Source organism: Oncorhynchus tshawytscha, linkage group LG12 (assembly GCF_018296145.1).
Source record: "Oncorhynchus tshawytscha isolate Ot180627B linkage group LG12, Otsh_v2.0, whole genome shotgun sequence".
NCBI classification, from domain to species: domain Eukaryota; kingdom Metazoa; phylum Chordata; class Actinopteri; order Salmoniformes; family Salmonidae; genus Oncorhynchus; species Oncorhynchus tshawytscha.
The window spans coordinates 8,621,113-8,693,001 of NC_056440.1; the positions used below are offsets into that span (position 1 = coordinate 8,621,113).

General features: G+C 43.1%; 5 protein-coding genes across 7 annotated transcripts in view; 2 read left to right on the plus strand and 3 right to left on the minus strand.

The window, feature by feature from the left end:
- Positions 1-4,275, plus strand: part of ccdc125 (coiled-coil domain containing 125) — a 36,222-nt gene extending 31,947 nt beyond the window's left edge. For both annotated transcript variants that reach the window (XM_042331283.1, XM_042331284.1), the window contains exon 13: positions 2,461-4,275. In XM_042331283.1, coding sequence (XP_042187217.1) covers positions 2,461-2,853 — 393 coding nt within the window. In that variant the 3' untranslated portion in view covers positions 2,854-4,275. The remainder of the gene's footprint in view (positions 1-2,460) is intronic.
- Positions 4,276-4,528: 253 nt separating this feature from the next.
- Positions 4,529-11,406, plus strand: fam151b (family with sequence similarity 151 member B). The gene is made up of 6 exons (XM_024403571.2): positions 4,529-4,774; positions 5,720-5,845; positions 6,090-6,249; positions 7,829-8,049; positions 8,224-8,359; positions 11,228-11,406. Exons 1-6 carry the CDS (start codon positions 4,645-4,647, stop codon positions 11,373-11,375), a joined length of 921 nt encoding a protein of 306 aa, XP_024259339.1. The 5' UTR covers positions 4,529-4,644; the 3' UTR covers positions 11,376-11,406.
- Positions 11,407-19,880: 8,474 nt separating this feature from the next.
- ankrd34bb (ankyrin repeat domain 34Bb) lies at positions 19,881-36,936 on the minus strand. The gene is made up of 6 exons (XM_042331285.1): positions 36,564-36,936; positions 23,120-23,422; positions 22,585-22,822; positions 21,934-22,334; positions 20,758-20,920; positions 19,881-20,681 (listed from the first exon to the last, which is right to left on the minus strand). The coding sequence occupies exons 2-6, from the start codon at positions 23,320-23,322 to the stop codon at positions 19,908-19,910; spliced, it is 1,779 nt and encodes a 592-aa protein (XP_042187219.1). The 5' UTR covers positions 23,323-23,422; positions 36,564-36,936; the 3' UTR covers positions 19,881-19,907.
- A 1,874-nt stretch (positions 36,937-38,810) lies between these two features.
- On the minus strand, positions 38,811-55,214 carry dhfr (dihydrofolate reductase). Of its 2 annotated transcripts, XM_024416210.2 has the most exons (7): positions 54,973-55,214; positions 54,490-54,539; positions 48,440-48,545; positions 45,937-46,063; positions 43,454-43,569; positions 39,994-40,113; positions 38,811-38,960 (listed from the first exon to the last, which is right to left on the minus strand). In XM_024416210.2, the coding sequence occupies exons 1-6, from the start codon at positions 55,062-55,064 to the stop codon at positions 40,032-40,034; spliced, it is 573 nt and encodes a 190-aa protein (XP_024271978.1). In that variant the 5' UTR covers positions 55,065-55,214; the 3' UTR covers positions 38,811-38,960; positions 39,994-40,031. The 2 variants fall into 2 exon arrangements, with proteins under 2 accessions (XP_024271978.1, XP_024271977.1); XM_024416209.2 differs by lacking the exon at positions 38,811-38,960 and having other exon boundaries at positions 39,929-40,113.
- An 11,300-nt stretch (positions 55,215-66,514) lies between these two features.
- On the minus strand, positions 66,515-69,888 carry LOC112235162 (perforin-1-like). Its single transcript, XM_024403566.1, has 3 exons — positions 69,782-69,888; positions 69,179-69,379; positions 66,515-67,747 (listed from the first exon to the last, which is right to left on the minus strand). The coding sequence occupies exons 2-3, from the start codon at positions 69,335-69,337 to the stop codon at positions 67,487-67,489; spliced, it is 420 nt and encodes a 139-aa protein (XP_024259334.1). The 5' UTR covers positions 69,338-69,379; positions 69,782-69,888; the 3' UTR covers positions 66,515-67,486.
- Between the last annotated feature and the right edge of the window lie 2,001 nt (positions 69,889-71,889).

Consider the following 71,889-nt stretch of genomic DNA (forward strand, 5'->3'; position numbering starts at 1 on the left):
CACACCCTAATACAGTATACTGTACCCACACCCTAATACAGTATACTGTACCCACACCCTAATACAGTTTACTGTATCCACACCCTAATACAGCGTACTGTACCCACACCCTAATACAGTATACTGTACCCACACCCTAATACAGTGTACTGTACCCACACCCTAATACAGTATACTGTACCCACACCCTAATACAGTGTACTGTAGCCACACCCTAATACAGTATACTGTAGCCACACCCTAATACAGTATACTGTACTGTAGCCACACCCTAATACAGTATACTGTACCCACACCCTAATACAGTATACTGTACCTACACCCTAATACAGTGTACTGTATCCACACCCTAATACAGTATACTGTACTGTACCCACACCCTAATACAGTGTACTGTATCCACAGCCTAATACAGTATACTGTACCCACACCCTAATACAGTTTACTGTATCCACACCCTAATACAGCGTACTGTACCCACACCCTAATACAGTATACTGTACCCACACCCTAATACAGTATACTGTACCCACACCCTAATACAGTGTACTGTACCCACACCCTAATACAGTATACTGTACTGTACCCACATCCAAATACAGTATACTGTACTGTACCCATACAGTATACTGTACTGTACCCACACCCTAATACAGTGTACTGTACCCACACCCTAATAGAGTGTACTGTATCCACACCCTAATACAGTATACTGTACTGTATCCACACCCTAATACAGTTTACTGTATCTACACCCCTAATACAGTGTACTGTACTGTACCCACACCCTAATACAGTATACTGTACCCACACCCTAATACAGTATACTGTACCCACACCATAATACAGTATACTGCACCCACACCCTAATACAGTATACTGTACCCACACCCTAATACAGTATACTGTACTGTACCCACACCCTAATACAGTATACTGTACCCACACCCTAATACAGTATACTGTACCCACACCATAATACAGTATACTGCACCCACACCCTAATACAGTATACTGTACCCACACCCTAATACAGTATACTGTACTGTACCCACACCCTAATACAGTATACTGTACCTACACCCTAATACAGTATACTGTACCCACACCCTAATACAGTATACTGTACCCACACCCTAATACAGTATACTGTACCCACACCCTAATACAGTATACTGTACTGTCCCCACACCCTAATACAGTATACTGTACCCACACCCTAATACAGTATACTGTACTGTACCCACACCCTAATACAGTATACTGTACTGTCCCCACACCCTAATACAGTATACTGTACCCACACCCTAATACAGTATACTGTACTGTCCCCACACCCTAATACAGTATACTGTACTGTCCCCACACCCTAATACAGTATACTGTAGCCACACCCTAATACAGTATACTGTACCCACACCCTAATACAGTATACTGTACTGTCCCCACACCCTAATACAGTATACTGTAGCCACACCCTAATACAGTATACTGTACCCACACCCTAATACAGTATACTTAGGGCCCTGAATATTTCCTGTACATGTGGATAAATACATTTGTTTATATTCCTAGAAGTTCAAGTAATATTGCAAACGTTTCAAAATGTTATCTGGCTTTTCCTTCCCACCCACTGATCCCTCTCTCTCTTTCAATATTTATCTTTCAATTCAAGGGGCTTTATTGGCATGGGGAACATATGTTTACATGGCCAAAGCAAGTGAAGTAGATAATAAACAAAAGTGAAATAAACAATAAAGATTAACAGTAAACATTACACTCACAGAAGTTCCAGAAGAGATATTTCATATATCATATTATGTCTATATACAGTGTTGTAACGATGTGCAAATAGCTAAAGTACAAAAGGGAAAATAAATAAGCATAGATATGGGTTGTATTTACAATGGTGTTTATTCTTCACTGGTTGCCCCTTTCTTGTGGCAACAGGTCACAAATCTTGCTGCTGTGAAGCACACTGTGGTATTTCACCCAGTAGATATGGGAGTTTATCAAAATTGGGTTTGTTTTCAAATTCTTTGTGGGTCTGTGTAATCTGGGGGAAATATTGTCATACATTTGGTTAGGAAGTGCAGCTCAGTTTCCACCTCATTTTGTGGGCAGTGTGAACATAGCCTGTCTTCTCTTGAGAGCCATGTCTGCCTACGGCAGCCTTTCTCAATAGCAAGGCTATGCTCACTGAGTCTGTACATAGTCAAAGCTTTCCTTAAGTTTGGGTCAGTTACAGTGGTTAGCTATTCTGCCACTGTGTACTCTCTGCCAAATAGCATTCTAGTTTGCTCAGTTTTTTTGTTAATTCTTTCCAATGTGTCAAGTAATTATATTTTTGTTTTCTCTGTCTGTCTCCATCTCTCTCTTTCTCTCTCGCTCCTTCCTTATTTGTTCTCCATTGTCTCTCTCCCTCTCTCCATCCCATCCTCCTTATCTCTCCGTGTGTAGCTGAGTGATAAGGAAGAAGCTCTTGCTCACCAGAGGAAGGTTAGCTTCATGCTAGCCCGCAACACAGAGGAACTAGAGAGACGGTTGAAGACAGACAATATGCTGCAGACACAGGTCACATCACCACCACACTGTTCTTCAGAGACAGACACATGCAAGTCCAACCATGCAGGCACAAGCGTCTGCAGTTCCAACCATGTCCAGGAGAGGGCAGGAGTGGACCAGTGTCATGGTGGGGCGTTATCATCAAAATCAGACACCACAGACCTCCAGCCCTCCGAGATCCAAGAGGCTGAGACGGAAGCCACCGACCTCCAGATACAGGGCCTTTCTCTGGGGCAGTCACCCATGGAGAGAGGGGGAAGAGAGGACCATCTGGTCACCCTACTATGAGTTGTTTGTCATTACAGAGTGATCCTACCTGGCCTTCTTACTGTGGTGCCGTGCTTGAAATGGAATGAAACGTGTGCCAGCACTCCTTTTGGGTGCCGATACTCATGATATTTAAGTGAAAGGTATTCATTATATATTAGAGGTAATGTTCTGTAAGAGGTGCCGGTACTCTAGGACAAAATTAGAGGTGCCTGCACTCCGTACCGATGTGTACCAGCCCAATTCAAGCACTGCCGCTGTGCATCTGACTGATCATGGAACAAATCTGGTCCTGTATAAGTCTGGTTTTACGTGAATATTATCGGCCTCTGTGTAGCCCTTGTGATTGCATTTTATATTAATAATTCTTAGCACATTACAATTGATAGAAAGTGACTGAATGCTTTACATTTTGCTAAACCTCTTGCTCTGAATGTTTCCTGAGCTCTGATAAGATGTTTTAATGTATCCACTTATAAAATGTTATGATGGTCAAAATATTGAAGTGGAATTGTTTAGAGTTATGTTGCTGTGTGTAGAATAGTTATTTGTTGTCATGCAAATGTAAGAAATGGATATGTGCCAATGTTGATGTCCCTGATTACACAATTACACATATAGCCTCTGCCTCCTTTCAAGCCACAGGGCGCGTTTGAGCTGCAAGGCCAAATCAACCGGCTGTCGACGAAAGTCGAGCAGTGAAGTCGGGGAGATGTATCTGCGATAGCCGAAAGTCACAATTTAACCACAATGTATCGCGGATTTGATGCTCTCAAACATGACCCTTGACCTCTCTGACTGCAGTCAACTAAATTATCCTTGATCTCATGATTTCTGTAAAGTTCATGCAGTCAACATGTAGGCGCAAGTCAGACCATTTTTATCCCCAATAATGCAACACACTTTGAAAGCGACATGACAAAATTGACCCACTCGAACGAGCCCTATGACTGTTCAAACTCATAAAAGCAGGAATCTTAGTTATCAAATCCCACAATCCAATGCAACCAAAACACGGACAGCTGTGTGTAGGATGGGGAGATTCCTAGATGTGAGAAGTGTGCAGGAGGGCATGAGACAAAGGATTGTGTAGTATCTGTGGTGAAAGCTGTGTGTGTGTGTAAACTCTAGGGGTAACCATGGTGCTGGAGATCAGCAGTATCCGGGGAGAGAAAGGCCAAATGTATCAGAGACATATATCCCACAGATCACACAAATCAAACACTGATAACCTCCCATATCTGTTAGGTGAAATACCGCAGTGTGCAGTCACAGCAGCAAGATTTGTTGTCCGTTGCCATGACAAAAAGGCGGAGCTCAAACAACAGTATACGGTGCGTGTCAGATCTCCTGTACGGTGCATTCGGAAAGTATTCTGACCCCTTTACTTTTTCCACCTTTTGTTACATTACAGCCTTATTCTAAAATAGATGAAATCCTTTTCCCCCCTCTCATCAATCTACACACAATGCCCCATAATGACAAAGCAAAAACAGGTTTTTAGACATTTTTGCTCATTTATAAAAAATAAAAAACTGAAATCACATTGACATAAGTATTCAGACCCTTTACTCAGTACTTTGTTGAAGCACCTTTGGCAGTGATTCCAGCCTCGAGTCTTGGCACATCTGGAGGATTTAGAAATGTTGTATAAACTGAGATTGACCACACACTCCAGCACAGGAGGTGGCGGCATGCACCTGAAACGTTGGTTTGCGGACCGCCATTACATCATAGAAGAAGACGGAAGCGCACCTTTGAACAAAATCAGCTTTGCTAACGCAGTATTTCACGTGTATTTTGCCATATTTAATGGCTGTTTTAAATAGCCCAAGTTTAATCCGTTTATTTCGTGCACGAGTTATTGTTCTTATATTGACGTGCAGCTTTGTACTGTGTGTCGTCTGGAATTTGGAGAATAAAACGCCAGAGATATCCACAGGTAGGCTAGCATGCTAACGTTCTCTAAACGCACTAACTTACTCTCTGACTATGATTGCACTTACTATAGTTGCCAAGTGTCCAGCATTACTGTTACACAGGCATGTAACAGTAGATAGCTATGTTAATAGCTGACAGTAGTATAAACAGATTGTATATAGAAGTATAAAATCACTAGAGATAGCTAGCCACAGTTGTATCAAAGATTTTTGTATAACTAACTCAAGATAGACCACAGCCTGTTTCCGATTGGAGGAAATAAAGCAAGGTGTGCAGAGCCAAGCACGAGCTTGCGAGAGCCTTGTCGCGTTCTAGGATGTAATTAGCATATTTCCGTTAGGGAACGCCTACTCTGAAGTGCGCATGTACAATAACTCAATTTGCCCTTTTTCACTCCTAAACAATGCTATTCTTCACAACTTTTGGCAAAGGGTAAAGTCTACAAAACTTAGTCCACTCTTTTTGTAACATTCTAGTTTTGGAAACAGAAAACTGTATTGAGATCAAATGTTTCATTGATGAATCCATCTCCTTCAATCTTCTCCCACTGCCAGCCACTGGGCTTCCTTCACCACCATATTTGGTTGTGAGTGGAAACGCCAACAGGATGCTTCGCATTTATACATTAGGTGAAATATCTGTGTCATTGTTCTATCTGTGAATATTATTCCAGTCTATTTCCGTCTCCAATTTCCGGCCGTCACTAGTTACCACAGCCACAAAGTCATAATTATGGCAAAACCCTGCCTACTAAAGAAAACTTATCTTCTTAAAATCTGATTTTAAACCTAACATTAACCACACTGCTAACCCTATGCCTAACCCTAAGCTTAAATTTCAGACCTAAAAGCTCATTTTTGTTTTCATTAATTTTTACGATATAGCCCATTTTAACTTTGTGGCTGTAACTAATTAGTGACAAACCATATTTCCTGTCCATGTCTAGAACTGATGACTGACCAGACTCTGGAGTATTTTCTCAGCCAGGGGAAGATACAGGTTAAGGATGCAGCAGATATTGAATGGGCCCATGCTGCCAACAGCAAGAACAAGATCACAGAGGCACTACAGAGTAAGGACCACCTTGGATGGAGAGAGTTAACCAATAATTCATAGTGGATATGGTCGTATTCGTTATGTTGCCCTAAGCTGCCTGTCTTTACACGGGCCCATTATTCCTATAGAGATGTTATATAATTGTGTGGAAAGTTGGGACTCTATTTGAAATACGTGACTTGTTCACAACGTTTTCTGGTTGTGAAGATGCAGTGCATCAATTCATTTGCTCATTCTGTATTTCCTATCCATACACCAAGGCTCCGCCCACATGATAGAGGCAGACATACTTCTGAGGAGTAACGACCCTAAAGAGCCAATCATGGCTCATCCTCCTGAGACCGACAGTGATGTCACGCTGCGTGATTGGCTGAAGGAGGTCAAGGCATCAGACAAAGGGATAAAGCTCGACTTCAAAAGGTGAATGATCTTTCTACTCATTTTTGTTTAGTACTTGTTGTACTTTTAGTTATATTTAACTAGCTATAGGTGTACTCTCATTTGTGTATTACCTGTAAGTATGATAGAGTATCGTACAACCTGTCATAATGTAAGTAGCCTTGTCTGAGCCTGAACGGCACATAGTGCAGGAGCTACCACCATTCACAGATGCTAACTGCTTGAGCGCCTATTGACGATAGTATCTTCTGACTGGGGGAGTTTTGTTAAGAGCCTCGAGTGGTGGTGGTCTAAGGCTGGGATGTCCTTGTCCAATCACGCTCGAGCGACTCGTGTGGCGGGCCGGGCGCATGCACGCTGACACGGTCGCCAGTTGGACATTGTTTCCGCCGACACATTGGTCCACAGAGCCTATTTTCTCAACTAAATGCTACACTCAACAAAAATATATAAATGCAATATGTAAAGTGTTGGTTTCATGAGCTGAAATAAAAGATCCCAGAAATGTTCTATGTGCATAAAAAGTTGCTGATTGATCAACAATCTGATTAAACTGTATGATAATTACACAGGTGCACCTTGTGCTAGGGACAATAAACGGCCACTCTAAAATGTGCAGTTTTGTCACACAACACAATGCTGCAGATGACTCAAGTATTGACAGAGCGTGCAATTGGCATGCTGACTGCAGGAATGTCCACCAGAGCTGTTGCCAGAAAATGTAATGTTCATTTCTCTACCATAAGCCACCTACCAAGGTTGTTTTAGATAGTTTGGCAGTACGTCCAACTGCCCTAACACCCGCAAACCACGTGTATGGCGTTATGTGGGCGAGGGGTTTGCTGATGTCAACGTTGTGGTATGGGCAGGCATAAGCTACGAACACAATTGCATTTTATTGACGGCAATTTGAAAGCACAGAGATACAGTGACGAGATCCTGAGACCTATTGTCGTGCCGTTCATCTGCCGCCAACATCTCATTCAGCATGATAATCCATGTCGCAAGGATCTGCACACAATTCCTGGAAGCTGAAAATGTCCCAGTTCTTCCACGGCCTGCATACTCACCAGACATGTCACCCAATGAGCATGTGTGGGATGCTCTGGATTTGACGTGTATGACAGCGTGTTCCTGTCCATGTCCAGAACTGATGCCAATATCCAGCAACTTTGAACAGCCATTGAAGAGGTGTGAGACAACATTCAACAGGCCACAATCAACAGCCTGATCAACTCTATGGGAAGGAGATGTGTCACGCTGCATGAGACAAATGGTGGTCACACCAGACACTGACTGGTTTTCTGATCCACTCCATTACTTTTTGTGTAAGGTCTCTGTGACCAACAGATACATATCTGTATCCCCAGTCATGTGAAATCCATAGATTAGGACCTAATGAATTTGTTTTAATTGACTGATTTTCCTTCTGAACTGTAACTCAGTAAAATTGTAGAAATTGTTGCGTTTTTATATTTCTGTTCAGTATATTTCAGTGGAGATTTTCCAATCCACGACCAGGGTTAAGTTGTGTCCATGGAAACCGTCCGTATAATTTTCTCTGTCAGTTTTGTGTGATCCCATTGGTTGTTCATCCCAGCCTGACAGCGGTCGCTCCATCCATGGTGTTATTAGACGAGGTTCGGGCTGAGCTCCGTGGGCCCGTGTGGATCAACGCTGACATCCTGCCAGGCCCTGGAGGCAAGGCCACACCCCTTGACCCCAAAGTCTTCCTGGAGGCAGCTGTGACCCCTGGTTCCCATGGTGATGTTCTCTCCCTGGGCTGGACAACGGGCTGGACTGCAGATACACACAACCCAGGTGAGTTATCTGAACACAGACGAGCTGGCGTTTTACGTCATACCTGCTACCAGCTACCTGCCGTGGCTGTAGTCATTCATCTTACCTGGTAAATATAATTTGCAGGTATAATGTTTAATAACATATAAGTATGTAGGAGCCTTATGATGTCTTAATAACGTCTCTGCCCCACAGGGTACAGCTGGGAGATGGTGAGGGAGATGGAGGCAATGTGTCGGACCCTAAGACATCCGGTCACCTTCCCTGTCAGAGCAGCCCTCCTGGCCCATTCATTCTCCCAGCTACACTGGCTTCTACAGCAGTCAGACAGGTCTGATTTTATTTCACCTTTTATTTAACCAGGCAAGTCAGTTAAGAACAAATTCATGTTTACAACGACGGTCTAGGAACAGTGGGGTTAACTGTCTTGTTCAGGGGAACAGTGGGTTAACTGTCTTGTTCATTGGAACAGTGGGTTAACTGTCTTGTTCATTGGAACAGTGGGGTTAACTGTCTTGTTCAGGGGAACAGTGGGGTTAACTGTCTTGTTCAGGGGAACAGTGGGGTTAACTGCCTTGTTCAGGGGAACAGTGGGGTTAACTGCCTTGTTCAGGGGAACAGTGGGGTTAACTGCCTTGTTCAGGGGCAGAATGACAGATTTTTTTTTACCTTGTCAGCTTGGGGATTCAATCTAGCAACTTTTGGTTACTGGCCCAACACTCTAACCCATTGGTCCTTTTTTTCTACCTCCATCTGTCAGCTTCCGGTCCTCTATTCAATCTATCCCTCCGCTGTCCTCTACCTTTTGGTTACCCTCCGTCTGTCCTCTACTCTAACCCATCCCTCCGTCTGTCCTCTACTCTCTCCTCTCTATCCCTCCATCTGTCCTCTACTCTCTCCCTCTATTCCTCCGTCTGTCCTCTACTCTCTCCTCTCCCTATCCCCCTCCGTCTGTCCTCTACTCTCTCCTCTCTATCCCTCCGTCTGTCCTCTACTCTCTCCTCTCTATCCCTCCGTCTGTCCTCTACTCTCTCCTCTCTATCCCTCCGTCTGTCCTCTACTCTCTCCTCTCTATCCCTCCGTCTGTCCTCTACTCTCTCCTCTCTATCCCTCCGTCTGTCCTCTACTCTCTCCTCTCTATCCCTCCGTCTGTCCTCTACTCTCTCCTCTCTATCCCTCCGTCTGTCCTCTCCTCCTCTCTATCCCTCCGTCTGTCCTCTACTCTCTCCTCTCTATCCCTCCGTCTGTCCTCTACTCTCTCCTCTCTATCCCTCCGTCTGTCCTCTACTCTCTCCTCTCTATCCCTCCGTCTGTCCTCTACTCTCTCCTCTCTATCCGCTGTTTGTGAGTCTAATCCAATTTTATTTGTCACGTGCTGAATGCAACGGTAGACCTCACAGTGAAATGCTTACAAGCCCTTAAACAACAAGGCAGTTTTAAGAAAATAACCCCCCAAAAAGTAAGAGATAAGAATAACAAAAAATTAAAGAGCAGCAGAAAATAACAATAGTGGGGCTTTATACAGGGTGTTACGGTACAGAGTCAATGTGGAGGCTTTATACAGGGTGTTACGGTACAGAGTTAATATGGAGGCTTTATACAGGGTGTTACGGTACAGAGTCAATGTGGAGGCTTTATACAGGGTGTTACGGTACAGAGTCAATGTGGAGGCTTTATACAGGGTGTTACGGTACAGAGTCAATGTGGAGGCTATATACAGGGTGTTACGGTACAGAGTCAATGTGGAGGCTTTATACAGGGTGTTACGGTACAGAGTCAATGTGGAGGCTTTATACAGGGTGTTACGGTACAGAGTCAATGTGGAGGCTATATACAGGGTGTTACGGTACAGAGTCAATGTGGAGGCTTTATACAGGGTGTTACGCTACAGAGTCAATGTGGAGGCTTTATACAGGGTGTTACGGTACAGAGTCAATGTGGAGGCTTTATACAGTGTGTTACGGTACAGAGTCAATGTGGAGGCTATATACAGGGTGTTACGGTACAGAGTCAATGTGGAGGCTTTATACAGGGTGTTACGGTACAGAGTCAATGTGGAGGCTATATACAGGGTGTTACGGTACAGAGTTAATGTGGAGGCTTTATATAGGGTGTTACGGTACAGAGTCAATGTGGAGGCTTTATATAGGGTGTTACGGTACAGAGTCAATGTGGAGGCTTTATACAGGGTGTTACGGTACAGAGTCAATGTGGAGGCTTTATATAGGGTATTACGGTACAGAGTCAATGTGGAGGCTATATACAGGGTATTACGGTACAGAGTCAATGTGGAGGCTATATACAGGGGGTACCGGTACAGAGTCAATGTGGCGGCTATATACAGGGGGTACCGGTAGAGAGTCAATGTGCGGGGGGCACCGGTGTCGAGGTAATATGTACATGTAGGTAGAGTTATTAAAGTAACTGCATAGATAACAGAGTAGGGGGAGGGGGGCAATGCAAATAGTCTGGGTAGCCATTTGACTAGCTAATGATAACTTCATTCAGATCTAATAGCATGAGATCCCAGGATGTTGTCCCTGCTCTGCTCAAACACCTGATTCTACTAATCAGCTGTTCCCAGGATGGCAGGACCTTTTGTAGGTAAAGCACATTTCAGTGACAGACAATACAACTCTGTGATCTGATCCTGTCTGTTGTTCCCTCTCCTAGGTACAGCCTGACAGTGTGGATAACCCTGTCTGTTGTTCCCTCTCCCAGGTACAGCCTGACAGTGTGGATAACCCTGTCTGTTGTTCCCTCTCCTAGGTACAGCCTGACAGTGTGGATAACCCTGTCTGTTGTTCCCTCTCCTAGGTACAGCCTGACAGTGTGGATAACCCTGTCTGTTGTTCCCTCTCCCAGGTACAGCCTGACAGTGTGGATAACCCTGTCTGGTTCTCTCTCCTAGGTACAGCCTGACAGTGTGGATAACCCTGTCTGTTGTTCCCTCTCCCAGGTACAGCCTGACAGTGTGGATAACCCTGTCTGTTGTTCTCTCTCCTAGGTACAGCCTGACAGTGTGGATAACCCTGTCTGTTGTTCCCTCTCCTAGGTACAGCCTGACAGTGTGGATAACCCTGTCTGTTGTTCCCTCTCCCAGGTACAGCCTGACAGTGTGGATAACCCTGTCTGTTGTTCTCTCTCCTAGGTACAGCCTGACAGTGTGGATAACCCTGTCTGTTGTTCCCTCTCCTAGGTACAGCCTGACAATATGGACTGGCCACACTGATGTCTTCGTTGTAAAGGACCTACTGCCTTACAGGAGTGACATCGACAAGACCAGGATATATTACGACCTGCTGGACTCACAGAGGACACAGCTCAAAGGACTAACAGGCTACTGATCTTGTGTTATTAAACAAACAAACAAACAAACAAAAAATCTCTATTTGTGTCTCTGCATTGTTGGGGAAGGGCACGTAAAGTAAGCATTTCACTGTTAGTCTACACCTGTTGTTTTAATGAAGCACGTGAGGAATATTTCATTTGATTCGAAAGCCCCGGGCCTTATGATCTCAAAGGTGAAAACTGATCCTAGATCAGCACTTCTGAATATGGGCCCAGAGCTCAGAAGACTTCTAGTCGTGAAAGGACAACAGTTGTACACCCTATTCCCTTATGTGATGCACTACTTTTGACCAGAGACATAGAGACCAGTGCTTTTCAATCAGATGTCAGGAATGGGGGTGCCAGGCCTGTGAAAGGAGTCAGATGAAACCGATTCTCTAGCAGACTGTATTTTACTGGAGTTACACAAGACCAATTAACAATAACCATTCAGAAGTCAAAGGCAATAGTTCCCATTTCTGAAGTGAAATCAGGGCCACAGTTCAGGATCACAATGTAGCAGAATGTTTTCCTGTTTGAACAAAACATTTAACTTTAACATTTGTCCAAAAACTATTTTTTGATATCAAATGTGTTTTTCAAATAATAGATTGTATTAATACATTATATGTGAATTCATTATATTAATAGATTATATCAGTGTTTCTTAAAGTATGGGTCACTGACCAGATAATGGTGGGTTGTGACGTAAATGTAAATTCGTTCATGAATTACTGGAATTGATTTGGCCAAGTGCAACTGTTCTGTTCAGTGCTCTCTCTGTTCAGTGCTCTCTCTCTCTGTTCAGTGCTCTCTCTCTGTTCAGTGGTCTCTCTTTTCAGTGCTCTCTCTGTTCAGTGCTCTCTCTGTTCAGTGCTCTCTCTGTTCAGTGCTCTCTCTGTTCAGTGCTCTCTCTGTTCAGTGCTCTCTCTGTTCAGTCTGTTCAGTGCTCTCTCTCTGTTCAGTGTTCAGTGCTCTCTCTCAGTGTTCAGTGCTCTCTCTCTGTTCAGTGCTCTCTCTCTGTTCAGTGCTCTCTCTGTTCAGTGCTCTGTTCAGTGCTCTCTCTGTTCAGTGCTCTGTTCAGTGCTCTCTCTCTGTTCAGTGCTCTCTCTCTGTTCAGTGCTCTCTCTCTCTGTTCAGTGTTCAGTGCTCTCTCTCTGTTCAGTGCTCTCTCTCTGTTCAGTGCTCTCTCTGTCTCTCTGTTCAGTGGTCTCTCTGTTCAGTGCTCTCTGTTCTGTTCAGTGCTCTCTCTCTGTTCAGTGCTCTCTCTCTGTTCAGTGCTCTCTCTCTGTTCAGTGGTCTCTCTGTTCAGTGGTCTCTCTGTTCAGTGCTCTCTCTGTTCAGTGCTCTCTCTCTGTTCAGTGCTCTCTCTCTGTTCTGTTCAGTGCTCTCTCTCTGGTGTTCAGTGGTCTCTCTGTTCAGTGCTCTCTCTCTGTTCAGTGCTCTCTCTCTGTTCAGTGCTCTCTCTCTGTTCAGTGCTCTCTCTCTGTTCAGTGCTCTCTCTCTGTTCAGTGCTCTCTCTCTGTTCAGTGCTCTCTCTCTGTTCAGTGCTCTCTCTGTTCAGTGGTCTCTCAGTGCTCTCTCTCTGTTCAGTGGTCTCTCTCTGTTCAGTGGTCTCTCTGTTCAGTGCTCTCTCTCTGTTCAGTGCTCTCTCTCTGTTCAGTGTTCAGTGCTCTCTCTCTGTTCAGTGCTCTCTCTCTGTTCAGTGCTCTCTCTCTCTGTTCAGTGCTCTCTCTCTGTTCAGTGCTCTCTCTCTGTTCAGTGCTCTCTCTCTGTTCAGTGCTCTCTCTCTGTTCAGTGCTCTCTCTCTGTTCAGTGCTCTCTCTGTTCAGTGGTCTCTCTGTTCAGTGGTCTCTCTGTTCAGTGGTTCAGTGCTCTCTCTCTGTTCAGTGGTCTCTGTTCAGTGGTCTCTCTGTTCAGTGCTCTCTCTCTGTTCAGTGGTCTCTCTGTTCAGTGCTCTCTCTCTGTTCAGTGCCCTCTCTTCAGTGCTCTCTCTCTGTTCAGTGCTCTCTCTCTGTTCAGTGCTCTCTCTCTGTTCAGTGCTCTCTCTCTGTTCAGTGCTCTCTCTCTGTTCAGTGCCCTCTCTTCAGTGCTCGCCCTCTCTTCAGTGCTCGCCCTCTCTTCAGTGCTCGCCCTCTCTTCAGTGCTCAGTGCTTCAGTGCTCGCCCTCTCTTCAGTGCTCGCCCTCTCTTCAGTGCTCGCCCTCTCTTCAGTGCTCGCCCTCTCTTCAGTGCCCTCTCTTCAGTGCCCTCTCTTCAGTGCTCTCTCTGTTCAGTGCTCTCTCTGCTTAGCAGCACTCTCTGTTCAGTGCTCACTCTGTTCAGTGCTCTCTCTTCAGTGCTCTCTGTTCAGTGCTCACTCTGTTCAGTGCTCTCTCTGCTTAGCAGTGCTCTCTCTGTTCAGTACTCTCTCTTCAGTGCTCTCTGTTCAGTGCTCACTCTGTTCAGTGCTCTCTCTGCTTAGCAGTGCTCTCTGTTCAGTGCTCACTCTGTTCAGTGCTCTCTCTTCAGTGCTCTCTGTTCAGTGCTCACTCTGTTCAGTGCTCTCTCTGCTTAGCAGCACTCTCTGTTCAGTGCTCACTCTGCTTAGCAGCACTCTCTGTTCAGTGCTCACTCTGTTCAGTGCCCTCTCTTCAGTGCCCTCTCTTCAGTGCTCTCTCTGTTCAGTGCTCTCTCTGCTTAGCAGCACTCTCTGTTCAGTGCTCACTCTGTTCAGTGCTCTCTCTTCAGTGCTCTCTGTTCAGTGCTCACTCTGTTCAGTGCTCTCTCTGCTTAGCAGTGCTCTCTCTGTTCAGTACTCTCTCTTCAGTGCTCTCTGTTCAGTGCTCACTCTGTTCAGTGCTCTCTCTGCTTAGCAGTGCTCTCTGTTCAGTGCTCTCTCTCTGTTCAGTGCCCTCTCTTCAGTACTCTCTGTTCAGTACTCTCTCTTCAGTGCTCTCTGTTCAGTACTCTCTCTTCAGTGCTCTCTGTTCAGTACTCTCTCTTCAGTGCTCTCTGTTCAGTACTCTCTCTTCAGTGCTCTCTCTGTTCAGTGCTCTCTCTGCTTAGCAGTGCTCTCTGTTCAGTGATGACTTTCTGTCTCTTTCATACAAACTTTGAGAAGTAACGAGGAGCTCCCACAATGTGTTTTGTGTGTGGAAATGCTTAGTAATGAGTCTCGCAAAACGAACCAATTAATAAAATGACACGTCCTGATCAAACATCCACAGCATGGTGGTAAACCCAGGGAGGTCTTTCAGAACAGGGCAGAATGCTTCAGGAAACGATGCTTAGAAAGTGGAAAAGTAAGTTAACAAGCAAGGCATTGTTGTCATTTTATAACAGGTGATGGATGATAAGCACAAATAAGGGAGTAATATCTCTCATAGTAGTTGATGTGAGTTTCTCTTTCAAACAATCCCCTGGCCTTGTTACGTTAATTACAATGTTAGCCAAAGCAAGCTAGCTAGCTACTGATAGTGCAACTCTAGTAACAGTACAGATGACAAATTCAGGCCTACTGTACATTTTACTGTAGAAATTATTGTTGAAAACAAGACTAGGTTGGAACTGTTGCTGTTAAAATACAAGTAATTTTAATTCTGAACTGCAATCAACTGAAGCCAGATACTTTTTGAGGAAAACACTCACACAGTTCTGGGTTGTTCATCTACAGCAGGAAGCGGCCTCCTGCATGACTGAGAACCCACTCACACAGTTCTGGGTTGTTCATCTACAGCAGGAAGCGGCCTCCTGCATGACTGAGAACCCACTCACAGTTCTGGGTTGTTCATCTACAGCAGGAAGCGGCCTCCTGCCTGACAGAACCCACTCACACAGTTCTGGGTTGTTCATCTACAGCAGGAAGCGGCCTCCTGCATGACTGAGAACCCACTCACAGTTCTGGGTTGTTCATCTACAGCAGGAAGCGGCCTCCTGCCTCACTGAGAAAGCAGATGTTCTGATCCAGTTTGGCACCACATACTTATGTGAGTCAGGGTTCTCTAGTACAGAAACTGACTCAATGCTGAGCATGACCTCAGTGTTGCACTAAAGCAGAGCCCAGAATAGACATGCTTGTTGAAAACTTCAACCAGCCACACACCTCTCATTAGGACAGGGCAGCAGCGTAGCCTAGTGGTTAGAGCATTGGACTGGTAACCGGAAGGTTGCGAGTTCAAACCCCCGAGCTGACAAGGTACGAATCTGTCGTTCTGCCCCTGAAAAGGCAGTTAACCCACTGTTCCTAGGCTGTCATTGAAAATAAGAATGTGTGACCTCAGCATGACCTCAGGCAAGTAAAGGTAAAATACATTTTATGTATGTATAAAAAGGACTGTGTTTTTTCTGATCTGTGTGACGTGATCAAATCAGTTTATTCCAATTCAGAATAAAAAATGTATTGTATTTTAACAGCAAGAGTTCCAACCTAGACAGATATGTAAGAGTGTTTTTAATGGGGAAAAATAAACAGGAAAATATATTTATGGGTATTTCATTGTGATTTGTTTTTGTCTATATTGCATTTTTTTTAGGCATAAGGGCAATGAAATGTACCAATATTTACGTAGAGTTGCATATTTTCCTAAGCTTGGGTCCCAGGAAAACAGAATGTGTCATTTTTGTCCCAGATTGAAAAAGTTTTTTTAAAAACCTGCATTATAATATACATTATATATTAATGTATTATATTAATACACTATATATGAAGATATTGTATGAATATATTATATTAATGCATTATATGTGAATATATTATGACTACATTATGTATATTAATACATTCTATGAATACATATTATATTAATACATGTGCATACATGATATTATATATGAATATATTATATTAATACAATATATATTAATACATTATGTTATATTAACACATATTATATATTACTGCTATATATTACTACTGTATTATGTATTATAATACATTGTATTATATTAATACATATATATTAATACATTATAAATTACTATCATGTTAATACATATGCATACATTACATTATATTAATACATTATATATTAATACATTATATTAAGATGTATATGAATACATATGATATAAATATATTATATTAATACATTATATATCAATACATTACATATTAATACATTATATTAATATATTATATTAATACATTATATATTAATACATTATATTAATATAGTATATTAATACATTATATTATATTAATACAGTATATATGAATACATTACATATTAATACATTACATATTATGATATTATATTAAGACATATTAAAACATTATATATTAATATATTATATTATTATAGTATATGAATACATTATATTATATTAATACATTAGATATGAATACATATTATATTACTACATTAGATATGAATACATATTATATTAATACATTATCTATGAATACATATTGTATTATTACATTATATATAAGATGACACCCTTGAAACTTCCTGTTCAGCTTAAAATACGTATTTAATTAGCAGTGACGGAGCACAACAGAAGACGTGAAAGGTACCACAACTACCTCGTCAAATGGTGTACAAAACAACCCTGTTGAATAAAATGTAAAGACAATAATTGGATGTTCTGAAATTCTTACTAATCACTTTAAAGCAGAACATTGCTCCTTATAATCAAGAAGCTTGATCTTCTTGTTTTCATTTTTTGTTTTTTGTTCTTCCCTTTTGACTCGTACATTTTCCTTAATGAGTTTGATCTTCGACAGTCAGAGGAGTTCGCTTGAGTCCCAGATGTGTTTATGCTGTCTTGCCAACTCCGTTCAGTCTGTCATTGATTTAGTCAGAGAATGATTTAGTCAGAGAATGATTTAGTCAGAGAATGATTTAGTCAGAGAATGATTTAGTTAGAGAATGATTTAGTCAGAGAATGATTTAGTCAGAGAATGATTTAGTTAGAGAATGATTTAGTCAGAGAATGATTTAGTCAGAGAATGATTTAGTCAGAGAAAGATTTAGTTAGAGAATTATTTAGTCAGAGAAAGATTTAGTCAGAGAATTATTTAGTCAGAGAATGATTTAGTTAGAGAATGATTTAGTCAGAGAATGATTTAGTCAGAGAATGATTTAGTCAGAGAATGATTTAGTCAGAGAAAGATTTAGTCAGAGAATTATTTAGTCAGAGAATGATTTAGTCAGAGAATGATTTAGTCAGAAAGATTTAGTTAGAGAATTATTTAGTCAGAGAATGATTTAGTCAGAGAATGATTTAGTTAGAGAATGATTTAGTCAGAGAATGATTTAGTCAGAGAATGATTTAGTCAGAGAATGATTTAGTTAGATAATGATTTAGTCAGATAATGATTTAGTTAGAGAATGATTTAGTTAGATATTGATTTAGTCAGAGAATGATTTAGTTAGAGAATGATTTAGTCAGAGAATGATTTAGTTAGAGAATGATTTAGTTAGAGAATGATTTAGTTAGAGAATGATTTAGTTAGAGAATGATTTAGTTAGAGAATGATTTAGTTAGAGAATGATTTAGTTAGAGAATGATTTAGTTAGAGAATGCCCCTCTTCCCTTTGAAGATCCTGTATTCTGTTCTTGTCAGAGAGTTTATAGAATTCAAGGCTTCCAACAAAGTTCATTCCAATTCATTCCATGTGTTAAAAGTAGGGCTGGGATGTGGCAGGGACCTCACTATACGATATTATCATGACACTTAGGTGCCGATACGATATGCATTGTGATTCTCATGATTCTATATGTATTATGATTCGATACTAGGATGTTATTGCGATTTGTATGTCCCAAACATTGCTCACTATGCTCGGAGTATACCAAACATAAAGAACACCTTCCTAATATTGAGTTGCACCCCCCTTTGCCCTCAGAACATCCTCAATTCATCAGGTCATGGACTCTACAAGGTGTCTTTCCACAGGGATACTGGCCCATGTTGACTCCATTGCTTCCCACAGTTGTGTCAAGATGGCTGGATGTCCTTCGTGTACTGGACCATTCTTCACACGGGAAACTGTTGAGCATGAAAACCCCAGCAGCGTTGCAGTTCTTAACACACTCAAACCGGTGCCCATGGCACCTACTACCATACCCCGTTCAAATACACTTCAATCTTTTGTCTTGCCCATTCACCCTCTGAATGGCACACGTATACAATCCATGTCTCAGTTGCCTCGAGGCTTAAAAATCCTTCTTTAACCTGTCTCCTCCCCTTCATCTACACTGATTGAAGTGGATTTAACTAGTGACATCAATAAGGGATCATAGCTTTCATCCCGGTACGTCTGTCATGGACAGAGCCGTTCTTAATGTTTTGTATACTCAGTATATGTCTGCTGCAGAGGAAGCTGGTGGGAGGAGCTATAGACGAACGGGCTCATTGTTATGACTAGAATGGAATTAAAGGAACGGTATCAACCACAAACATATGTAAACCATTTATTTAATTCCAGCCATTACAATGAGCCTGTGCACCTTTTAGCTCCTCCCACCATCCTCCACGACTCTGCTACAGAGAGACCAGAGAGCCATGGGGAAATTCTTTATGAGACGTCATGGAAATAAAAGTGATGACAACATGTTGTTTTAAACACTATTTAATAAGACGATGGAGAACAAAGCTACGGGATGAAAAATGGAGTTTTGGCATTGGCACAGCCGACTGGCGCAAGCTAACACTACCAGGCAAAGAGAATTGATGTAATATCGTCCCAAAATAATATTGCGATTGTAACTATAGATTTTTTTTTTTTAAAGCATTTCTGTCTGTTGTGCCATGCAGTTTCTGCATCTCAGGCTTCAAACGGAGAGCGATCGATTAATTAATCAAAGAAAAGTTCAGCCCTGTTTCCTGGCGTGTTCTCAATGGTTCTGATGCGCCAATCGTTATTCCCTCATGAGCTTGATGGAATGACAGGTCTGGTTGACAAAATAAGTGTAATTAAGCACATTGAAAAAGCTGGGATGAGCAATAAGTCTTCTGGTAGTTATTTGTTAACGACGTCATGGTCACACAGCAGCACAATGTCATCGTCACACAGCAGCACGACATCATGGTCACACAGCAGCATGACATCATGTTCACCCAGCAGCACGACATCATGGTCACACAGCAGCACGACGTCATGGTCACACAGCAGCACGACGTCATGGTCACACAGCAGCACAATGTCATCGTCACACAGCAGCACGACATCATGGTCACACAGCAGCATGACATCATGTTCACCCAGCAGCACAACATCATGGTCCAACAGCAGCACGACATCATGGTCACACAGCAGCACGATGTCATGGTCACACAGCAGCACGACGTCATGGTCACACAGCAGCAACAATGCCATGGTCACACAGCAGCCCGACGTCATGGTCACACAGCAGCAACAATGCTTGACATAGGAAGCGATCACAGTCAGCCAAGCACACAGTAGCCAGACACAAAGAAAATGCAACCTTTTTTTGGTCCCAGAACTGTTTGTGCTGTTTTGCCAAGGAGTAACAGGGACAAGACGGCACAAACAGATCTGGGATCAGTCTAGCATCGTTCGTCTTATTGGCCGAAAGAGCTCCTGGAGGTTGAACAGCTGTTTAATCTGCTCTGTCTGCATGGATTATCTCCTGGAGGTTGAACAGCTGTTTAATCTGCTCTGTCTGCATGGAGTGTCTCCTCAGCAGTGTCTGCTTTGACTTCAGATCTCTGGGGGTGGCAGGAGCACAGGGGACAAGAGGCTTTGATCCCAGCCCTGCAATACCCCCGTTCAGATTCAGTGCCTTGGTGCTTCCACTCAGGCTGGGGCAGGTTGAGGTGGGGCTGACCCCGATGTCGGGTATGGGTGCGTGGGGGTTGAGAGGGGGCAGGTACCCCGGACGGGTGTGGGAGATGTGATCCAGGAGCAGGGCCCCCGAGCCTCTCCTCTCCAGGTTTGCAGGACCTCTTCTCTGGGCAGCACTCTCCAGGGACTCCCGGGAGCCCGACAGTGTGGAGGATCTACTACTGACCAGTTTACGCTTCTCAGTTCCCCCTACAACACCCCTGGAGGAGTCTCCATTCTCTGGGTGGCTGCTGTGGCTGCCAAACTGGGGAAGCTGGGAGTCAGAGCTGTAATGGTCTATGCCAATGTTGCGGCGGCGAACCACATTCCTCAGGCTGGACACAGCCAGGTTGGGAAGGCAACAGTCTGGAGAGGTTTTGTTTACGGGGAGGACAGGCTCATGGGTGCCACAGGGGTAGCCTCCATAGCTTCCTCCGTCCCCCCGGTGCAGGAGGTTTGGGTGGGAATAAGCTGCAGCACTGTCGTAAGACATCTTCCTACTAAGGCCTCCTCTTCCTCCTACCCCGCCACCTCCGTCACTCTCAACCACCTGAAAGAGAAAAAAATATACAAATTAATTATTATACAGGCACATGAGAAGTTATTAATTTGATTATTATCATGACCTGCTCCAGCAGCCCCGTGGCATCCTTGGGGTCGATACTTTGGTGGCGGGCGACGATCGGATGTGCCCCGGACCCCACCCTTCCGGACCCAGAGAGGACCAGGCTGTTGACTCTGAAGGAGAGCTCTTCCTCTGGGGTGATGTCCAGCAGCTCCTCGGTCAGGCTGGAGGAAGAAGAAGAAAACACACGGACATATTTGTTTGGAGAGGCTGGACCAATGGGAAGCTACTCGTGTAGTTCCCTGTGAGCAGTTTAGGGGCTAAAGCGCCTTGCTCAAGGGCAGGAGATAGTATCTAGGACACTGATGCCACCAACCCTCCAGTTGCCGATCTACTCCTGACCAGATTTTCTTCCCTGACAGACATAGGATTTATGCTGCAGTAGTTTATGTGTCGGGGGGCTGGGGTCAGTTTGTTATATCTGGAGTACTTCTCCTGTCCTATTCGGTGTCCTGTGTGAATCTAAGTGTGCGTTCTCTAATTCTCTCCTTCTCTCTTTCTTTCTCTCTCTCGGAGGACCTGAGCCCTAGGACCATGCCCCAGGACTACCTGACATGATGACTCCTTGCTGTCCCCAGTCCACCTGGCCATGCTGCTGTTCCAGTTTCAACTGACCTGAGCCCTAGGACCATGCCCCAGGACTACCTGACATGATGACTCCTTGCTGTCCCCAGTCCACCTGGCCATGCTGCTGCTCCAGTTTCAACTTCCACCTGACTGTGCTGCTGCTCCAGTTTCAACTGTTCTGCATTATTATTATTCGACCATGCTGGTCATTTATGAACATTTGAACATCTTGGCCATGTTCTGTTATAATCTCCACCCGGCACAGCCAGAAGAGGACTGGCCACCCCACATAGCCTGGTTCCTCTCTAGGTTTCTTCCTAGGTTTTGGCCTTTCTAGGGAGTTTTTCCTAGCCACCGTGCTTCTACACCTGCATTGCTTGCTGTTTGGGGTTTTAGGCTGGGTTTCTGTACAGCACTTTGAGATATCAGCTGATGTACGAAGGGCTATATAAATACATTTGATTTGATTTGATTTGATAGGATTCAAACCGGTAACCCTCCAGTTGCCGACCCACTCTGGACCAGATTTTCTTTCCTGACAGATATAGGATTCAAACCGGTAACCCTCCAGGTGCTGGCGCACTTCTCTAACCTAGTCTAGGCTACCTACCTGGAGGCCTTGTTCTGCTGTAGCCAGGGCTCAGAGTGGAGCCGCTGGGGTTGGAACAGCTTCACCACCCCAGGACCGGGGCCTCGAAACAGGTTAGGGTCCCTGGTCGGGGAGCCCGGCTGAGAAGAACCAGAACCAGCAGAACCAGAGATGTTTGTTCCACCACCCTGGTGGTGGTGCTCCCTGAGGCCCAGGAGGGGGCTCCCTGGCTGGGGTGAGGCAGTGACTGAGGTGCCCTGTGGAGGGGTGCGGAGCTGGATCTCTGAGGGGGACATGAGGCAGGCAGCGGAGCCAGGGGTGAAATGCAGGCGCTCCTCCAGGTCGGGAGGTGGGGGTACGTTCAGGTACTGCTTGGTCATCTGACGTCCTGACGGCAGCTTGTCCGTGGTGATGATGATGACCTGTAATAAAGGCCATCAGATGTTTTTTTTAAATCCAAAGCCACTTCTAGTAGAGGGTGCAAATGGGTGGCCCCAGCAAAGGGTTGCAAAACTCTGGTTACTTTCCCAAAATTCCCAGGTTTTCCAGAAGTCCTGGTTGGAGGATTGCAGGAATCAGAAGGAGATCAGCAGGAAACCTCAAACCAGGATTTCTGGGGAAGTTACCAGAATTTTGCAACCCTTCCAAGCGGAATCAAACCCAAATCCTTACCTCCTTGCCCTTGGCCTTGCAGGCATCCAGTAGGACTCTCAGGGCCTCGTTGTCCCCTGCGTTGACGGCATAGACCAGTGCTGAGAAGCCAGAGTGGTCGTCCAGGCTGGGGTCAGCTCCACTCCCCAGCAGTAGAGAGAGGACCTCTGCCCCCGCCTGTTCCAAACAGGCATGCATCAGGGCCGTCTTACCGGTCTTGTCCTGGATATTTGGGTCAGCTCCGCTCTCCAGCAGGTACCTGTTGATGTAATGTTGATCAATACCTTGCAGAAACACTTGAAGATGTTTGTCTTATGGACACTATGGCAGGTCATTGGTGGCCAAGATTATTCATTAAGGGACGTTTTTGGTGCAGGATTTTGCTCCAGCCATAGCACCTGGTTTAACTAATTATCCAATCATAGTCTTCAATACAAACTGTGTTAAGTCAGGTGTGTAACTATTTTGGCTGTTTAACTGTACGTAGTAAAAGCCTGCACTGGCCCATTTGGACACTCCTGCTCTGCTGAGCGGTGTTCCTACTTCGTTAACGTACCGAACCATCTTGTGTTTGGGCACGCTTTGTGCGTCCGTGTGGCGCGTCCTGCACGCCACCATCAGGGGCGTCTCGCCGCGCTCGTTGCTCTCGTTGATGTAAGCACCTCCCTCCAGCAGCAGGCGTGTCAGACGCAGTCGGCTCAGGAACACAGCCTTGAGCAGAGAATTCCCGTCCGTACGCACCAACATCGTGTCTTCCATGACAGCAGGGTTAAAGGTGAAAGGTCACGCTAATGCAGGTACCTGTACTGTTTCTTATAGGGTCATCTGTAATTTATGTATATGCAATTTGTTCAAGGCCCTGTGGGAATACAAATGGACAGGTCACTAAATAATCCAGACAACAGTATTTGAGCACAAGATAACCCAGGTCTAAACCTGACACTGATTTGAAAGAAAGACAGAAGGCCCCAGAGGAGCAGAGTTGCTCAACCTTCGTGCACTTTGATGTATTGAGACTGCCTTGGACCACTCACGATGTATTGACACTGCCTTGGACAACACAGCATGTATTGACACTGCCTTGGACCACACAGCATGTATTGACACTGCCTTGGACAACACAGGATGTATTGATACTGCCTTGGACAACACAGCATGTATTGATACTGCCTTGGACAACACAGGATGTATTGATACTGCCTTGGACAACCTAGGATGTATTGATACTGCCTTGGACAACACAGGATGTATTGATACTGCCTTGGACAACACAGCATGTATTGACACTGCCTTGGACAACACAGGATGTATTGATACTGCCTTGGACCACTCACGATGTATTGATACTGCCTTGGACCACACAGCATGTATTGACACTGCCTTGGACAACACAGCATGTATTGACACTGCCTTGGACAACACAGGATGTATTGATACTGCCTTGGACCACTCACGATGTATTGATACTGCCTTGGACCACACAGCATGTATTGACACTGCCTTGGACAACACAGCATGTATTGACACTGCCTTGGACAACACAGGATGTATTGATACTGCCTTGGACCACTCACGATGTATTGATACTGCCTTGGACCACTCACGATGTATTGATACTGCCTTGGACCACTCACGATGTATTGACACTGCCTTGGACAACACAGGATGCATTGATACTGCCTTGGACCACTCACGATGTATTGATACTGCCTTGGACCACTCACGATGTATTGATACTGCCTTGGACCACTCACGATGTATTGATACTGCCTTGGACCACTCACGATGTATTGATACTGCCTTGGACCACTCACGATGTATTGATACTGCCTTGGACCACTCACGATGTATTGATACTGCCTTGGACCACTCACGATGTCCTGCTCACCTACAGTCTCTCCTCTTTATTGTCAAAACCTCTGACTATATTAATGGCTGTGTTTCTAGACACTATTAACCATGAGGTTCTCATCACAAAACTGTTCAAGTTCAATGTTTCCCCCTAAGCCATCAGATGGATGAAGTCATTCCTTGAAGGAAAAACCCAGTGTGTCAGAGTGATCAATGAGCCGTCTCCTACTCTCAGCTATGATGTGGGCATGCCTCAAGGGTCAGTACTGGGGCCCCTCCTGTTCAGCCTGTACATTAATGATCTGCCTTCTGTCTGTACTGGGTCTGAAGTTCAAATGTATGCAGATGATACAGTGATATATGTGCATGCAAAGAGCAAACAACAAGCTGCACAAGAACTCACTACTGTAATGGTCCAGGTTACAAAGTGGCTCAGTGACTCGTGTTTGCATCTCAATGTGAAGAAAAAAACTGTCTGCATGTTCTTCACAAAGAGGGCAACTGATGCTACTGACTGAGACAGATGTCTGTGTGTCCGGGGAGAAGCTCCAGGTGGTATTTGATTTCAAGTACCACGGCATTATACTTGATTCCAACAATTTTTTAAAAAGTAGGTGATAAAGGTAACTCAAATAACCAAATTCAACCTAGCTAATTTCCGATTCATACAGAATTGTTTGACTACAGGGGCAGTGAAACAGTACTTCAATGCTATGAAACTCCCCCACCTAACATACTGCTTGACTAGTTGGGCCCAAGCTTGCTGTACAACATTAAAACCCATTCAGTCTGTCTCCAAACAGGCTCAGAAGGCATGAGTTCCTCCGGAGTTGGGAAAATCTTGTGCAATACACTGACGCATGTCTCATATTCAAGAGCCTATTGGAAATGGCCTGTTTTTTTGTCCTTGGTACCTGGACATGAGGAAGACACTTAACAGACAGACGCAACATGTTATACAACACTGACGACCTCCGCTCGGTTTGAGGGACCGGTGTTTGTGCGTGTGTTTGTGTGTGTGCGTGTGTTTGTGTGTGTGTGTTTGTGCGTGTGTGTATTTGTGCGTGTTTGTGTGTCTTTGTATTTGTGCGTGTGTTTGTGCATGTGTGTGTGTGCGTGTGTGTTTGTGCGAGTGTGTGTGTGTTTGTGCGTTTGTGTTTGTGCGTGTGTGTGTGTGTTTGTGCGTGTGTGTGTGTGTGTGTTTGTGCGTGTGTGTGTGTGTTTGTGCGTGTGTGTGTGTGTTTGTGCGTGTGTGTGTGTGTTTGTGCGAGTGGAGAAGGACAGGGAGGGTATGGAAAGAGACGTGTGTAAATGAAGTCTCTTCACCTTCACCCCGTCTTCCCCACTCCTCCTACACACACACACACACACACACACACACACACACACACACACACACACACACACACACACACACACACACACACACACACACACACACACACACACACACACACACCTCTCCCCCTAGACAGTTTCAGTAATACAAAGGGTCTCTCCATGATGTGTTCTGTGAAGAAAAAATACTTTGTCCGCTGTCACTCTGTTGCTAGGGTGACTATATGTTGCTAGGGTGACTATATGTTGCTAGGGTGACTATATGCTCCTAGAGTGACTATATGTTGCTAGGATGACTATATGCTCCTAGAGTGACTATATGTTGCTAGGGTGACTATATGTTGCTAGGATGACTATATGCTCCTAGAGTGACTCTATGTTGCTAGGATGACTATATGCTCCTAGAGTGACTATATGTTGCTAGGATGACTATATGTTGCTAGGATGACTATATGTTGCTAGGATGACTATATGCTCCTAGAGTGACTATATGTTGCTAGGATGACTATATGTTGCTAGGATGACTATATGTTGCTAGGATGACTATATGTTGCTAGGATGACTATATGACGTTATGCCACACTGAAGCTCCTAGAGTGACGATATGTTGCTAGGATGACTATATGACGTTATGCAACACTGAAGCTCCTAGAGTGACTATATGTTGCTAGGATGACTATATGCTCCTAGAGTGACTATATGTTGCTAGGATGACTATATGACGTTATGCCACACTGAAGCTCCTAGAGTGACGATATGTTGCTAGGATGACTATATGACGTTATGCCACACTGAAGCTCCTAGAGTGACGATATGTTGCTAGGATGACTATATGACGTTATGCCACACTGAAGTGTTAGAGTGACGATATGTTGCTAGGATGACTATATGACGTTATGCCACACTGAAGCTCCTAGAGTGACGATATGTTGCTAGGATGACTATATGACGTTATGCCACACTGAAGCTCCTAGAGTGACTATATGTTGCTAGGATGACTATATGACGTTATGCCACACTGAAGCTCCTAGAGTGACGATATGTTGCTAGGATGACTATATGACGTTATGCCACACTGAAGCTCCTAGAGTGACGATATGTTGCTAGGATGACTATATGACGTTATGCCACACTGAAGCTCCTAGAGTGACTATATGCTCCTAGAGTGACTATATGACGTTATGCCACACTGAAGCTCCTAGAGTGACTATATGCTCCTAGAGTGACTATATGACGTTATGCCACACTGAAGCTCCTAGAGTGACGATATGTTGCTAGGGTGACCATATGCTCCTAGAGTGACTATATGTTGCTAGAGTGACTATATGACGTTATGCCACACTGAAGCTCCTAGAGTGACGATATGTTGCTAGGATGACTATATGACGTTATGCCACACTGAAGCTCCTAGAGTGACGATATGTTGCTAGGGTGACTATATGACGTTATGCCACACTGAAGCTCCTAGAGTGACGATATGTTGCTAGGATGACTATATGACGTTATGCCACACTGAAGCTCCTAGAGTGACTATATGCTCCTAGAGTGACTATATGACGTTATGCCACACTGAAGCTCCTAGAGTGACTATATGCTCCTAGAGTGACTATATGACGTTATGCCACACTGAAGCTCCTAGAGTGACGATATGTTGCTAGGGTGACCATATGCTCCTAGAGTGACTATATGTTGCTAGAGTGACTATATGACGTTATGCAACACTGAAGCTCCTAGAGTGACTATATGCTCCTAGAGTGACTATATGTTGCTAGAGTGACTATATGACGTTATGCAACACTGAAGCTCCTAGAGTGACTATATGTTCCTAGAGTGACTATATGTTGCTTGAGTGACTATATTCTCCTAGAGTGACTATATGCTCCTAGAGTGACTATATGACGGTATGCAACACTAATGTTACTAGAGTGACTATATGTTCCTAGAGTGACTATATGCTCCTAGAGTGACTATATGCTCCCAGAGTGACTATATGCTCCTAGAGTGACTATATGCTCCCAGAGTGACTATATGACATCATGCAACACTGAAACTCCTAGAGTAACTACAGTTGAAGTCGGAAGTTTACTTACACTTAGGTTGGAGTCATTATAACTCATTTTTCAGCCACTCCACACATTTCTTGTTAATTAACAAACTATAGTTTTGGCAAGTCGGTTAGGACATCTACTTTGTGCATGACACAAGTAATTTTCCAACAATTGTTTACAGACAGATTATTTCACTGTATCACAATTCCAGTGGGTCAGAAGTTTACATACACTACGTTGACTGTGCCTTTAAACAGCTTGGAAAATTCCAGACAATTATGTCATGGCTTTGGAAGCTTCTGATAGGCTAATTGACATCATTTGAGTCAATTGGAGTTGTACCTGTGGATGTATTTCAAGGCCTACCTTCAAACCCAGTGCCTCTTTGCTTGACATCATGGGAAAAGACCTCAGAAAAAAAACTGTAGACCTCCACAAGTCTGGTTCATCCTTGGGAGCAATTTCCAAATGCCTGAAGGTACCACGCTCATCTGTGCCACCAATAGTATGCAAGTATAAACACCGTGGGAGCACGCAGCCGTCATACTGCTCAGGAAGGAGACGCATTCTGTCTCCTAAAGATGAACGTACTTTGGTGCAAAAAGTGCAAATCAATCCCAGAACAACAGCAAAGGACCTTGAGAAGATGCTGGAGGAAACGGTTACAAAAGTATCTATATCCACAGTAAAACGAGTCCTATATTGACATAACCTGGAAGGCCACTCAGCAAGCAAGAAGCCACTGCTCCAAAACCGCCATAAAAAAGCCAGACTACGGTTTGCAACTGCACATGGGGACAAAGATCATACTTTTTGGAGAAATGTCCTCTGGTCTGATGAAACAAAAATAGAACTGTTTGGCCATAATGACCATTGTTATGTTTGGAAGAAAAAGGGGGAGGCTTGCAAGCCGAAGAACACCATCCCAACCGTGAAGCACGGGGGTGGCAGCATCATGTTGTGGGGGTGCTTTGCTGCAGGAGGGACTGGTGTACTTCACAAAATAGATGGCATCATGAGGAAGGAAAATTATGTGGATATATTGAAGGAACATCTCAAGACATCAGTCAGGAAGTTAAAGTTCCAAATGGACAATGATCCCAAGCATACTTCCAGAGTTGTGGCAAAATGGCTTAAGGACAACAAAGTCAAGGCATTGGAGTGGCCATCACAAAGCCCTGACCTCAATCCTATAGAACATTTGTGGACAGAACTGAAAAAGCATGTGTGAGCAAGGAGGCCTACAACCCTGACTCAGTTACACCAGCTCTGTCAGGAGAAATGGGCCATAATTCACCCAACTTATTGTGGGAAGCCTGTGGAAGTCTACCCGAAACATTTGACCCAAGTTAAACAAGTTAAAGGCAATGCTACCAAATACTAATTGAGTGTATGTAAACTTCTGACCCACAAAAAAAGCTGAGTTTAAATGTATTTGTCTTCTTAAAATGTATGTAAACCTTACGACAAACAACTGAAAATGATTTGTCTAAGGTGTATGCAAACACAAACTCATTGTCTGCTTGGCCTTGTGTTTCTGTTGCTACCATAGCAACTGACTTTTAGAGCGCGAGAGAGAGAATACGTGTGTGTTTGTGTGTGTATTCATCATCGCAGTGTGTGTGTTTGTGTGTGTATTCATCATCGCAGTGTGTGTGTTTGTGTGTGTATTCATCATCGCAGTGTGTGTGTTTGTGTGTGTATTCATCATCGCAGTGTGTGTGTTTGTGTGTGTATTCATCATCGCAGTGTGTGTGTTTGTGTGTGTATTCATCATCGCAGTGTGTGTGTTTGTTAGTGTATTCATCATCGCAGTGTGTGTGTTTGTGTGTGTATTCATCATCGCAGTGTGTGTGTGTGTTTGTGTGTGTATTCATCATCGCAGTGTGTGTGTGTTTGTGTGTGTATTCATCATCTCAGTGTGTGTGTGTTTGTGTGTGTATTCATCATCGCAGTGTGTGTGTTTGTGTGTGTATTCATCATCGCAGTGTGTGTTTGTGTGTGTATTCATCATCGCAGTGTGTGTGTTTGTGTGTGTATTCATCATCGCAGTGTGTGTGTTTGTGTGTGTATTCATCATCGCAGTGTGTGTTTGTGTGTGTATTCATCATCGCAGTGTGTGTGTTTGTGTGTGTATTCATCATCGCAGTGTGTGCGTTTGTGTGTGTATTCATCATCACAGTGTGTGTGTTTGTGTGTGTATTCATCATCGCAGTGTGTGTGTTTGTGTGTGTATTCATCATCGCAGTGTGTGTGTTTGTGTGTGTATTCATCATCGCAGTGTGTGTGTTTGTGTGTGTATTCATCATCGCAGTGTGTGTTTTTGTGTGTGTATTCATCATCGCAGTGTGTGTGTTTGTGTGTGTATTCATCATCGCAGTGTGTGTGTTTGTGTGTGTATTCATCATCGCAGTGTGTGTGTTTGTGTGTGTATTCATCATCGCAGTGTGTGTGTGTGTGTTTGTGTGTGTATTCATCATCGCAGTGTGTGTGTTTGTGTGTGTATTCATCATCGCAGTGTGTGTGTTTGTGTGTGTATTCATCATCGCAGTGTGTGTGTTTGTGTGTGTATTCATCATCGCAGTGTGTGTGTTTTGTGTGTGTATTCATCATCGCAGTGTGTGTGTTTGTGTGTGTATTCATCATCGCAGTGTGTGTGTTTGTGTGTGTATTCATCATCGCAGTGTGTGTGTTTGTGTGTGTATTCATCATCGCAGTGTGTGTGTTTGTGTGTGTATTCATCATCGCAGTGTGTGTGTTTGTGTGTGTATTCATCATCGCAGTGTGTGTGTTTTGTGTGTGTATTCATCATCGCAGTGTGTGTGTTTGTGTGTGTATTCATCATCGCAGTGTGTGTGTTTGTGTGTGTATTCATCATCGCAGTGTGTGTGTTTGTGTGTGTATTCATCATCGCAGTGTGTGTGTTTGTGTGTGTGTTTTGTGTGTGTATTCATCATCGCAGTGTGTGTTTGTGTGTGTATTCATCATCACAGTGTGTGTGTTTGTTAGTGTATTCATCATCGCAGTGTGTGTGTTTGTGTGTGTATTCATCATCGCAGTGTGTGTGTTTGTGTGTGTATTCATCATCGCAGTGTGTGTGTTTGTGTGTGTATTCATCATCACAGTGTGTGTGTTTGTGTGTGTATTCATCATCGCAGTGTGTGTGTTTGTGTGTGTATTCATCATCGCAGTGTGTGTGTGTTTGTGTGTTTGTATTCATCATCGCAGTGTGTGTGTTTGTGTGTGTATTCATCATCACAGTGTGTGTGTTTGTGTGTGTATTCATCATCGCAGTGTGTGTGTTTGTGTGTGTATTCATCATCGCAGTGTGTGTGTGTTTGTGTGTGTATTCATCATCGCAGTGTGTGTGTTTGTGTGTGTATTCATCATCGCAGTGTGTGTGTTTGTGTGTGTATTCATCATCGCAGTGTGTGTGTTTGTGTGTGTATTCATCATCGCAGTGTGTGTGTTTGTGTGTGTATTCATCATCGCAGTGTGTGTGTTTGTGTGTGTATTCATCATCGCAGTGTGTGTGTTTGTTAGTGTATTCATCATCGCAGTGTGTGTGTTTGTGTGTGTATTCATCATCGCAGTGTGTGTGTTTGTTAGTGTATTCATCATCGCAGTGTGTGTGTTTGTGTGTGTATTCATCATCGCAGTGTGTGTGTTTGTGTGTGTATTCATCATCGCAGTGTGTGTGTTTGTGCGTGTATTCATCATCGCAGTGTGTGTGTTTGATCATTTCAACAGGTAAGATGTACGTGGATGGATGGATAAAAAAATATGCTCCATTCAGCTGCTTTTTGTATTGAAGTAGAGGGGTTAGTGTCTGCCAACTACCGTAACCGAGTGACTGAGGAAACATGGGAACCAACAGGTAACGAAGTCTGTGACACGAAGCCAACATGTCAGCTCTGAGGACCAAGGATACTATTGTTGTAAGACTTAAAGGGCCATCAAATCAAATCAAATTATATCTGTCACATGCGCCGAATACAACAGGTGTAGACCTAACAGTAAAATGCTTATTTACAAGCCCTTAAACCAACAATGCTCTCTATGGTGAAGCTGTAGAACCTTTTGAGGATCTGAGGCCCCATGACAAATCTTTTCAGTCTCCTGAGGGGGTATAGATTGATTTGGACACCAAGGAACTTGAAGCTCTCAACCTGCTCCACTACAGCCCTGTCCATGAGAACGGGGGCGTGCTCGGTCCTCCTTTTCCTGTAGTCTATAATCACCTCCTTTGTCTTGATCACATTGAGGGAGAGGTTGCTGTCCTGGCACCACACGGCCAGATCTTTGACCTCCTCCCTCCTTCCTTCCTTTCATTTCATGCAATGTCAGGTGATTTGAGAAACCGATTTAGGCCAATAATTATTCTGTATCATAAACTGGGTAGTTTGGGTCCTAGATGCTGGCTGATTGGCTGAAACAGCATTCCAGCCGTCAGTACAGTATATCTGACAATATACCCCAGGTATGACACAATGCAATGTGTAAATATTATTGTGCTGAAAAACTCTCCGTTGTATCACAACTGTTTTGCCAAATGCGTTCTACATCTGTTGTACAACTTGAGTGTGTGTATTTGGCCAGAGTGTGTTGCTGCATATGTTTGCAGACAGCAGGAAGTGTGAGCTCTACAGTCAGGATCCATACCAAATGGCACCCTATTCTCATAGTGCACTACTTTAGACCAGAGCCCTATCTAGGGAATATGGTGCCATAGGCCTCTGGTCTAAAGTAGTGCACTTATGTAGGTAATATGGTGCCATAGGCCTCTGGTCTAAAGTAGTGCACTATGTAGGGAATATGGTGCCATAGGCCTCTGGTCTAAAGTAGTGCACTATATAGGTAATATGGTGCCATAGGCCTCTGGTCTAAAGTAGTGCACTATGTAGGGAATATGGTGCCATAGGCCTCTGGTCTAAAGTAGTGCACTATAGGGAATATGGTGCCATAGGCCTGGTCTAAAGTAGTGCCATAGGCCTCTGGTCTAAAGTAGTGCACTATGTAGGTAATATGGTGCCATAGGCCTCTGGTCTAAAGTAGTGCACTATGTAGGTAATATGGTGCCATAGGCCTCTGGTCTAAAGTAGTGCACTATGTAGGGAATATGGTGCCATAGGCCTCTGGTCTAAAGTAGTGCACTATATAGGGAATATGGTGCCATAGGCCTCTGGTCTAAAGTAGGGGAATATGGTGCCATAGGCCTCTGGTCTAAAGTAGTGCACTATGTAGGGAATATGGTGCCATAGGCCTCTGGTCTAAAGTAGTGCACTATATAGGGAATATGGTGCCATAGGCCTCTGGTCTAAAGTAGTGCACTATGTAGGGAATATGGTGCCATAGGCCTCTGGTCTAAAGTAGTGCACTATGTAGGTAATATGGTGCCATAGGCCTCTGGTCTAAAGTAGTGCACTATGTAGGGAATATGGTGCCATAGGCCTCTGGTCTAAAGTAGTGCACTATGTAGGGAATATGGTGCCATGCCATAGGCCTCTGGTCTAAAGTAGTGCACTATATAATATGGTGCCAATAAAGTGGTGGTGCCATAGGCCTCTGGTCTAAAGTAGTGCACTATGTAGGTAATATGGTGCCATAGGCCTCTGGTCTAAAGTAGTGCACTATGTAGGGAATGTAGGGAATATGGTGCCATAGGCCTCTGGTCTAAAGTAGTGCACTATGTAGGGAATATGGTGGCCATGGTCTAGGCCTATGTAGGGAATATGGTGCTGGTCTAAAGTAGTGCACTATATAGGGAATATGGTGCCATAGGCCTCTGGTCTAAAGTAGTGCACTATGTAGGGAATATGGTGCCATAGGCCAAAGTAGTGCACTAGGCCATAGGCCTCTGGTCTAAAGTAGTGCACTATGTAGGGAATATGGTGCCATAGGCCTCTGGTCTAAAGTAGTGCACTATGTAGGGAATATGGTGCCAAAGGCCTCTGGTCTAAAGTAGTGCACTATATAGGAAATATGGTGCCATAGGCCTCTGGTCTAAAGTAGTGCACTATGTAGGTAATATGGTGCCATAGGCCTCTGGTCTAAAGTAGTGCACTACACTGAGCGTACAAAACATTAGGAACATCTGCTCTTTGCATCACATAGGCTGACCAGGTGAATCCAGCTGAAAGCTACGATCCCTTATGGGTGAATGAGGGTGGATGAGGGTGAATGAGCAAAACAAAATATTTAAGTGCCTTTGAACAGGGTATGGTAGTAGGTGGCAGGCGCACTGTTTTCAGTGTGTCAAGAACTACAACGCTGCTGGGTTTTTCATGCGCAACAGTTTCCTGTGTGTATCAAGAACGGTCCACCACACGAAGGACATCCAGACAACTTGACCACAACTGTGGGAAGCATTGAGTCAACATGGACCAGCATCCCTAGGGAACGCTTTCAACACCTTGTAGAGTCCATGCCCTGACGAATTGAGGCTGTTCTGAGGGCAAAAGGGGGTTGCAAGTCAATGGTAGGAAGGTGTTCCTAATGTTTTGTACACTCAGTCTATATAGGGAATAGGGTGCGGACGCACTCTGAGAGGCAGCAGGGCTGGTGACGAGGGCTCTCTCTTGTAGGGTGGCATTTAAACCTCTTTAAGCGCTTTGCTTTGAGAGCCGGTCCTGGCCTTCAAACTGCCTGAGTACAGAGAGAATGCATGATGACAGCCAACTCAGTGGCAGCCAGGAGAATACAGGAACCATTTCAAACCGTTTGGGTTGGAGAGTGAGTGGGGAACACATCTCGCCGGCAACAAAAGAAAAGAGAAGAAGAATAGTTATTCTGTCATTGATGTCAGAAAGACTGTGACGAGCCTGTGAGGTTTTGTTGTTCCGTTTGACAGAGAAACATAACCTTCGACGACATGGTGCTGAATACATTTTCATTTTGGAAATTGATTCGAATGATCTGACCTAAATCATCCATTAGGGATTAGAATTTATAAGAAAAGTTAACAAATCTTGTAGAGAAAATGTTATAAAATCAGATGTGTCATGTTATATTTTGAACAATATTTTCTATCAAAATGACATCAAGTTTCTTAGCAATGCAATGTCCTTTAAAGTACATTATAATTAATTTCCTTAAATGTAGATAAGCTTTTTTCCCCAATGTTTGCTGTTGATATCAGGATATATTATATATATATTTAGAATCAGTAAAGGAGATGGAAGGTCTGAGCATGTCTGTGCTGTGTGAGTCTGAGTATATCTATGTTGTGTGTCTGAGCATGTCTGTGTGGTGTGTGTCTATGTTGTGTGTGTGTGTCTGTGCTGTGTGTGTCTGAGTATATCTATGTTTTGTGTGTCTGAACATGTCTGTGTGGTGTGTGTCTATGTTGTGTGTGTGTGTCTGAGCTGTGTGTGTCTGAGTATATCTATGTTTTGTGTGTGTGTGTGTCTGAGTATATCTATGTATTGTGTGTGTTGTGTGTCTGAGCATGTCTGTGCTGTGTGTGTCTGAGTATATCTATGTTGTGTGTGTGCGTGTGTGTCTGAGCATGTCTGTGCTGTGTGTTATGTGTATCTGAGATGTGAGGTCAAATCCACCACTTATCATACCCGGCTGGATGTGATATTTCAACGTGCAGTTTTCAGAGTGTAAGGCAGGCTGACCTCATTCTACTCAGCCCCCCCCCACAGACACACGCGTTTCTGCATCATTACAGCAGGGCAACGGTGTCACAGTCAGACAAATGTGTCTGGTTCTTACTGTATGTATAGACAATACAAATATTACATTTTTTAAAGAGCACTCTGCATGAGTCAACTGAACCCTGGGAGGGGGGGGGGGTCTCCTTTCTAGATGGAGCAGGGTTGAGATGATGTTGTAGGTTACTATACTCTGAGTAAGATTACTTTTGTAAAGGCTTTTTAATTAGGTGATTAACCATCAATTGAACATTTAGAGATACGTTATACATCATTGAAATATTTGAATTAACTGTCATAGTTTGTTGGTTAAAGTTACTGTGCTGCTGTGTGTTACTGTGTTAATGTGTGTTACTGTGTGTTACTGTGTTAATGTGTGTTACTGTGTTACTGTGTTAATGTGTGTTACTGTGTTACTGTGTTAATGTGTGTTACTGTGTTACTGTGTTAATGTGTGTTACTGTGTTACTGTGTTAATGTGTGTTACTGTGTTACTGTGTTAATGTGTGTTACTGTGTTACTGTGTTAATGTGTGTTACTGTGTTAATGTGTGTTACTGTGTTAATGTGTGTTACTGTGTTACTGTGTTAATGTGTGTTACTGTGTGTGTGTCTCAGATTAACAAATAGGCAACATTGGTTCTTTAATATGCCTCAATACTTCTACTATTAAATCATTTGAATGTTTTTTCTACCCCACAATTCAATTCCCCCTCCTTCAAAAGACTGATAGCAAGTGGGGATGTGTGTGTGTTTGCTTACCTGTGTGTGTGTGTGTGTGTGTGTGTGTGTGTGTGTGTTTTTGCAGGGTATTTTTTCTTTTTGCACATAGGAACGTGGTTATTGTAAACAATATTTTCCATAACAACCAGGGACTCGAGTAGAAGGCAAACTGACCGTGGTTAGGAGATGAAGTCCCATGTCTACAATTGACTTACTGTATATATCAGTAATGGTGACTACAGTAATAGTTAGAGAAGTCTCATCACAGCCTCATCACATGTATTCACACAGCATCACATGTATTCACACAGCATCACATGTATTCACACAGCATCACATGTATTCATAGCATATACATAAGTTGTTTCAATGAAGGGACTCACCATTAGTTGTATGGCCCTGTATCCATAAAATTACATTTGATTCTCTTGCTATACCCCTCAAATCACCTGGGATTCTCTTCGCTGTTGTTATACATCCTGCTTGAACAGTTGACAATGCACCAAAAGATGCCCACCGAGGAACAAAACTACCGAGGAACAAAGAGACAAGGAGAGTGATAGATAGAAGTGTGATCTATGAGTGAGAGATCCTTTGAGTGAGAGAAAGGAGGAGGAATAGAGTGAAGAGGGAGAGGCGGAGAGCAGGTGTGACCATTCTGATGGCTAGCTGGGGAAGAGAAAGATAACCCTGCCACTTTAAAGAGAGACGGAGAGAGAGGGAGGGAGGGAGGGAGGGAGGGAGGGAGGGAGGGAGGGAGGGAGGGAGGGAGGGAGGGAGGGAGGGAGGGAGGGAGGGAGGGAGGGAGGGAGGGAGGGAGGAGAGAGAGACAGAGAGGAGAGAGACAGAGAGAGGGAGGAGAGCGACAGAGAGAGCGAGAGGAGAGAGAGACAGAGGGAGGAGAGAGACAGAGAGAGGAAGGGAGGAGAGAGACACAGAGGGAGGAAGGAGAGAGAGACACAGAGAGACAGAGGGAAGAGAGAGAGCAACAGAGGGAGGAGAGAGAGCAACAGAGGGAGGAGAGAGCGAGAGACAGACACAGAGAGAGAGAGAGAGGGAGGGAGGAGAAAAAGAGATAGAGGGAGAGAGAGAGAGAGAGGGTGGAGAGACAGAAAGAGCAACAGAGGGAGGAGACAGAGCAACAGAGAGGGAGGAGAGAATGAGTGTGACAGGGATGGAGAATACAGCGAGGAGATTGGAGAGGAGAATGTTGACAGTAGGAGGAGCATTAATAGTGAGGAGACTGGAGAGGAGGAGCAGGAGTGTTAATAGTGAGGACTGCTGGTCTCTCAGTGAAGAACACAGGACAGCCAATGAGGACCTCTCTGATGGTAAAAAACATGGGTCTGAGGTTTAGGTTGTGCACAGGTCAACACTCCCCTTGTCTCTTTGTTGTATTGAAAACTCACACTCTGTATGTGTGTGTATTAGAGAGACAGAGTGTGTATGTGTGTATTAGAGAGACAGAGTGTGTATGTGTGTATTAGAGAGAGAGAGACAGAGAGACAGAGTGTGTATGTGTGTATTAGAGAGACAGAGAGACAGAGTGTGTATGTGTGTATTAGAGAGAGAGACGGAGAGACAGAGTGTGTATGTGTGTATTAGAGAGAGAGACGGAGAGACAGAGTGTGTATGTGTGTATTAGCGAGAGAGAGACTGGAGAGACAGAGTGTGTATGTGTGTATTAGAGACTGAGAGGAGAGCAGAGAGACAGAGGACTGTGGTCTCTGTGTGTATTAGAGAGACAGAGTGTGTATGTGTGTATTAGAGAGAGAGACGGAGAGACAGATTGTGTATGTGTGTATTAGAGAGACTCAGAGACGGAGAGACAGAGTGTGTATGTGTGTATTAGAGAGAGAGACGGAGAGACAGAGTGTGTATGTGTGTATTAGAGAGAGACGGAGAGACAGAGTGTGTATGTGTGTATTAGAGAGAGAGAGACGGAGAGACAGAGTGTGTATGTGTGTATTAGAGAGAGACGGAGAGACAGAGTGTGTATGTGTGTATTAGAGAGAGAGAGACGGAGAGACAGAGTGTGTATGTGTGTATTAGAGAGAGAGACGGAGAGACAGAGTGTGTATGTGTGTATTAGAGAGAGAGACAGAGAGACAGAGTGTGTATGTGTGTATTAGAGAGGGAGACAGAGACAGAGTGTGTATGTGTGTATTAGAGAGAGACAGTGTGTATTAGAGAGAGAGACGGAGAGACAGTGTGTATGTGTGTATTAGAGAGAGAGACAGTGTGTGTGTGTATTAGAGAGAGAGACAGAGTGTGTATGTGTGTATTAGAGAGAGAGACAGAGTGTGTATGTGTGTATTAGAGAGAGAGACGGAGAGACAGAGTGTGTATGTGTGTATTAGAGAGAGAGAGACGGAGAGACAGAGTGTGTATGTGTATGTGTGTATTAGAGAGAGAGACAGTGTGTATGTGTGTATTAGAGAGAGAGACAGAGAGACAGAGTGTGTATGTGTGTATTAGAGAGAGAGACAGAGTGTGTATGTGTGTATTAGAGAGAGAGACAGAGAGACAGTGTGTGTGTGTATTAGAGAGAGAGACAGAGTGTGTATGTGTGTATTAGAGAGAGAGACGGAGAGACAGTGTGTATGTCCCCCTGGCATTATGCCATAACTGTTGAATACTCCAGGTGTTAACTGTCCAAGTCTCCATTGATCTGTGTGACGACTCGACAGCCAGACAGCGTCAGGTCCTGGTCACTCAAGGCTGAGGTAATAAAGACGGCCTTTTGAGCAACTCAACACCCTGTCAGCACTGTGCGCAGCCTGTGAAGACAGAAATATGACTGTTGATAGCACGTCCTTCACGGCCAGGACTAACTACTCACCAAGAGTCATACAGAAGTAGTTTACTCAGGGTCAAAGAAAGAGGTGGACCTAGGTCAGATTAGTCTCAAGTGTGTGTGTTAAAATATCACATTTATCAAAAAAGGCTAGCACATAAAAAAACGGGATTCAGTTGTGTAAATTCATCTCATTATTTACAGATTTCGATCCGCCTTCAAGTCAGCTTTTGTCTCCTCCAGAAACAGGTGCTCACTCACCGTGTGTTTGTGTGATAATACGAGTGAGTGTCTCTCATCAGAAATGCTAATGTCGGTTCTCTTCAACATTTTCCAGACTCTCTCGTGTGCATGGCAGTGCACCGCAGGCTGAGGGGCACATGGCTCTGATCTCTGTATAATGACTCTCCTTTAAGTGCCAATCAAGGTGTGTGTTCTGTGTGTGTGTGTTATGTGTATGAATTATGTGTGGAGTGTGTGTCCTATTGTGTGTTCTGGAGCGTTACAGCCAGGGCAGTGGGGCCTAATTGAGCAGGGTTAACATGATTAAAGCCACAGTGTGTGTGTGTGTGTGATGGAAAGGTGTACTCCTCTGCTGTGATGGGCCACTCCAGACACCTGGTGAGTTAATTAGCTTTCTAGTGAAAACCTTCTGCATATTCATGTCATGTCTCATTTGGAATGAGCAGTCATGTCTCAAGCTGCATCCCAAACAGCACTCTATTCCCTACGTAGTGCACACTTCGACCAGGGCCCATTGACGCAGTCAAGAGTGGAACAATCTACCTTAGAAACCACTGTTTTTACGTGTTTGTGCGAGAAATCTGTATCAAATGTTTCAAAAAATATATATATCCAAAAACATAAAAATAACCAAAACAGAAAGGAATAGGAGAAAGAGAAAACACAAAACAACCAGGTTTCCTCTCGATGAAAATATCACAATTGTAATGGAATTAAACACATTTTATTAATTAAATTTGAGTGACAACAGTGAGCAGCGAAAAAATATTTACATGACAACACAGGATGTTTTCCTGGTTGTGTTTATAGCTCATTGGTCGATGCTTTCGTAGACTTCAAATCTGTACTGTAGCCCAGCCTCCTCCTGTAGGTCTTGTGGGACTCCTGGGAACCTGAGGAGAGACCGAGAGAGACACAACCACTCAAATCTATCCTCAATGCTCCACTCAACCACACAACAACAAGGACCATGAATTTGGCTCTTCACTGAAACCAGGCTGGCCATTTTCAATTCTTTAGGGCCATCGTAAACTTGGTCAATATGGTACTTTACACCATATAACGACACTATCTTGTGGGTTTGTCTCCGTTAAATTTGTCTTAGATAACATTCACGAGAAGAGAGTTGACCCCACGAAGACAAAAACATTTATCATTGAGTTGAGATATGGTTTAATCTGACCCCCATGGTTTAATCTGACCCCCATGGTTTAATCTGACCCCCATGGTTTAATCTGACCCCCATGGTTTAATCTGATCTCCCCATGGTTTAATCTGACCTCCCCATGGTTTAATCTGACCCCCATGGTTTAATCTGACCCCCATGGTTTAATCTGATCTCCCCATGGTTTAATCTGATCTCCCCATGGTTTAATCTGACCCCCATGGTTTAATCTGATCGCCATGGTTTAATCTGACCCCATGGTTTAATCGGACCCCCATGGTTTAATTTGATCGCCATGGTTTAATCTGACCCCACGGTTTAATCTGACCCCCATGGTTTAATCTGACCACCATGGTTTAATCTGACCCCCATGGTTTAATCTGACCCCCACGGTTTAATCTGACCCCCACGGTTTAATCTGACCCCCACGGTTTAATCTGATCTCCATGGTTTAATCTGACCCCGCGGTTTAATCTGACCCCCACGGTTTAATCTGATCTCCCCATGGTTTAATCTGACCTCCATGGTTTAATCTGACCCCCATGGTTTAATCTGACCCCCATGGTTTAATCTGACCCCCATGGTTTAATCTGATCTCCCCATGGTTTAATCTGATCTCCCCATGGTTTAATCTGACCCCCAAGGTTTAATCTGACCTCCACGGTTTAATCTGACCCCCACGGTTTAATATGACCCCCACGGTTTAATCTGATCCCCATGGTTTAATCTGTTTCGTCTGTTATAAAAACCTCAGAACGTGACTTGAAATGGGCCTATTCACTGCAGATGTACCTTAGCATACCCCCCCCTCCTTTTAACAAAAGATCTTGCATTTTTAAAAAGATTTTAAAAGACCTTTTTAACTGTGTTTTTACTTAAGGTTTTGTGGACTCGACACTAATTGATGTGCTCTCTGACACCTGGAGCTGCATGGCAAATGGTCTGGGAACAAAGAACCAAGAGCTACGGACCAGTGTGTCATTCCCCATCTGAATGGCCAACATGTACTGTCCCTCTCTGTTACAGTAAATCAAATCTAATGTTATTGGTCACATACACACGGTTAGCAGATGTTAATGCGAGTGTAGCGAAATGCTTGTGCTTCTAGTTCCGACAGTGCTATTAATATCTAAACAAGTAATCTGACAAATTCACAACAACTACCGTATACACACAAGTGTGAAGGAATGAATAAGAATATGTACATATAAATATATGGATGAGCGATGGCCGTGTGGCATAGGCAAGATGCAGTAGATGGTATAGAGTACAGTATATACATATGAGATGAGTAATGTAGGGTACGTAAACAAGATGCAGTAGATGGTATAGAGTACAGTATATACATATGAGATGAGTAATGTAGGGTACGTAAACAAGATGCAGTAGATGGTATAGAGTACAGTATATACATATGAGATGAGTAATGTAGGGTACGTAAACAAGATGCAGTAGATGGTATAGAGTACAGTATATACATATGAGATGAGTAATGTAGGGTACGTAAACAAGATGCAGTAGATGGTATAGAGTACAGTATATACATATGAGATGAGTAATGTAGGGTACGTAAACAAGATGCAGTAGATGGTATAGAGTACAGTATATACATATGAGATGAGTAATGTAGGGTACGTAAACAAGATGCAGTAGATGGTATAGAGTACAGTATATACATATGAGATGAGTAATGTAGGGTACGTAAACAAGATGCAGTAGATGGTATAGAGTACAGTATATACATATGAGATGAGTAATGTAGGGTATGTAAACAAGATGCAGTAGATGGTATAGAGTACAGTATATACATATGAGATGAGTAATGTAGGGTACGTAAACAAGATGCAGTAGATGGTATAGAGTACAGTATATACATATGAGATGAGTAATGTAGGGTACGTAAACAAGATGCAGTAGATGGTATAGAGTACAGTATATACATATGAGATGAGTAATGTAGGGTACGTAAACAAGATGCAGTAGATGGTATAGAGTACAGTATATACATATGAGATGAGTAATGTAGGGTACGTAAACAAGATGCAGTAGATGGTTTAACAGTCTGATGGCCTTGAGATAGAAGCTGTTTTTCAGTCTCTCTGTGTTAGTGATGGCTGTTTAACTGTCTGATGGCCTTGAGATAGAAGCTGTTTTTCAGTCTCCCGGTCCCTGCTTTGATGCACCTGTACTGACCTCGCCTTCTGGATGATAGAGGGGTGAACAGGCAGTGGCTCAGGTAGTTTTTGTCCTTGATGATCTTTTTGACCAGAGAATCTTGTTTTTCATGGTCAGAGTCCTTCAGAGGCCTTTTGGTAAATTCCAAGTGGGCTGTCATGTGCTTTTTACTGAGGAGTAGCTTCCGTCTACCATAAAGGCCTGATTGGTGGAGTGCTCCAGAGATGGTTGTCCTTCTGGAAGGAAGGTTCTTGTTCACCTCCCTGACCAACGCTCTTCTCCCCCAATTGCTCAGTTTGGCTGGGCGGCCAGCTTTAGGAAGAGAATTTGTGGTTCTAAACTTCTTCAAATTAACAATGGAGGCCACTGTGTTCTTGGGGACCTTCAATGCTGCAGAAATGTTTTGGTACCCTTCCCCAGATCTGTGCCTCGACACAATCCTGTCCCGGAGATCTACGGACAATTCCTTCGACCTCATGGCTTGGTTTTTGCTCTGACATGCACTGTCAACTGTGGGACCTTATATAGACAGGTGTGCCTTTCCAAATCATGTCCCAGTCAACTGAATTCACCACAGGTGGACTCCAAACAACTTGTAGAAACATCTCAAAGATTGATCAATGGAAACAGGACGCTCAATTTAGAGTTTCATAGCAAAGGGTTGGAATATTTATGTAAATAAGTTATTTTTTATGTTGTATTCATTTGCAAACATTTCTAAAAAACAGTTTTCGCTTTGTCATTATGAGGTATTGTGTGTAGATTGAAGATTTTTAATTGAATCTATTTTAGAATAAGGCTGTAACGTAACAAAATGTGGAAAGGGGAAGGGGTCTGAATACTTTCTGAATGCCCTGTATGTCTGTATACATGCATGAATGAGCGATACTCACTCTGGCAGTAGGCGGTATTTGTCTTGGTTGATTTCAGGCAGGAAGGTGTCACTCTTAAACTGCTGCAGGATCCGTGTCACAAACAACCTCCTGGTCCCATGACTCTCCATCATCTCCTGGGGAACCAGACAACAAATAAAATAACAACAAATATATACACTGAATGTATAAGTTTGGGATTTTAAGACCCGAGACCCACATTTTGTCAATCATTTCAGAGTAGGAGTACTGATCTAAGATCAGTTTGCCCTTTAGAACATAATGAATCAGATTATTAACTTCTTATGGCTGCAGGGGCAGTATTGAGTAGCTTGGATAAGATGTCCTGAGTAAACAGCCTGCTCCTCAGTCCCAGTTGCTAATATATGCATATTATTAGTACATTTGGATAGAAAACACTGAAGTTTCTAAAACTGCTTGAATGTCTGTGAGTATAACAGAACTCATATGGCAGGCAAAAACCTGAAAAGAAAATCCAAACAGGAAGTGGGAAATCTGAGGTTTGTAGTTTTTGAACTCAGCCCTATCGAATAAACAGAGGGATAGGGTTCAAGTTGCACTTCCTAGGGCTTCCACTAGATGTCAACCGTCTTTAGAAACTTGAATGAGGCTTCTACTGTGATGTGGGACCGGATGAGAGCTCTTTGAGTCCGTGGTCTGGCAGAGAGCCTGGTCCTGGTCATGCGCATTTCACATGATAGCGACCTGCGTTCCATGGCTTTTCTACAGACAATGGAATTCTCCGGTTGGAACGTTATTGAAGATTTATGATAAAAACATCCTAAAGATTGATTCTATACTTAGTTTGAAATGTTTCTACGACCTGTAATATAACTTTTAAAACTTTTCTTCCGACGTTCGGCTGGACCTGCACGAGCGTTTGGATTTGTGTACTAAACGCCCTAACAAAAGTAGCTACTTGGACATAAATAATGGACATTAGCGAACAAAATCAAACATTTATTGTGGAACTAGGATTCCTGGGAGTGCATTCTGATGAAGATCATCAAAGGGAATATTTATAATGTTATTTCTGATTTCTGTTGACTCCAACATGGTGGATATATATATTTCCACCATGTGGATATATGTAGCGCCATTCTCAGATGCATGGATTGCTTTTTCTGTAAGGTTTTTTTGAAATATGACACAGCGGTTGCATTAAGGAGAGATATATCTATAATTCCATGTGTAACACTTGTATTTTCATCAACATTTATGAAGAGTATTTCTGTCAAATTGATGTGGCTTTGCAAAATCACTGGATATTTTTGGAACTACTGAACGTAATGCGCCAATGTAAACTCAGATTAAAAAAAATATAAATATGAACTTTATCAAACAAAACATACATGTATTGTGTAACATGAAGTCCTATGAGTGTCATCTGATGAAGATCATCAAAGGTTAGTGATTACTTTTATCTCTATTTGTGCTTTTTGTGACTCCTATCTTTGGCTTGGTGGTGACCTAACATAATCGTTTGTGGTGCTTTCGCTGTAAAGCCTATTTGAAATCGGACACTGTGGTGGGATTAACAACAAGATTACCTTTAAAACAGAATAAGATACATGTATGTTTGAGGAATTTTAATTATGAGATTTTTTTATTAGGCGCCCTGCACTTTCACTGGCTGTTGTCATGTTGATCCCATTAACGGGATTGCAGCCCTAAGACGTTTTAAGGAGGGGGGAGACCTGATCTAAGATCAGTTTGCCCTTTAGAACATAATGAATCAGATTATTAAGGAGGGGGAAGACCTGATCTAAGATCAGCACTCCAACTCTTGACAAATAGACCCAAGACGTTATTTTCTACTAATATGCCCCATTGTAGATCGACCCAGACAGTCTGTGTGTGTGTTCATAACAAGGTTGTGGTTAAATGGAAAATAGTCAAGGTCTTAAAAGTCCCAAATTGAACCTTTAAAGAGTTAACCCTTTAGATTGAGATATGAGGTGGAGAGTGTGTGTGTGTGGAGAAGTGAAGAGAGTTTGAGAGCGTGTGCTGTATTGTCAAAAGCATCCTTGAGCGATGAGGTCTCCATGACAACCTACCGACTGCCGAGGGAAAGAAAGGTATGAGGGACGCTCTGTGTGTGTGTGTATGGAGATTGAAACTTTTCTACTTTCAATTTATTTCAGATTAGCGGACAAATAGCATAATTGAAAAGTCTCTCAGTGTTTTTAACAGCGGAGAATGCAGTTGAGACCTTGGGGAATGCACCAAGGTCGTCAATGATGTCTGTTTCTGAGGTAAAATAGGTTTAGAGCAGTAATGAAGTTTCCACTCTAGTAAACAGTTTCAAAAACACCCACTCACTCAAAACCCATTTCTCTACAAGTCTGTCTTTATGACCACGTCCCTCTACACAAATTCCCATCTGGCCATGTCTCAGAGACTGTTGACGCATTCCAAATGGATCCTATCCAATCCAATCCTCCACATGAAGGACCAATGGCCAAGGCCTGCGTATTTCTTACCTCGTACAGAGAGCTGCCACCGATCACCCAGACCTGGTCGACCCGTTCTGCCATCTCAGCCGTGTCCAGCAGGCGGAGTGCTGAGCAGAAGTCTGACGCCAGCTGGTGAGCCCCGGCTGGAGGCTCTCTGACATTCACACAACACGGTAGTAATGTTAGGACAACACGGTAGTAATGTTAGGACAACACGGTAGTAATGTTAGGACAACACGGTAGTAATGTTAGGACAACACAGTTAGGACAACACGGTAGTAATGGTAGGACAACACGGTAGTAATGTTAGGACAACACGGTAGTAATGTTAGGACAACACGGTAGTAATGTTAGGACAACACGGTAGTAATGTTAGGACAACACAGTTAGGACAACAGTAGTAATGTTAGGGCAACAGTTAGGACAACACAGTAGTAATGTTAGGGCAACACAGTTAGGACAACACAGTAGTAATGTTAGGACAACATGGTAGTAATGTTAGGACAACACGGTAGTAATGTTAGGACAACACAGTTAGGACAACACAGTAGTAATGTTAGGACAACACAGTTAGGACAACACGGTAGTAATGTTAGGACAACACAGTTAGGACAACACGGTAGTAATGTTAGGACAACACAGTTAGGACAACACAGTAGTAATGTTAGGACAACACAGTTAGGACAACACGGTAGTAATGTTAGGACAACACAGTTAGGACAACACGGCAGTAATGTTAGGACAACACAGTTAGGACAACACGGTAGTAATGTTAGGACAACAGTTAGGACAACACGGTAGTAATGTTAGGACAACACAGTTAGGACAACATGGTAGTAATGTTAGGACAACACAGTTAGGACAACATGGTAGTAATGTTAGGACAACATGGTAGTAAAGGTAGGACAACACGGTAGTAATGTTAGGACAACACGGTAGTAATGGTAGGACAACACGGTAGTAATGTTAGGACAACACGGTAGTAATGTTAGGACAACACGGTAGTAATGTTAGGACAACACGGTAGTAATGTTAGGACAACACGGTAGTAATGTTAGGACAACACGGTAGTAATGTTAGGACAACACGGTAGTAATGTTAGGACAACACAGTTAGGACAACACAGTTAGGACAACACGGTAGTAATGTTAGGACAACACAGTTAGGACAACACAGTTAGGACAACACGGTAGTAATGTTAGGACAACACAGTTAGGACAACACAGTAGTAATGTTAGGACAACACAGTTAGGACAACACGGTAGTAATGTTAGGACAACACAGTTAGGACAACACGGTAGTAATGTTAGGACAACACAGTTAGGACAACACGGCAGTAATGTTAGGACAACACAGTTAGGACAACACGGTAGTAATGTTAGGACAACAGTTAGGACAACACGGTAGTAATGTTAGGACAACACAGTTAGGACAACATGGTAGTAATGTTAGGACAACACAGTTAGGACAACATGGTAGTAATGTTAGGACAACATGGTAGTAAAGGTAGGACAACACGGTAGTAATGTTAGGACAACACGGTAGTAATTTTAGGACAACACAGTTAGGACAACACGGTAGTAATGTTAGGACAACAGTTAGGACAACACGGTAGTAATGTTAGGACAACACAGTAGTAATGTTAGGACAACACAGTAGTAATGTTAGGACAACACAGTAGTAATGTTAGGACAACACGGTAGTAATGTTAGGACAACACGGTAGTAATGTTAGGACAACACGGTAGTAATGTTAGGGCAACACGGTAGTAATGTTAGGACAACACAGTAGTAATGTTAGGACAACACGGTAGTAATGTTAGGACAACACGGTAGTAATGTTAGGACAACACGGTAGTAATGTTAGGACAACACAGTAGTAATGTTAGGACAACACAGTAGTAATTTTAGGACAACACAGTTAGGACAACACAGTAGTAATGTTAGGACAACACAGTAGTAATGTTAGGACAACAGTTAGGACAACACGGTAGTAATGTTAGGGCAACACGGTAGTAATGTTAGGGCAACACGGTAGTAATGTTAGGGCAACATGGTAGTAATGTTAGGACAACATGGTAGTAATGTTAGGACAACATGGTAGTAATGTTAGGACAACACGGTAGTAATGTTAGGACAACACAGTAGTAATGTTAGGACAACACAGTAGTAATGTTAGGACAACACAGTAGTAATTTTAGGACAACACAGTTAGGACAACACGGTAGTAATGTTAGGACAACACGGTAGTAATGTTAGGTCAACACGGTAGTAATGTTAGGACAACACAGTAGTAATGTTAGGACAACATGGTAGTAATGTTAGGACAACACGGTAGTAACAATGTGTTTTTGTTCATAGTATTTAATGACTTCAGTATTACATTGTCCCTTATGACACAGAGGAAGAGAACCTTCCCTATATTATCCTCATTTCTCTTGCAGGTACAGATAACACAGGATGATGAACATTGTATAGAAATGAGTAGCTGGTCAGTGGCTGTCATTACACATGTCCTCCATGCCTCTTACTTAAGTTCTCTGCTGAGAACGATGTTGATCCTGTTCTTGAGTGGCCGGTTCCGCTCTGGAATGGAGAACCATGTCTTCCGCCCCATGATGACAGCATTCTGTTTACCTAACCAATCACAGACATAGATGACAACATTTTGTTTACCTAACCAATCCCAGACAGATATGACAACATTCTGTTTATTTTACCAATCCCAGACAGAGATGTCAACATTCTGTTTATATAACCAATCCCAGACAGACATGTGTTTCCCCTGGTCAAGAATAGCTCAGGGTCCTACACAGCCCTGAGACATGGCTGAGGCCTGCTATGGTGTCTATGGAGGCCATGTCTCAGGGTCCTACAACAGCCCTGAGACATGGCTGAGGCCTGCTATGATGTCTATGGAGGCCATGTCTCAGGGTCCTACAACAGCCCTGAGACATGGCTGAGGCCTGCTATGGTGTCTATGGGGGCCATGTCTCAGGGCTGGGCCAGACCTACAGTCAAGCACAGGACTGTTTGATTCCAGAACTGAAGGGCCAAAATACTTCTTGTTTTCATCCTCTCATTCTAATCTAGGACTGTTTCAGACCTGGGGCACTTGGTGGGAGCAATTAACTACCAGGTAGAAAGAAAAACCAGAAGTGTTTTGGCACCTCCAGGACTGGAATATAGTGAGGAAAGAAATCAAGAAATCGACAGGAGAATGACATTTGATGATGACAGGACATGTGATACAGGTGCTCAGCTCATGTGATGAGTGAGATGTTATATCAAGTTTGCAGATGACACTAGCGGTAGGCTTGATTACCAACAACGAGGGAGGAGGTCCATCGGAGTGTGGTGTCAGGAAAATAACATCTCACTCAACATCAACTAATTAAAGGAGATGATCGTGGACTTCAGGAAACAGCAGAGGGAGCACCCCCCCTATCCACATCGACGGGACAGTAGTGGAGAAGGTGGAAAGTTTTAAGTTCCTCGGCGTACACATCACGGACAAACTGAATTGGTCCACCCACACAGACAGCGTCGTGAAGAAGGCACAGCAGCGCCTCTTCAACTTCAGGAGGCTGAAGAAATTAGGCTTGTCGCCAAAAACACTCACAAACTTTTACAGATGCACAATCGAGAGCATCCTGTCGGGCTGTATCACCGCCTGGTACGGCAACTGCTCCGCCCACAACCGTAAGGCTCTCCAGAGGGTAGTGAGGTCTGCACAACGCATCACCGGGGGCAAACTACCTGCCCTCCGGGACACCTACACCACCCGATGTCACAGGAAGGTCAAAAAGATCATCAAGGACAACAACCACCCGAGCCACTGCCTGTTCACCCCGCTGTCATCCAGAAGGCGAGGTCAGTACAGGTGCATCAAAGCTGGGACCGAGAGACTGAAAAACAGCTTCTATCTCAAGGCCATCAGACTGTTAAACAGCCATCACTAACATTGAGTGGCTGCTGCCAACATACTGACTCATCCTTAGCCACTTTAATAATTAATAATGGGATGTAATACATGTATCACTAGCCACTTTATATAATGTTTACATACCCTACATTACTCATCTCATATGTATATACTGTACTCTATACCATCTACTGCATCTTGTTTACGTACCCTACATTACTCATCTCATATGTATATACTGTACTCTATACCATCTACTGCATCTTGTTTACATACCCTACATTACTCATCTCATATGTATATACTGTACTCTATACCATCTACTGCATCTTGTTTACGTACCCTACATTACTCATCTCATATGTATATACTGTACTCTATACCATCTACTGCATCTTGTTTACATACCCTACATTACTCATCTCATATGTATATACTGTACTCTATACCATCTACTGCATCTTGTTTACGTACCCTACATTACTCATCTCATATGTATATACTGTACTCTATACCATCTACTGCATCTTGTTTACGTACCCTACATTACTCATCTCATATGTATATACTGTACTCTATACCATCTACTGCATCTTGTTTACGTACCCTACATTACTCATCTCATATGTATATACTGTACTCTATACCATCTACTGCATCTTGTTTACGTACCCTACATTACTCATCTCATATGTATATACTGTACTCTATACCATCTACTGCATCTTGTTTACGTACCCTACATTACTCATCTCATATGTATATACTGTACTCTATACCATCTACTGCATCTTGTTTACATACCCTACATTACTCATCTCATATGTATATACTGTACTCTATACCATCTACTGCATCTTGTTTACATACCCTACATTACTCATCTCATATGTATATACTGTACTCTATACCATCTACTGCATCTTGTTTACGTACCCTACATTACTCATCTCATATGTATATACTGTACTCTATACCATCTACTGCATCTTGTTTACATACCCTACATTACTCATCTCATATGTATATACTGTACTCTATACCATCTACTGCATCTTGTTTACATACCCTACATTACTCATCTCATATGTATATACTGTACTCTATACCATCTACTGCATCTTGTTTACGTACCCTACATTACTCATCTCATATGTATATACTGTACTCTATACCATCTACTGCATCTTGTTTACATACCCTACATTACTCATCTCATATGTATATACTGTACTCTATACCATCTACTGCATCTTGTTTACGTACCCTACATTACTCATCTCATATGTATATACTGTACTCTATACCATCTACTGCATCTTGTTTACATACCCTACATTACTCATCTCATATGTATATACTGTACTCTATACCATCTACTGCATCTTGTTTACGTACCCTACATTACTCATCTCATATGTATATACTGTACTCTATACCATCTACTGCATCTTGTTTACATACCCTACATTACTCATCTCATATGTATATACTGTACTCTATACCATCTACTGCATCTTGTTTACGTACCCTACATTACTCATCTCATATGTATATACTGTACTCTATACCATCTACTGCATCTTGTTTACATACCCTACATTACTCATCTCATATGTATATACTGTACTCTTTACCATCTACTGCATCTTGTTTACGTACCCTACATTACTCATCTCATATGTATATACTGTACTCTATACCATCTACTGCATCTTGTTTACGTACCCTACATTACTCATCTCATATGTATATACTGTACTCTATACCATCTACTGCATCTTGTTTACGTACCCTACATTACTCATCTCATATGTATATACTGTACTCTATACCATCTACTGCATCTTGTTTACGTACCCTACATTACTCATCTCATATGTATATACTGTACTCTATACCATCTACTGCATCTTGTTTACGTACCCTACATTACTCATCTCATATGTATATACTGTACTCTATACCATCTACTGCATCTTGTTTACGTACCCTACATTACTCATCTCATATGTATATACTGTACTCTATACCATCTACTGCATCTTGTTTACGTACCCTACATTACTCATCTCATATGTATATACTGTACTCTATACCATCTACTGCATCTTGTTTACGTACCCTACATTACTCATCTCATATGTATATACTGTACTCTATACCATCTACTGCATCTTGCCTATGCCGTTCTGTACCATCACTCATCCATATATTAATATGTACATATTCTTATTCATTCCTTTACACTTGTGTGTATAAGGTAGTTGTTGTGAAATTGTTAGATTACTTATTATATATTACTGCACGGTTGGAACTAGAAGCACAAGCATTTCGCTACACTCGCATTAACATCTGCTAACCATGTGTATGTGACCAATAACATCTGCTAACCGTGTGTATGTGACCAATAACATCTGCTAACCGTGTGTATGTGACCAATAACATCTGCTAACCGTGTGTATGTGACCAATAACATCTGCTAACCGTGTGTATGTGACCAATAACATCTGCTAACCGTGTGTATGTGACCAATAACATCTGCTAACCGTGTGTATGTGACCAATAACATCTGCTAACCGTGTGTATGTGACCAATAACATCTGCTAACCGTGTGTATGTGACCAATAACATCTGCTAACCGTATGTATGTGACCAATAACATCTGCTAACCATGTGTATGTGACCAATGACATCTGCTAACCATGTGTATGTGACCAATGACATCTGCTAACCATGTGTATGTGACCAATAACATCTGCTAACCATGTGTATGTGACCAATAACATCTGCTAACCATGTGTATGTGACCAATGACATCTGCTAACCATGTGTATGTGATCAATAACATCTGCTAACCATGTGTATGTGATCAATAACATCTGCTAACCATGTGTATGCGATCAATAACATCTGCTAACCATGTGTATGCGACCAATGACATCTGCTAACCATGTGTATGCGACCAATAACATCTGCTAACCATGTGTATGTGACCAATGACATCTGCTAACCATGTGTATGTGACCAATAACATCTGCTAACCGTGTGTATGTGACCATTAACATCTGCTAACCGTGTGTATGTGACCAATAACATCAGCTAACCGTGTGTATGTGACCAATAACATCTGCTAACCATGTGTATGTGACCAATAACGTTAGGTTTATATACGGTAGATGTTCCTGACTTTGGACTCAGTACTGTAAAAGCAGTGAGGGTATGTACCGGTATATTAATTTGGATCATGACAGTGTTTTTACATATTTCTTTCCTAAGGAGCAACTCCACCACTTTTGAACTTAATTTTCATTGTGATGAGCACAATACCAGTGTCTACATATGTGAAAACCTTGCATTTCTAAGTCTTGTAGACAATAAATATAAACGTTTTAAAAAGTTACACCGATTACATCATCAAAAACAATAACATTTTAAAAACAGTGATTTTCAACCGCTGAGATTCACGGTGACGTGGGGAGCTAGAAAATACTCTCCTTTGGGCTAGAAACTTGTTGCTGGTTTTGAAAATCACAATTTTTTAAAAAGACTTTTAATCCTACCCTGTGATTTCACAGAGGCATTTTTTTTAAGGACCTTTCGTCTTGTGTTTTTAACCACCGATCATAGGTGCTGGAGATGATGAATACGAGGTTAAAAAGTGGCGGAATGTCCCTTTAAAATAATATTTGCAGACGATATTTCGTCTCATGATACTTTGCACATGGTGCTATACTGTCACCTAGTGGCCATTAATAATACATTTTAATGTTTTTAATTTATTTATTTATTTAACCTTTATTTAACTAGGCAAGTCAGTTAAGAACAAATTTTTATTTTCAATGAAGGCCTAGGAAAAGAGGGTTAACTGCCTGTTCAGGGGCAGAACGACAGATTTGTACCTTGTCAGCTCGGGGATTTGAACTTGCAACCTTCCGGTTACTAGTCCAACGCTCTAACCACTAGGCTACCCTGCCGCCTCTACACTCTAACCACTAGGCTACCCTGCCGCCTCTACACTCTAACCACTAGGCTACCCTGCCGCCTCTACACTCTAACTACTACTACCCTGCCGCCTCTACACTCTAACCACTAGGCTACCCTGCCGCCTCTACACTCTAACCACTAGGCTACCCTGCCGCCTCTACACTCTAACCACTAGGCTACCCTGCCGCCTCTACACTCTAACCACTAGGCTACCCTGCCGCCTCTACACTCTAACCACTAGGCTACCCTGCCGCCTCTACACTCTAACCACTAGGCTACCCTGCCGCCTCTACACTCTAACCACTAGGCTACCCTGCCGCCCCGTTGACAACTGTCACAGTGTTTACAAGTGAATCAGCCAATGTCTGTATCCGTGTTTGGATTAAGCTCATGTGATTTACACCGCATTGGTAAAAAAAAATATAAGTAATAATATGTAATAACCTGAAACAGCACTTTACCCCCACCGCACATACCCAGCTCTGACTCTACTGATAAAGCTACTTTATTGACGAAAAAGTAATTTTTTATACCTATGATATGTGGTAGTCCCACATAGCTACGGTATCTGAAGATGAATGCACTAACTGGAAGTCACTCTGGACAAGACCATCTGCTAAAATAAATAACATGTCGTCAAATGTGAAATGTTTGGAAACTGACTGTTACCTTCCACCGAAGACGTCATTGTCATCTTCTGGAAATACTTAAATTCATTACTGTAAAAGAAGTCAACGTCATTATTGTTTGTGAGACAAAGGGAGAAAAACAACAGTCCAGCAAGAATGTAGGAAAAAAAAAACTGTGAAGTCAATTGTATGGGTTTAACTACAGAAATTATGAATTTAAGTTATATGCCATGATGTTGTTAATTAATAACTTAAGTATTGTGCAAAACCCTGGACTTTGGATCCCCGACGTTGTCACTCATTGCATCATCTGCAGCTGACTGTTCTGATTTCTTGCCAGATTTCTGTACCACACATCAATCGACCAATATTTGCCATTTCAACACTGTTGTTAGCTTTCCATTCGTTGCCAGCTAGTTGAAACAGATATGATGTGTATATAGGCTATTGTTGTAGATGGCTGTTGAAACTAAATGAATGAATGAGGCTAACGATGTTAGCCTAGCTAGCTAACGTTACTTACTTGAGTCTCTTCGGGTGCCAAGGTAGATTCCCGTTATTTCCAATCCCCATATCAGGACAAACAGCCACAATGCAGTTCAGCACACGAGACATTTTCACTTGACGAAAAAGTGCAATGATGAACAATGATTTTTAGCTCAACCAAAATGAAGATATTCAGTACCTACTAGGCAACAAACTGTGGACTACTGTACAGTTCCCGCCAACAGAGATACATATTTAACCGGATATGATAACGTATTGTGTGGCCAAAGATTTGTTATAACTAAACCCAGATAGACCACAGCCTATCGTTTCCAATGTAAACAAATGAGCCATAGTGGGCAGAACCAAGCACGGGTTAGCAAGATCCTATTGGCCTGTTCTAGCAGATATCTGCATATTTCCGTTTGAGAACGCCTCTACTCGATGAAGTGCGCGTGTGCAATAACTAAATTCGCCGTTGCCCTCCTTCTAAACAACGTGATGTTTTACAACTTTGGTAAAGGGTAAAGTATACAACACTTAGTACACTCTGGTCGTAGCAGATTTTTAGTTTTGGGAACAAAAAACTGTATTGAGATCAAATGTTTAATCGATGAGAAAACGTACAGAATGTTGGTCAAAAACCCTCTCCTTCAATCTTCTCCCATTGCTGGCCAGTGGACTTCCTCTCACTACCATTTTTGGTGTTGATTGGAATTGCCAAGCAGATGCGTCACAAATTTGACATCCAGTGAAATATCGGTTTCATTGTTCAATCTGTGGTATGGCCCAACTCTTCTTCGAAGCTGTCCTTTGGAGTACATTTCTCAAATATTAGCCACTGCCCTCTATAGGTAATTTTTGGAACATACTATACTGTATACGTCAATGTGTAGATAACAGGGGGAAATCTAAATACAGTGGAGAGAAGAAATGTTGGGCCTAGAAATGCTGGGCCGAGCAAGGCTACTTTTGTAAGGTAGTTCCCTCTCTCTCTCTCTCTCTCTCTCTCTCTCTCTCTCTCTCTCTCTATGTAAGGGCTTTATTGGCATGGGAAACATATGTATACAATGCCAATGCAAGTGAAGTAGATAATAAACAAAAGTGAAATAAACCATAACAATTGTACCATAACACTGAAAGATAAGATGGGTATGATGGGGTGGGTGGGTTAGGGGCAGGTGAGAGGTGAGGAGAGGGTGAGGGGTGGGTGGGTTAGGGGCAGGTGAGGGGTGGGTGGGTTAGGGACAGGTGAGAGGTGAGGAGAGGGTGAGGGGCAGGTGAGAGATGAGGGGTGGGTGGGTTAGGGGAGAGGTGAGAGGGTGAGGGGTGGGTGTGACAGGAAGTGTGGTGACATTGGCATGGGGGGTCTGTGTAGTCTTTTAAAAGAGTGGGCAGTTTGAGACTGTGAAGAGAGACTGTGGTCTGTCTTCAGAGAAGAGGACCTCACATGATGATGATGATGATTATTATTATTGACATTATCATCATTATTATCAGTAACCACTCCTTCTCCTCCTCCTCTTCCTCCTCCGAATGTGTCCTCTGATCACACATCTGCTTCCCTTCCTGTTTCTCTGTTTCTCTCTCTATATATATATATATCTCTCTGGATATCTCTCTATATATCTCTCTATATATATATCTCTCTATATATATATCTCTCTATATATGTATATCTCTCTATATATGTATATCTCTCTGTATATCTCTCTATATATATATCTCTCTATATATATATCTCTCTATATATGTATATCTCTCTGTATATCTCTCTATATATATATATCTCTCTGGATATCTCTCTATATATATATATATATCTCTATATATATATCTCTCTATATATGTATATCTCTCTGTATATCTCTCTATATATCTCTCTATATATCTCTCTGTATATCTCTCTGTATATCTCTCTATATATATATCTCTCTGTATATCTCTCTGTATATCTCTCTGTATATCCCTACCGGCCAAACCCTCCCTAACCCGGACGACGCTAGGCCAATTGTGCGTCGCCCCCATGGACCTCCCGGTCGCGGCAGAGCCTGGGCGCAAACCCAGGGTCTCTGGTGGCACAGCTGGCGCTGCAGTACAGCGCCCTTAACCACTGCGCCACCCAGGAGGCCAGTGCCTATAGTGACTTTGGGGGAAAGGACACCTGTTGTTGTTGACCTGCTGTTTTCTAGCCTGTATCATAGAATGTGTACGTGTAGGCTACTGGCGTCCTGTCCAGGGGGTGTACGTGTATGCTACTGGCTTCCTGTCCAGGGGGTGTACGTGTAGGCTACTGGCGTCCTGTCCAGGGGGTGTACGTGTATGCTACTGGCGTCCTGTCCAGGGGGTGTACGTGTAGGCTACTGGTGTCCTGTCCAGGGGGTGTACTTGTAGGCTACTGGCGTCCTGTCCAGGAGGTGTACTTGAACGTCAAGCTGCCTCAGTCACATTACAGAGACAGGAAATGGGCTCCTGCCTCTATGGGCTGGTCTGGCTCAGACAAGACTTACTTTTCCAAGGCTTAATTTACTTACTATGAGAGGATATGTGCTTTGGCCTGTGATAACCCCGTAATCACCCTCAATATATTATTGTTGCTTGGCCTCTGTTGTCACCTACCTGTTGGAGGAAAGCCTTTTCTCACAGTCGTACCCTAACCTACCTTTCATTATGTAATGAGACCATCTCTGTTAACCCGGGCTTCATCCCAGCTTCCATTTGGGACACGACAAAGATTTCAGTTCAAATCCCTGTTTGCCACGTAGTATAGGGCGTTGCCGTCTCATAGCCAGCACCGTGGAGACTCATTGGCTGAGACGATGCTTGAGAACTGACCATATGTATGTTGCTATCACCTTTAGAGTGGAGGGGGCTGAAGGGACTGTACAGTATGTTATATTTAAAGGGGTAGAATGTACAACATTCAGAGGCTACAAGGATGAGGTAAAGGACAGCCAATCCATCTTTCTATCTCTTAGGATCCTTGCCCTGCGCCTTGTACACTTAGACCAGGTGGGGTTTGTACCAGGTGGGGTTTGTACCAGGTGGCCTATCCTCCAACACCACGAGGAGACTTTTCCCATGTTAAGTCAAGGGGCTAGCTCTCTCCAGTATCCAGAAGTAGCAGTATCGCTGGATGCAGAGAAAGCTTTTGATAGAATGGAATTGGCCTTATGTGTTTTATACTCTCTCTAAATTGAGCCTGCTATTATGCAGTGGATCAGGGCACTCTATCATGAACCTATTGCTTCACTTGAAACGAATGGCAGACTGTAACATCTGTCACTTTTAGCTTCTCCGTTCTACAAGGCAGGGCTGCCCGGCCTCACCATGTTTGGTCATTTTGCCACTAGACCCCCTTGACTGTTTCACTTGGAGTGGTCATGACTTCAAAACCAGCCTATAGGGTGATGATATCTTACTAACACTGAGTGGTCATGACTTCAAAACCAGCCTATAGGGTGATGATATCTTACTAACACTGAGCGGTCATGACTTCAAAACCAGCCTATAGGGTGATGATATCTTACTAACACTGAGTGGTCATGACTTCAAAACCAGCCTATAGGGTGATGATATCTTAGTAACACTGAGCGGTCATGACTTCAAAACCAGCCTATAGGGTGATGATATCTTACTAACACTGAGTGGTCATGACTTCAAAACCAGCCTATAGGGTGATGATATCTTAGTAACACTGAGCGGTCATGACTTCAAAACCAGCCTATAGGGTGATGATATCTTACTAACACTGAGTGGTCATGACTTCAAAACCAGCCTATAGGGTGATGATATCTTACTAACACTGAGTGGTCATGACTTCAAAACCAGCCTATAGGGTGATGATATCTTACTAACACTGAGTGGTCATGACTTCAAAACCAGCCTATAGGGTGATGATATCTTACTAACACTGAGTGGTCATGACTTCAAAACCAGCCTATAGGGTGATGATATCTTACTAACACTGAGTGGTCATGACTTCAAAACCAGCCTATAGGGCGATGATATCTTACTAACACTGAGTGGTCATGACTTCAAAACCAGCCTATAGGGTGATGATATCTTACTAACACTGAGTGGTCATGACTTCAAAACCAGCCTATAGGGTGATGATATCTTACTAACACTGAGTGGTCATGACTTCAAAACCAGCCTATAGGGTGATGATATCTTAGTAACACTGTCAAATCCCAGCTGTTTGATACCAAGAGTGGCCAATTTTCTGGATATAAAGTGAATTGGACTAAGAGGGAGGCTATTTCTCTGAACCACCACAGCTTTCCATCCCACCTTCGTACTGCTCGCTTCATATGGAGACCACAAGCTATAAATACCCAGGGAGAGATATCAGGTCATCTATCAATAAGATATTTCATCTTAATGGACCAGGTCTCCTAAAAGCCATCAGGGCTGACATTAAGGACAGTTCTGCCTTTATCACTATGAGGACAAGCCGAGGTGATAACGATGAACATAAACCCCAGACTATCATTTCTTATGTCATCTATACCACTTCAGTTCCCTCAGGTTTAAAGATACTGTATACCTAGTTTATTTTCTTGTCTTCTTGTGGAACGTTAAGAAACCAATATTTAACCATAAACACTGGCCATGTCAAGAAGCATGTGTGGATTAGATGTTCCTGATGTTGACTTGTATTAATGGTCTTATAATGCCAGATACTCAATGTCATAGGGCTTTACAAAAAAGGGGGGGGGGGAATAGTATGAACCTGAAGTAGATAGAAGAAAGAGCATTGTAACAGAACATACACATTTGATCTCTATATCATCAACTGCAGAAAAAAAGATCCGGTAAACCTCGAAGCCCATGGGAATCTCTACCTCTACCTTTCCCACTCGCGAAGCTGCCAAAATGAGCAGAGACCGCTGCTAAGCAGAGAGAGCACTGAACCGAGATCGCAGTTGCACTTGGCCAAATCAATTCCAGTAATTAATGACAGATTTAAACATTTACGTCGCCACCCACCATTAACAGGTCCACGACCCATACTTTAAGAAACGCTGCCCTCGAGCCTCTACAGTAGACCCTGTACTACTCCTACACCCTCTTTAGTAAACCCTGTACTACTCCTACACCCTAGAGCCTCTACAGTAGACCCTGTACTACTCCTACACCCTAGAGCCTCTACAGTAGACCCTGTACTACTCCTACACCCTCGAGCCTCTACAGTAGACCCTGTACTACTCCTACACCCTCTTTAGTAAACCCTGTACTACTCCTACACCCTAGAGCCTCTACAGTAGACCCTGTACTACTCCTACACCCTAGAGCCTCTACAGTAGACCCTGTACTACTCCTACACCCTAGAGCCTCTACAGTAGACCCTGTACTACTCCTACACCCTAGAGTCTCTACAGTATACCCTGTACTACTCTTACACCCTAGAGCCTCTACAGTAGACCCTGTACTACTCCTAACACCCTAGAGCCTCTACAGTAGACCCTGTACTACTCCTATACCCTAGAGCCTCTACAGTAGACCCTGTACTACTCCTACACCCTAGAGCCTCTACAGTAGACCCTGTACTACTCCTACACCCTCGAGCCTCTACAGTAGACCCTGTACTACTCCTACACCCTCTTTAGTAAACCCTGTACTACTCCTACACCCTAGAGCCTCTACAGTAGACCCTGTACTACTCCTACACCCTGGAGCCTCTACAGTAGATCCTGTACTACTCCTACACCCTAGAGCCTCTACAGTAGACCCTGTACTACTCCTACACCCTAGAGCCTCTACAGTAGACCCTGTACTACTCCTACACCCTAGAGCCTCTACAGTAGACCCTGTACTACTCCTACACCCTCTTTAGTAAACCCTGTACTACTCCTACACCCTCTTTAGTGAACCCTGTACTACTCCTACACCCTAGAGCCTCTACACTGGACCCTGTACTACTCCTACACCCTAGAGCCTCTACAGTAGACCCTGTACTACTCCTACACCCTAGAGCCTCTACAGTAGACCCTGTACTACTCCTACACCCTAGAGCCTCTACAGTAGACCCTGTACTACTCCTACACCCTAGAGTCTCTACAGTATACCCTGTACTACTCTTACACCCTAGAGCCTCTACAGTAGACCCTGTACTACTCCTAACACCCTAGAGCCTCTACAGTAGACCCTGTACTACTCCTATACCCTAGAGCCTCTACAGTAGACCCTGTACTACTCCTACACCCTAGAGCCTCTACAGTAGACCCTGTACTACTCCTACACCCTCGAGCCTCTACAGTAGACCCTGTACTACTCCTACACCCTCTTTAGTAAACCCTGTACTACTCCTACACCCTAGAGCCTCTACAGTAGACCCTGTACTACTCCTACACCCTGGAGCCTCTACAGTAGACCCTGTACTACTCCTACACCCTAGAGCCTCTACAGTAGACCCTGTACTACTCCTACACCCTAGAGCCTCTACAGTAGACCCTGTACTACTCCTACACCCTAGAGTCTCTACAGTATACCCTGTACTACTCTTACACCCTAGAGCCTCTACAGTAGACCCTGTACTACTCCTAACACCCTAGAGCCCCTACAGTAGACCCTGTACTACTCCTATACCCTAGAGCCTCTACAGTAGACCCTGTACTACTCCTACACCCTAGAGCCTCTACAGTAGACCCTGTACTACTCCTACACCCTAGAGCCTCTACAGTAGACCCTGTACTACTCCTACACCCTAGAGTCTCTAGAGTAGACCCTGTACTACTCTTACACCCTAGAGCCTCTACAGTAGACCCTGTACTACTCCTACACCCTCTTTAGTAAACCCTGTACTACTCCTACACCCTAGAGTCCCTACAGTATACCCTGTATTACTCCTACACCCTAGAGCCTCTACAGTAGACCCTGTACTACTCCTACACCCTAGTCTCTACAGTAGACCCTGTACTACTCCTATACCCTAGAGCCTCTACAGTAGACCCTGTACTACACCTACACCCTAGAGCCTCTACAGTAGACCCTGTACTACTCCTACACCCTAGAGTCTCTACAGTAGACCCTGTACTAATCCTACACCCTAGAGCCCCTACAGTAGACGCTGTACTACTCCTACACCCTAGAGCCTCTACACTGGACCCTGTACTACTCCTACACCCGAGAGCCTCTACAGTAGACCCTGTACTACTCTTACACCCTAGAGCCTCTACAGTAGACCCTGTACTACTCCTACACCCTAGAGCCTCTACAGTAGACCCTGTACTACTCCTACACCCTAGAGTCTCTACAGTAGACCCTGTACTAATCCTACACCCTAGAGCCCCTACAGCAGACGCTGTACTACTCCTACACCCTAGAGCCTCTACACTGGACCCTGTACTACTCCTACACCCTAGAGCCTCTACAGTAGACCCTGTACTACTCTTACACCCTAGAGCCTCTACAGTAGACCCTGTACTACTCCTACACCCTAGAGTCTCTACAGTAGACCCTGTACTACTCTTACACCCTAGAGCCTCTACAGTAGACCCTGTACTACTCCTACACCCTCTTTAGTAAACCCTGTACTACTCCTACACCCTAGAGTCTCTACAGTAGACCCTGTACTACTCCTACACCCTAGAGCCTCTACAGTAGACCCTGTACTACTCCTACACCCTCGAGCCGCTACAGTAGACCCTGTACTACTCCTACACCCTAGAGTCTCTACAGTAGACCCTGTACTACTCCTACACCCTCGAGCCTCTACAGTAGACCCTGTACTACTCCTACACCCTAGAGCCTCTACAGTAGACCCTGTACTACTCCTACACCCTAGAGCCTCTACAGTAGACCCTGTACTACTCCTACACCTTAGACCCTAGAGTCCAGTAGACCGTGTGCTACTCCTACACCCTAAAGCCTACAGTACACCCTAAAGCCTACAGTACACCCTTATCTAGAGTCCTCTTATCTAAAACAGCATTTACTACTGATAGTCCTATATACAGCTAGAGTAGAGGCCTCTTGTTATCTATGCAACATCTGTTCCCATATCTCTTAGTCCTCTTATCTATATCTACCACAATGTCCCATGTCTGACCCCATCAGCTTTCTCGTTCTCCTCAGACCTGACCTGAAACCTAGACCACTCCTTTCATCTAGAACAATGTCTATTACTGTAGTCAACACCCTCAACTAGACATCTCCTTTTAAGGAACCCATCCTCCACTACAACCACAGTGTAGGTCAGAGGTCTTCAACCTTTTCTAGCATGAGAGCTACTTTTAAAAAATCAAATTTGAAATTTTTCCAACTTTCAAATAGGCACATTGTTCTCTTTCTTCTCTCCCCTGCAACTCTTCTCCATGTCCTTAGTGAGAACATGTTCTCAACTGGCCTACCTGGTTAAATAAAGGTGAAATAAAAATAAATAAATAAGTAAAAAGTATACAAGAGAAAGTACTGCATTGTGTTTTCTGTCAATATACCTGGTAAAATAATGGTTAATAAACAACTCTAAGGCAAACCCTATAAATCTGTAATTTCACACCCAAATTCTATCTTATATTTTCGAGCTGTAGATTAAATTTGATGTCCATGTCACAGCTTAATTTTTATTTGATTTAACTAGGCAAGTCAGTTAAAAACAAATTCTTATTTACAATGATGGCCTACCCTGGCCAAATCCTAACACGGACGACACTGGGCCAATTGTGCACCGCCCTATGGGACTCACAATCACGGTCAGTTGTGATACAGCATGGAATCGAACCAGGATCTGTAGCGATGCCTCTAGCACTGAGATGCAGTGCCTTAGACAGCTGCCCCACTCATTACCCCTAATTCACATTAGAAAACAATTTTATTTAGGTCTGAAACAAAACTTGAATTATCTTGTGTAATTCCCCTTTAATTGTGCAACTGGCCCTTTAATTGCACATATGGCCCTTTAGTTGTGCATCTGGCCCTTAAAACAATTTTATTTAGGTCTGAAACAAATCTTGAATTATCTTGTGTAATTCCCCTTTAGTTGTGCATCTGGCCCTTTAGTTGTGCACCTGGCCCTTTAATTGCACATATGGCCCTTTAGTTGTGCATCTGGCCCTTTAATTGCACATATGGCCCTTCAGTTGTGCATCTGGCCCTTTAATTGCACATATGGCCCTTTAGTTGTGCATCTGGCCCTTTAATTGCACATATGGCCCTTCAGTTGTGCATCTGGCCCTTTAATTGCACATATGGCCCTTTAGTTGTGCATCTGGCCCTTTAATTGTGCATCTAGCGAGTAAATGTCCAGCAATTCTTCTGTACTACTGATGCTCCCTTCAACAGTATTGGTGAGTGGGTAAAACCACTGGGAAAAAGCCATATTACAACCTATGTGTTGTGATTATTGCGTTATTTGCTCTATAACCTGTTCGTTCATATGCCTTGCGACAGTGATACATAGGCTTAAAGGCCAAGACAATAAGAAGACTCAGTGGCAGAATAAATTCAACCACACCTTTGTTTCACAAAACCAGAGAGAAACCTCTGTCCTGTGAAGTCCACTAAGCATATTGCATGTAACTAGCAGTTACAGTACATGACCTACAGTATGGTTAAACAAGTTAATATTTCTGACATTTTTAGCTAATGATTTGGAGAGTTACAGAAAGTCACAAAGAAACAGAAGCTGCCTCCACTATTCCAGCACCATTTCAACATCATCAAATCACCTCGCTATGCTTAGTCTAATACAGTGACAACTAAAAGATACCAAAAACAATTAAGTCCAATCAACGTAAGCTTAATATGACGTGTCCATGTTTCTGATTTGTGTGTGTGTGTGTGTGTGTGTGTGTTGATGAAACAGTCTTTCACTCTGTCATACACACTTTCATTTTTTGTTGCCGTAGGCTACCTGGCTAAATTGCTTGCTCGCTATCCTAACTTTCTTTCATGTGCAATGTTAGCTAGTTAACATTAGCCTTCTACATCTAGCTACATATTGAACTTCCATCCTCTCGGGCCAGGGGCACAATGCAGGAATTTATGGTTGGATCAGAATTTCCATTATATTCATTGGCCAGTACGGAGAATTAAGTAAAACCACAAGTTTAGCGCAACGCTGATTGGCTATTTTGCTCGTTGGCTTCTCTTGCATTCAATGCTACATGGCGGCAACAATGTTATACTCTTTATGACCAGACAGCATCAGACAGATTACCTACACATACGGAGACAGAGGGACGCTGTTTCACTCGCTGGGATGTTTTTGTTGGTGACATTCCTCTTGCCTCTTGCAAATTGAAGGAAAATTATGAGAATACAGAGAGATGAAATAAAAATGATTTTTGGGGAAGCTTGGCTTCCCTTGGCATCCATGAATACATGCTACTGCCTTTCACAGAAAAGTGAGCAAATAACAAATAATATATACAAATGATATACTTACTCATGATATACTTACTCATGATATACTTACTCATGATATACTTACTCATGATATACTTCAGTCTTCATAAAACATGTAATTTTTACCATATTTGTTGTTATTGTAATAACAGCTAGCCTACAATTTGACAACGAGGTGTTTATCATCTTTAGCGTGGCAGAATTCTCATCATTATTACTCACCTGTTAATCCCAGGCTCCCAGTAACCAACCAGTAACCTCTCTCTTAAAGCTCATTGGAGGAGAGGATCCAATGTCCCTCCCATGGACCTTCTCCTCCAATGATCTTTAAGAGGAATTGAGGAAACAAGGAGGGAGGAAGCAAGGATTTGACAGCCAGTAATGTTTTCATACACAGCCAGTCCAATGTGTCCATAAAGGGGAGGTTACTAGTTCTTTACAAGGCCTTCATCCCAAATGGCACCCTATTCCCTATATACTGCACTACTTTAGACCAGGGCCCATAGAGTGGGTAGTGCCCTACATAGGGAATAGGGTGCCATTTGGAACACAAACAGGGACTAATGGCTGAGTGACGTATCATGTGTCATCATGACGTATTCCCACGGCAACACATTTTTCCACACCTGTGTTTGTTCAAGCTGGCCTGAAATGTGTTTGGTACGCCTCGTTCAACCTCGTTCTGCCTCGTTTCCTTACTCGTTTCCTTACAGCACAAGAAGAATCCAGCTTAGCTATCTGTACATCTGGTCAGGTATACCACAAATAGCTGAATACTGCTTTCTTACTTAATCACAATCCCCCAAAAACAACAACGTTCTTTGCAGGGGAAATGCTATATCATTTGATTGTTTACATTTTTAACTGTTGTGAAAGAGAACCAATGTTGAATCATGAAGATGCTGCTAATTAGATACTATGACAGTAAACAAACACATTTAGCTTAAAAGGTTTTCTTAATTTCTCTCTCTAGGAATTGTATTATTTTTCTCATCGACATTCCGTTTTCTCTAACAGAGGTTCAATTACCTTGTTGAAATCATAATTCCACAGTTTTATTGACAATTTGTGGCCAAAGTCCGGTCTCCCAACTAAACATGGTAAGAGACTATGATGGAAAAGATGTAAGCCTCATTGTCAAATTGTAGGCTAGCTGTTATTTCTAGAACAGGAATATGGTAATTTGGTATTTCAGTGAAGAACTAGAGAGAGCCAGACTGAGACCATTGTGCAGGGAAACAAGATTTGTATTAATTGATGTCATACAGTGACAGCAGGCCAGACACAGTGACAGCAGGCTAGACACAGTGACAGCAGGCCAGACACCAGTGAGTGACAGATGTTAACTCATTTACTACTGCAGTTCTAAGGTACATGTGTAGACACTAATTACAATGAACTAACTGTAGGGGGGAGGTGGAGTTTTGTACTGCTCAATGTTCTAGAATCTAGTCTGTTATGATGAGCCTGAGGATGAGGTCAGGGGGAGGACGGTTTTTCAGCTCAGTTTGAGGAGAAAGAGAAATCCATGTCAGAGGAGAGGGGTTAGATGAGGGCTGGATGTTGTTGTTGGTAAGAGCAGGCATACTCTCTAGTTGAGGGTGTAAGGAATCAATAATGTGTATAAAACCCTAGATGACTAACATTGGCCGCTGTTTGGAAGCCACTGCGCAGCCATTCAACTCCTTCACCATTCAACTCCTTCACCATTGTAAAAACAATTTGGGATTATATAGAAATGCATTTATTGTTGTCAACATTTGTTTTTGCCAAGTATAATTTATTATATATGCCTTAATGCATACTTTTAAAGTATAATAAAGTAGCATTTTTAAGGAGTACCAATGTTACAACAAAGAAAGAATTAAATCCATGTAATTTTGTCCGTGACATCCTATGGGGGACTGCTCTTTATGAGGAGAACCGATATGGCGGCGGCTGGCTTCAATAAGGTTTGATTTGATTTGATTTGGAATGAGATAGCAATGTAACAGATGAGGGGTCAGACAAGGGAGGAGGAGGTCTAGCTACTCTAGCTGAGTATTGTTGGATTACAGTAGTTGATGGAGGGGCTCTATGCTAGGCTAGGTGCTCTAGGGTGTAGGGTAGGACTAATACAGGGTCTACTGTAGCGGCTCTAGGGTGTAGGAGTAGTACAGGGTCTACTGTAGGGGATCTAGGGTGTAGGAGTAGTACAGGGTCTACTGTAGAGGCTCTAGGGTGTAGGAGTAGTTCAGGATCCCGCCTGTCTTCAGGAAACATTTATGTTGCCAAGTTCCAATCTTGATGGAGCGCTCGCAGGTCCCCAGCAGGTCGTCGGAGTTGATGTCGCTGTCGTACACCTCCAACCTCAAGATGTTGTTCTCACGGGCGTTGAGGAAGCTGAACTCCTCCTTCCAGCTGGGGTCATGGTTGTTGTTCTTCACCTCTGTCCTCCCGAGAAAGCCGTGCGCTCTGAACACCTGGATAATAATGAGAATGATTATGATCATAGAGTTAGTTCGAGGAAACATCATGGATATAACCCATTCGCCAATGAGGATACACTACTGTATGCTAGCATAGCACAATGACTGGAAGTCTACAGGTAAGCTAGCATACCTAGCTAGCGTTAGCTCAAAAAACTACCGGTAACTTCCTACATACGGCACTCAGAGGCATAAAAATGGTATCGACGAATTCATCTGACTCTGGGTAAATAGAAAAAAAGAATCTCCAGAATCTCGCAGTATCCCTTTAAAGTAGTTAATTGAGTGGGTATGGTCGTCACTAGTTACCAGAGCCACAAAGTCATAAACCCCACCTATATCTACAATTTATCTTTGTCACGCCTTGGTCATAGTATTTTGTGTTTTCGTTATATATTTGGTCAGGCCAGGGTGTGACATGGGTTTATTTTGTTGTGTTTCGTATTGGGGTTTTGTAGGCATTGGGATTGCGGCTGAGTAGGGGTGTAGCATAGGTTTGCCTGCCTGAGGCGGTTCTCAATCAGAGTCAGGTGATTCTCGTTGTCTCTGATTGGGAACCATATTTAGGTAGCCGGGGTTTCACTGTGTATTTTGGTGGGGGATTGTTCCTGTCTTTGTATTTCCCCAGATAGGCTGTTTCGGTTTTCATTATTTCATTTCGTTAGTTTTGTAGTTTCTGTATGTATAGGTTTTCCTTCATTAAAATATATCATGAATCATCATCACGCTGCATTTTGGTCCGATCCTTGTTCTACCTCTTCGTCAGAGGAGGAGATAGAAGAGAGCCGTTACAATCTTCGTAAAAATCTGATTTTAAACCCAACCCCAACCCTAACATTAACGGTAACCACACTGCTAATATAATGCCTAACCCTGACCTTAAATAAATTCATACATTTTTTTGTGGCTGTGGCATCTTGTAGAAACCAGTGGGTAATCCTATGGGTTGGGAGTGATCAGCCAAGGAGAGCAGATCAGGAGAGCATTGTCTCTTTCTTCAAACTTTGGATTTAATTAAATTAATGACACACGATTTGGTTCAGGACTCCAGCCCTGCAGGTGGCAGTAAATTACATATATAAGCTTTGTGAAAATTGACTACTTAAAAATGGAGATGGCTTTAATGGTGCTGCCCATGCTCAGATACAAAGACGAGTCCTCTAACTAACTCTATGAATTCTGATATTCATGCTGAAAATTATCCTAATTTTTTAAACCTTTATTTAACTAGGCAAGTCAGTTAAGAATAAATTCTTATTTACAATGACAAACCCTCCTCTGACCCGGACGACGCTGGGCCAATAGTACGCCGCCCAATGAGACTCCCGATCACGGCCGGTTGTGATACAGCCCGGGATCGAATAATCCTAACATCACACATCAGCTATCATGGTGGACAGGTGACTCAGGTGAGGAGAGATTTACCTCGACGTAGGCATCAGGGGTCCCTAGCAGGCTGCTGTGCAGGTCAGTGGCATGGAGGTTGAACACCTTGAGGACCATAGGTTCCTCTGCTGCATAGATCTGGACCACAGTCAGAACACACACCACCAGCAGGCACCACGGGAGAGAGGAGGAGGACATGTTTCTCAGTCTGATAGGGCTTGATCCGTGGAGAGAAGACAACTAGAGAGAGGGGGGGAAAGGGCGATGAAAGGAGAAAATATAAGCACATCACCTGTTTCCCTAAGAGCATGTCACAGAGAAAGAAGAACAAGAAAAGAGACATTAAAATACATAAATAATTAGAAGATAGAAGGAACAGGATATATCAGGACAATACCCGCTGGTCACAGTTCAAAGTCTACTTCTGATTTACATTTGGTTGTCGTTGGATTTAGGTTACATTGATTACTTTTTGCAAATTCAGAATTCCACGTTGATTCAAAGTCATCACATAGACTTTTGTGGAAACAACGTTGATTCAACCAGTTTTTGCCCAGTGAGTTCTTTACATAATGTCCATTTTCAAATATAATACATTATAAAGTAAACTCTCGTTACATGACTCCTAAAAGGTCATAATACCTGTGTTCTGTAGAGTCTGGAGACGAGTCTGTCTATCTTAGGGGGAAACAACCACTCCTGGTTTTTCCTATGCCCGCTCACTGTTTATAAAGACCTCACCTGTGCATCCACAATACACCCTCAACACAGATGCTTTGTACCAAATGACACCCTAATCCTTACATAGTGCTCTACTACCCTACATTTTACTCTACAAAATTAGTGCACTATCTAGGCCAGGGTGTCATTTGGGACACAAGTAGAGGGCCAATGGAGACAGGTGGCCTGTTCTCAGTGATGCCTCAACCAATGAGATAGCACTCTGTGTTGCTAAACAACAGCAACACCTACAAGTATTATTAACCTCTGATGCTGATGAATGAAGGCCAGGCTTTTGAATTAACACTTTGTGGGCTAGTTTTCTGAACACAAATTCAATTTGGTCCTGGACTACAAAGAAAAGCCCTTTCAATAGGGATTCTCCATGAAGTATGCTTTTTAGTTGAGCATGGCCTTAAGCCAAATACATTTAAACTCAGTTTTTCATAATTCCTGACATGTAATCCTAGTAACAATTCTGTGTCTTAGGTCAGTTAGGATCACCACTTCATTTTAAGGATGAACCAGACTTGTGGAAGTCTAAAATGTTTTTCTGAGGTCTTGGCTGATTTCTTTGGATTTTCCCATGATGTCAAGCAAAGAGACACTGAGTTTGAAAGTGGGCCTTGGCATCCATCCACAGGTACACCTCCAATTGACTCAAATAGTGTCCATTAGCCTACCAGAATTTTACGGAATTTTCCAAGCTGTTTAAAGGCACAGTCAACTTAGTGTATGTAAACGTCTGACCCACTGGAATTGTGATACAGTGAATTATAAGTGAAATAGTCTGTCTGTAAACAATTGTTGGAAAAATGACTTGTGTCATGTACAAAGTAGATGTCCTAAAGACTTGACAAAATTATAGTTTGTTAACAAGAAATTTGTGGAGTGGTTGAAAAAGGAGTTTTAATGACTCCAAACTAAGTGTATGTAAACTTCCGACTTCAACCTATGTGTTGTGATAATTGCGTTAGTTCATATGCCTTGCGGCCCTAAAGGCCGATACAATAAGAAGACACAGGGAAAGAATGAATTCAACCACACATTTGTTTCATCTTAAAACCAGAGAGCGACCTCTATCCAGTGAAGTCAACAAAACATATTGCATCTAACAAAGAGCTCTATGACCTACAGCAGCAGGGTCAAGCAAGTTAGTATTTGACATTTTTGGACTACTAAACAACTATTGATTTAGAACCACGGAGAGTTTCCTACACCCTAGAGCCCCTACAGTAAACCCTGTACTACTCCTACACCATAGGGCCTCTACAGTAAACCCTGTACTACTCCTACACTCTAGAGCCTCTACAGTAGACCCTGTACTACTCCTACACCATAGGGCCGCTACACTGGACCCTGTACTACTCCTAACACCCTAGAGCCCCTACAGTAGACCCTGTACTATTCCTACACTCTAGCGCCTCTACACTGGACCCTGTACTACTCCTACACCCTAGAGCCTCTACAGTAGACCCTGTACTACTCCTACACCCTAGAGCCCCTACAGTAGACCCTGTACTACTCCTACACCCTAGAGCCCCTAGCCTAGCATAGAGCCCCTCCATCAACTACGGTAATCCAACAATACTCAGCTAGAGGATCTAGACCTCCTCCTCCATTATCTGACCCGTCATCTGTTATATGGGTTTCTCATTCCAAATCAAATCAAACCTTATTTGTCACATGCGCCGAATACAAGTGTAGACTTTACCGTGAAATGTTGACTTACAAGCCCTTAACCAACAGTGCAGTTCAAGAACAGTTAAGAAAATATTTACCAAATAGACTAAAATAAAAAGTAACACAATAAGAATAACAATAACGAGACTATATACAGGGGGCATCGGTACCAAGTCAGTGTGCGGGGGTGCAGGTTAGTTGAGGTAATTTGTACACGTACACTACCATTCAAAAGTTTGGGGTCACTTAGAAATGTCCTTGTTTTTAAAAGACAAGCACATGTTTTGTCCATTAAAACAACATCAAATTGATCATAAATACAGTGTAGACATTGTTAATGTTGTAAA

Excerpts from the sequence above, each read along its gene's own strand:
- ankrd34bb (XM_042331285.1), bottom strand. The coding sequence starts at position 23,322 with ATGGAAGACACGATGTTGGTGCGTACGGACGGGAATTCTCTGCTCAAG. Across the intron at positions 22,335-22,584 it reads GCAAGGCCAAGGGCAAGGAG|GTCATCATCATCACCACGGA; the intron begins GTAAGGATTTGG and ends CCTTTATTACAG. Across the intron at positions 20,682-20,757 it reads CCACGGGGCTGCTGGAGCAG|GTGGTTGAGAGTGACGGAGG; the intron begins GTCATGATAATA and ends TTTCTCTTTCAG.
- LOC112235162 (XM_024403566.1), bottom strand. The coding sequence starts at position 69,337 with ATGTCCTCCTCCTCTCTCCCGTGGTGCCTGCTGGTGGTGTGTGTTCTG. Across the intron at positions 67,748-69,178 it reads CCCCTGATGCCTACGTCGAG|GTGTTCAGAGCGCACGGCTT; the intron begins GTAAATCTCTCC and ends ATTATTATCCAG.
- fam151b (XM_024403571.2), top strand. The coding sequence starts at position 4,645 with ATGGCTGTTTTAAATAGCCCAAGTTTAATCCGTTTATTTCGTGCACGA. Across the intron at positions 4,775-5,719 it reads AACGCCAGAGATATCCACAG|AACTGATGACTGACCAGACT; the intron begins GTAGGCTAGCAT and ends GTCCATGTCTAG. Across the intron at positions 8,050-8,223 it reads TGCAGATACACACAACCCAG|GGTACAGCTGGGAGATGGTG; the intron begins GTGAGTTATCTG and ends TCTGCCCCACAG.
- dhfr (XM_024416210.2), bottom strand. The coding sequence starts at position 55,064 with ATGTCTCGTGTGCTGAACTGCATTGTGGCTGTTTGTCCTGATATGGGG. Across the intron at positions 46,064-48,439 it reads GTTCTCAGCAGAGAACTTAA|AGAGCCTCCAGCCGGGGCTC; the intron begins GTAAGAGGCATG and ends TGTGAATGTCAG. Across the intron at positions 43,570-45,936 it reads GTGGCAGCTCTCTGTACGAG|GAGATGATGGAGAGTCATGG; the intron begins GTAAGAAATACG and ends CTGGTTCCCCAG.